We start from the raw sequence: 72,089 nt of genomic DNA on the forward strand, positions 1-72,089 counted from the left end.
TTTAGGTCATCCCTGAATGGTCTAGTGGTTTCCACTACTTTCTTCAATTTGAGTCTGAATTTGGTAATAATGAGTTCATGATCTAAGTCACAGTCAGTTCCCAGTCTTTTTTTTTTTTTTTTTTTTTTTGCTGAATGTATAGAGCTTCTCCATCTTTGACTGAATATAATCAATCTGATTTTGGTATTGACCATCTGGTGATGTCCATGTGTAGAGTCTTCTCTTGTGTTGTTGGAAGAGGGTGTTTGCTATGACCAGTGCGTTCTCTCGGTAAAACTCTATTAGCCTTTGCCCTGCTTTATTCTGTACTCAAAGGTCAAATTTGCCTGTTACTCCAGGTGTTTCTTGACTTCCTACTTTTGCATTCCAGTCCTGTATAATGAAAAGGGCATTTTTCTGAGTGTTGGTTCTAGAAAGTCTTGTAGGTCTTCATAGAACAGTGCAACTTCAGCTTCTCTAGCATTACTGGTTGGGGCATAGACTTGGATCACTGTGATATTGAATGGTTTTCCCTGGAAACGAACAGAGATCATTCTGTCATTTTTAAGATTGCACCCAAGTACTGTATTTCAGTCTCTTTTGTTGACTATGAGGGCTACTTTATTTCTTCCAAGGGATTCTTGCCCACAGTAGTAAATATAATGATCATCTGAGTTAAATTCGCCCATTCCAGTTCATTTTAATTCACTGATTCCTAAAATGTCGATGTTCACTCTTGCCATCTCTTGCTTCAGTTCAGTTCAGTTCGATTCAGTCGCTCAGTTGTGTCCAACTCTTTGCAACCCCATGAACTGCAGCACATCAGGCCTCCCTGTCCATCACCAACTCCCGGAGTTCACCCAAACTCATGTCCCGAGTCGGTGATGCCATCCAGCCATCTCATCCTCTGTCGTCCCCTTCTCCTGGCCCCAATCCCTCCCAGCGTCAGAGTCTTTTGCTTGACCACTTCTAATTTATCTTGATTCATGGACCTAATATTCCAGGTTCCTATGAAATATTGCTCTTTACAGCATCGGACTTTACTTCCATCATCAGTCACATCTACAGCTGGGTGTGTTTTTCTTTGGCTCTGTCTCTTCATTCTTTCTGGAGTTATTTCTCCACTCTTTTCCAGCAGCATATTGGGCACCTACTGACTTAGGGAGTTCATCTTTCAGTGTCATATCTTTTTGCCTTTTCATGCTATTCAGGGGCTTCTCAAGGCAAGAATACTGAAGTGGTTTGCCGTTCCCTTCTTCAGTGGACCGCATTTTGTCAGAAAGTCTTCACCATGATCTGTCCATCTTCGGTGGCCCTACATGGCATGGCTCATAGTTTTATTGAATTAGACAAGGCTGTGGTCCAGGTGATCAGTTTGATTAGTTTTCTGTGATTGTGGTTTTTATTCTGTCTTCCCTCTTGAGGATAAGGATAAGAGGCTTATGGAAGTTTCCTTATGTGAAAGATTGGCTGTGGAGGAAACTGTCATCTTATTCTGATGGGCTGGGCCACACTCAGTAAATCTTTAATCCTGTTTTCTGCTGATGGGTGTGGCCCTGTTCCCTCCTTGTTGTTTGGCCTGAGCCGAAACTATGGTGGAGGTAATGAAGATAGTGGTGACCTCCTTCAAAAAGTCCCATGCATACACTCCTGCACTCAGTGTCTCTGACCCTGTAGCTCACCACCGCTGACCCACACCTTCGCCGGAGACTTCTGGACACTCACGGGCAAGTCTGGGTCAGTCTCTTGTGGGGTCACTGCTCCTTTCATCTGGGTTCTGGTGCACACAAGGTTTTGTTTGTACCCTTCAAGAGTCTGTTTCCCTAGTCCTGTGGAACCTCTGTAATCAAATCCCATTTTCCTCCAAAGTCAAATTCTCTGGGGTTTCTCAGTCCCTTAGCCAAATCCCAGTTTGGGAACCTGTTGTGGGTCCTAGAACTTTCTTAACAGTGCAAGAATTTCTTTGGTATAATTGTTCTGCAGTTTGTGGGACATCTGCTCATCAACTTTATGGTGGGGTTAATGGTGACTTCCTCCAAGAGGGCTTACGCCACAGGCTGTATGACCCAGGTAGCTGTACCCAGAACCCCTGCCCCTGCAGCAGGCCCCTTCTGACCTGTACCTACACAGGAGAGTCAAACACAGGTTTAGCTCAGTCTCTGTGGGGTCTCTGGGTCCTGGTGCGCACAAGGTTTTGTTTGAGTCCTCCAAGCATCTCCGGCTGGTATGGGGTTTGATTCCAAACATGATTTTGCCCCTCCGCTACCATTTTGCTGGGGCTTCTCCTTTGCCGTTGGATGTGGGTTACCTTTTTTTGGTGTGACCCATCGTTTTCCCTTCGATGGTTGTTCAGCAGCGAGTTGTAATTTTGGAGTTCTCACATGAGAAGATGAGTGCACATCCTTCTACTCCACCATCTTGTTGTTGATTCTCTCTGTAAGTACTATCTTTATTAGAGTCTCTTCAGTGAACTATCAGAAGTGGTTGCTGTTTCCTACATTGCTCATAACTGACACAGTAGATAACTTGCTGGATTGTTACTGTTTGTTGTATTTTGCATGTGCATGTGAGGGGGGTAACTGAAAAATGCCTAGAATTTTTACATAACCCTATTGGGAATGAAAGTTGTCAAGTATTATTGAGTCTTATTGTTTTGTTATGGCATATGACTAGGAATATTATTCATACTTTGATCTTTAGATGTCTAGACTGAATTTCTTTGGATCAGTGAACTTTTCTTCCATTAACTCTTTGATCTTGTTTGCTGACCCATCTATTCTGTTATCTCCTTTGGGAGTTCTATATTCCTTGGTTGAATCTCTATGATCTTTTCCCCATTTTTAAAAAAAATTTCTATCATCATTTTAATCTTTTATCCATTTCTTCTAAGTTCTGGGAGAGTTTTTGCAAATTCTTTCTACTTTACTAATTGATTTCCTGCAACATTTGCCTTCTATTGACAGCTTCCATCTCTTTTAAACTTGGCAGTTGTGTTTTTCAAATTCAAGCAATCTTTCATTACTTCAAATTTCCATGATTGTTTATTCAAGTTACATAAAGGCATCTCTCTTGAATCTTAATGACTAGACAAACCAAATATTTTTCAAAGTGGTTTACATCAAATGGCAGTTCTCTGAGCTGGATTACCCCTCACTTTTCTTTGGTTTAAATGTATCTTTGTAGGCAATATGATATTTCTCTCTTTACTCATCATTCAGGGAAGTGCTATAGGCTTCACAGTTTTGGTTCACAATTAAGCAAAACTTAAATTAGGTTCTATCAGAGACTGGTGTGAATTTATGTCCAAATCCTTTATTCAGAGAGCCATCAAGGTTTAGATTAAAATAATAAAGGAAAAGGAGCATCCGATGATACCAGCAGAATCCAGAATGGAACGAGTCATAAGTGACCTGGAGCCTGAGTTGCTCCCAGAAACCATGTTTTGCTTGTTCCTCTTTGCATTACTAGCACAATATCTGGTTAAAAACAAGTTTGATGGATGGATGAAAGAATGAATGTGTTCAAAGTTCAAGAGTTTTAAAAGTAGTCACTGAAAGAAATTTCCATATTTAAAAACCCAAACTTTTAAATATTCATTATTTTAACAAACTGTCAACTCTACAAAACTGTGGGTTTAAAGAAAAGATTAATTTAAATTTTTTAAGTCCTAAAATGTCATTTTTATTAAAGTGCCATTGTTTCCTAAGTCCTGAATCAATATTCTTTCTCTCTGTACTTGGAGAAAACAAATATGCAAATGAGTCATCTGACTTGCAAATAGGCCAAGGGAGGCATGATGGTGTCAAGAAAAGGGCAAACTGATTCTTGAGAGTAGAACCAAAGTCCCATTTCCATCATTCTAGCCATTTGACTTGTGTGTGTTATTTAAACAAGCTCTTAGTTTTCTTATCTGAAACATCTACCTCAAAAGAAGCAGACAAGCATTTTAACCATGAAGCTGCTATGCAAATTTTAGTTGTAGTTATTATTATATTTTCATTTACTGCATTAATGTTAAACAAAATATTCTTTGAGTTATAAAGTATAGGAACATGAAACACTTCAAGAATAAGAAAAAATCCTGAATGGTTTCTGGCTGCACTGAAGACACAACAAAAGGAAGTGGGTTTAAACAAGAAGAAGTTGAAAAAGGAACAGAGTCCTTGACTTTGAGTGGATAAATGAAGACACACAGGGAAAGTGTTGCTATATTGTTATGAAACGCAAGCTGCGTTTCACGGGTCACAAAGAGTCAGACACGACTGAGTGAGTGAAATGAGTTGATTGAATTGAATATTTAATTAAGTGATTTAATGCAAGAGTTAAGTGCATTCTAAAAATATTGGAGTCTGGGCTATAGTTAGTACCTTGTATGAAAGAAAGTGAAAGTGAAGTCACTCAGTAATGTCCCTTTCTTTGCAACCCATGGACAGTAGCCTATCAGGTCCTCCATCCATGGGATTTTCCAGGCAAGAGTGCTGGAGTGGATTTGCCATTTCCTTTTCCAGGGGGTCTTCCCAACCCAGGAATCGATCCCAGGTCTCCTGCATTGCAGGCAGACACTTTACCTTCTGAGCCACCAGGGAAGCCCCTTGTATGGTAAGCCATATATATCTGGCACTTGCATTCTCTTTTCATACCTAAAATTACAAAAAGCACCAATTGCACAGTACATGTTGAAGAAAAATAACCTCTCTCAATAGATAGATCAGTTCAGTTCAGTCGCTCAGTCGTGTCCGACTCTGCGACCCCATGAGTCGCAGTGCGCCAGGCCTCCCTGTCCATCACCAACTCCCAGAGTTCACTCAGACTCACGTCCATCGAGTCCGTGATGCCATCCAGCCATCTCATCCTCGGTCGTTCACTTCTCCTCCTGCCCCCAATCCCTCCCAGCATCAGAGTCTTTTCCAATGAGTCAACACTTCACATGAGGTAGCCAAAGTACTGGAGCTTCAGCTTTAGCATCATTCCTTCCAAAGAAATCCCAGGGTTGATCTCCTTCAGATTGGACTGGTTGGATCTCCTTGTAGTCCAAGGGACTCTCAAGAGTCTTCTCCAACACCACAGTTCAAAAGCATTAATTCTTCGGTGCTCAGCCTTCTTCAAAGTCCAACTCTCACATCCATACACGACCACAGGAAAAATCATAGCCTTGACTAGATGAACCTTAGTCGGCAAAGTAATGTCTCTGCTTTGGAATATACTACCTAAGTTGGTCATAACTTTTCTTCCAAGGAGTAAGCGTCTTTTAATTTCATGGCTGCAGTCACCATATGCCCTGATTTTGGAGCCCGAAAAAATAAAGTCTAACACTGTTTCCACTGTTTCCCCATCTATTTCCCATGAAGTGATGGGACCAGATGCCATGATCTTCGTTTTCTGAATGTTGAGCTTTAAGCCAACTTTTTCACTCTCCTCTTTCACTTTCTTGAAGAGGCTTTTTAGTTCCTCTTCACTTTCTGCCATAAGGGTGGTGTCATCTGCATATCTGAGGTTATTGATATTTCTTCCGGCAATCTTGATTCCAGCTTGAGTTTCTTCCATTCCGGCGTTTCTCATGATGTACTCTGCATATAAGTTAAATAAGCAGGGTGACAATATACAGCCTTGATGTACTCCTTTTCCTATTTGGAACCAGTCTGTTGTTCCATGTCCGTTCTAACTGTTGCTTCCTGACCTGCATACAGATTTCTCAAGAGGCAGGTCAGGTGGTCTGGTATTCCCATCTCTTTCAGAATTGTCTACAGTTTATTGTGATCCACACAGTCAAAGGCTTTGGCATAGTCAATAAAGCAGAAATAGATGTTTTTCTGGAACTCGCTTGCTTTTCCCATGATCCAGCGGATGTTGGCAATTTGGTCTCTGGTTCCTCTGCCTTTTCTAAAACCAGCTTGAACATCAGGGAGTTCACGGTTCATGTACTGCTGAAGCCTGGCTTGGAGAATTTTGAGCATTACTTTACTAGCATGTGAGATGAGTGCATTGTGCGGTAGTTTGAGCATTCTTTGGCATTGCCTTTCTTTGAGATTGGAATGAAAACTGACCTTTTCCAGTCCTGTGGCCACTGCTGAGTTTCCCAAATTTCCTGGCATATTGAGTGCAGCACTTTCATAGCATCACCTTTCAGGATTTGAAACAGCTCAACTGGAATTCCATCACCTCCACTAGCTTTGTTCCTAGTGATTCTTCCTAAGGCCCACTTGACTTCACATTCCAAGATGTCTGGCTCTAGATTAGTGATCACATCATCATGATTATCTGGGTCGTGAAGATCTTTTTTTGTACAGTTCTTCCATGTATTCTTGCCACCTCTTCTTAATATCTTCTGCTTCCGTTAGGTCCATACCATTTCTGTCCTTTATTGAGCCCATCTTTGCATGAAATGTTCCCATGGTATCTCTAATTTTTTTGAAGAGATCTCTAGTCTTTCCCATTCTGTTGTTTTCCTCTATTTCTTTGCATTGATCACTGAAGAAGGCTTTCTTATCTCTTCTAGCTATTCTTTGGAACTCTGCATTCAGATGCTTATATCTTTCCTTTTCTCCTTTGCTTTTCACCTCTCTTCTTTCCACAGCTATTTGTAAGGCCTTCCCAGACTGCCATTTTGCTTTTTTGCATTTCTTTTCCATTGGGATGGTCTTGATCCTTGTCTCCTGTACAATGTCACGAACCTCATCCCACAGTTCATCAGGCACTCTATCTATCAGATCTAGGCCCTTAAATCTATTTCTCACTTCCACTGTATAATCATAAGGGATTTGATTTAGGTCATACCTGAATGGTGTAGTGGTTTTCCCTACTTTCTTCAATTTAAGTCTGAATTTGGTAATAAGGAGTTCATGATCTGAACCACAGTGAGCTCCCGGCCTTATTTTTGTTGACTGTATAGAGCTTCTCCATCTTTGGCTGCAAAGATTATAATCAATCTGATTTCGGTGTTGACCATCTGGTGATGTCCATGTGTGGAATCTTCTCTTGTGTTGTTGGAAGAGGGTGTTTGCTATGACCAGTCCATTTTCCTGGCAAAACTCTATTAGTCTTTGCCCTGCTTCATTCCATATTCCAAGGCCAAATTTGCCTGTTACTCCAGGTGTTTCTTGACTTCCTACTTTTGCAGTCCAGTCCCCTATAATGAAAAGGACATTTTTTTGGGTGTTAGTTCTAAAAGGTCTTGTAGGTCTTCATAAAACCGTTCAACTTCAGTTTCTTCAGCATTACTGTGTGGGGCATAGACTTGGATAACTGTGATATTGAATGGTTTGCCTTGGAAACGAACAGAGATCATTCTGTCTTTTTTGAGATTGCATCCAAGTACTGCATTTCGGAGTCTTTTGTTGACCATGATGGCTATTCCATCTCTTCTGAGGGATTCCTGCCCGCAGTAGTAGATATAATGGTCATCTGAGTTAAATTCACCCATTCCAGTCCATTTTAGTATGTTGATTCCTAGAATGTCGACATTCACTCTTGCCATCTCTTGTTTGACCACATCCAATTTGCCTTGATTCATGGACCTGACAGTCCAGGTTCCTATGCAATATTGCTCTTTACAGCATCGGATCTTGCTTCCATCACCAGTCACATCCAGAGCTGGGTATTGTTTTTGCTTTGGCTCCATCCCTTCATTCTTTCTAGAGTTATTTCTCCACTGATTTCCAGTAGCATATTGGGCACCTAATGACCTGGGGTGTTCCTTTTTCGCTGTCCTATCATTTTGCCTTTTCATACTGTTCATGAGGTTCTCAAGGCAAGAATACTGAAGTGGCTTGCCATTCCCTCCTCCAGTGGACCACAGAGCTAGACATATGTCTATCATCTATCTATGAGGATATTATCAGTTCAGTTCAGTTCAGTCGCTCAGTCGTGTCCAATTCTTTGCGACCCCATGAATCGCAGCATGCCAGGTCTCTCTGTCCATCACCAGCTCCCGGAGTTCACTCACACCCACGTACATCAAGTCGGTGATTCCATCCAGCCATCTCATCCTCTGTCATCCCCGTTTCCTCCCGCCCTCAATCCCTCCCAGCATCAGAGTCTTTTCCAATGAGTCAACTCTTCACATGAGGTGGCCAAAGTACTGGAGCTTCAGCTTTAGCATCAGTCCTTCCAAAGAACACCCAGGGCTGATCTCCTTTAGAATAGACTGGTTGGATCTTCTTGTAGTCCAAGGGACTCTCAAGAGTCTTCTCCAACACCACAGTTCAAAAGCATCAATTCTTCAGTGCTCAGCTTTCTTCACAGTCCAACTCTCACATCCATACATGACCACTAGAAAAACGATAGCCTTGACTAGACGGACCTTAGTCAGCAAAGTACTGTCTCTGCTTTTGAATATGCTGTCTAGGTTGGTCATAACTTTCCTTCCAAAGAGTAAGCGTCTTTTAATTTCATGGCTGCAGTCACCTATCTGAGGGCATTTAAGATCTAAAGACGGAGCTTTAGACTTCCAGTAGACTGAGAAAGCAAAACTCAAGATTTTCCTACTAAGCCAGGACCTTAGAAGAGGATTAAAATGGATCTAAATCAGTAGCATTCCCTTGCTTCTAGTAAAAGCAAAAGCTAAAACAAATCCTTTCTGAAGGAAACTATCTTCAATTTAGGTCTTAAAGATTCCCTCAGATTAGATTCTACAGAATACGAGCTCTCAATTAAAAATAAACAAACCATAGGAAACAATGTGCAATGAGGGAAAGTGAGCAAAAAAAAAAAAAAAGGAATAAAGACACATAAAAGGTAACTGGCCATCCAAGACTTTAGATATGAGAATTATTAGGTAAGAGATGTAAAATAATTATGATTAATATGTTTAAGTAATGGAAGTGGAATGAAAAAATGAACATAGAAAGAGACTGTCCAAAACACCAAGTATACTTAGAGAACTAAATACAATGTCTAGATGAAAATTATAAATAAAAACAGGTATAAATGAGCTACACTTTTGATTAGACACAACTCAAGAGAAAGTGAGTTGACATAAATATACATCTGTGGGGTTACCCAGAATGCAACACAGAGAAACAAAATGCTAGAAGATGTAAAGGGAAATTAAGAAATTTTGAGGATAGAATAAGAAGGTCTAATCTGCATCTAATTAGAATCTCAGACAGAGAACAGAGGTCATAGAAGAGAAGCAATATTTGAAGTGATAATATTGGAGAAACTCCCAGATTCGGGAAAGACATGAATCCGCAAAAAGAGAAGGCATAATTTATTTATTTTATGTTTTTATGCAATCAAAATTTTAATAACAAAGATACTATTTTTAACATGGTCAAATATATTTGGCCAAGTCCAGATTTTAAAAACAAAAGTATTAGCCCAATTGTATAGCCATATGGCTCAGAACATTCCATAGATCAACAGAAAATATATTTGAGCACAAAAATTAAAAATATTTAAAGAGATCTCTAAGCAGCATTTTATCTCTGCAAAACAGACATATAATACTGATTAAATATCTACAGATGCTTTTCCTTTACAAAAATGCATATATTCTTAATAGACTAAGTCATTAACAATGATCTGGTAATCTTTCACTTCAATTTGAACTGAGAAGGCATAATTTAAATAAAACAAATAAACAAATAAGTCCATACCTAGAAGCACTGCAGTGTAAGTGTAGAATAGTGTGATGGATAATTTTATATGTCAACTTGACTGGGCTAAGGGATGCCCAGATAGTTGGTAAAGTATTAGCAATGTTAATGGGTATTACCCAAGCCATTAAGGGCCTTAATAGATCAAAAAGGTGGAGGAATAGTGACTTACTCTCTCTGTATGAACTGGGATATGACTTTCTCTTGCCTTTGGACTTTGATGCTCCTGGTTCTTGAGCCTTCAAATTAGGACCAGGATTTACAGTGTGGCTGTCCGAATCTAATGGTTCTCAGGCCTTTGGACTCAGACTGAACTGAATCACTGACTTTCTTAGTTCTCCAGTTTACAGATGGCAGATCATGGAACTTCTTCGTCCTTGTAATTACATGATCAGTTCCTAGAATTATATTAGTTCTCTTATCTGGAGAATTCTGACTCATACAAGTATCAAAGGAAAATAGAAAGTCTTAAAAATACCCTTTAAAACAATTATTTAAAAGAGAATGACAACTAGACAAAACACACTTCTCAACAGCAAATGGAAGCCAATGACAGTATAATTTACCTTTAGAGTGAATTGTGTACTCAACCAGATTATCTTGCAAGGAAACTGTCTTTCAAAAATGGAAGTGAAATAAATATATTTCCAGACAAAAACTGAGAAAGTTACCACAAGCAGATTTTCAATAAAGGAAAATTTAACTCCTAAACCACACCTAACACTTATATAACACTCATTAGATTCTCAAAATAATCCTTTACAGTACTCACCATCATTGTTACGTCACTTCAGGTATATTCAACTCTTTGCAACCCTATGGACTTATAGCCTGCCAGGCTTCTCTGTCCATGGGATTCTCCAGGCAAGATAACTGGAGTGGGTTGCCATTCCCTTCTCCAACCCAGCATAATTATCCACATTTTATAGAGATATTAAGGGCCAAGATCAAGCTGCTAATAATTATGTATAAGAATACTTCTGAATTCATTCTATGAGGCCTCCATCACCCTGATATCAAAACCAGGCAAGGATATTAATGCTATCAAACCGAATCCAACAATTCATTAAAAGGCTCGTACACCATGATCAAGTGGGATTTATCCCAGGGATGTGAGGATTTTTCAATATCTGCATGTGAATCAATGTGATACACCACATTAACAAACCAAAAATTAAAAACTATATTATTATCTTCATAGATGTAGAAAAAGCTTTTGATAAAATTCAACATCCATTTATGATTAAAAAAAAAAAACCTCTCCAGAAAGCAGACAGAGAAGGAACATACCTCAACATAATAAAGGGCATATTGACAAACCTACAGCTAGCATCATACTCAACAGCAAAAAGCTGAAAGCATTCCCTCTATTATCAGGAACAAGACAAGGATGCACACTCTCATTACTTTTATTCAACATAGTTTTGGATGTCCTAGCCATGGTAGGCAGAGCAGAAAAAGAAATGAATACAAGTTGGAAAGAAAGACGTACAACTGTCTCCACTTACAGATGACATAATACTATACATAGAAAATCCGAAAGATGCCACCAGAGAACTGCTAGAGCTCTTCAATGAATTTGGTCAAGTTGCAGGATACAAAACTAATATACCGAAATCCGTGGCATTTCTATATACTAACAACCAAATATCAGAAAGGGAAATTAAGGAAACAATCCCATTTACATCACTCAAAAAGAATAAAATACCTAGTAATAAACCTACCTAAGGAGGCAAAAGAGCTATACTCTGAAAACTGTAAGACATTGATGAAAGAAATTGAAGACAACACAAGCAGATGGAAAGCTATACCATGTTCTTAGATCGGAAGAATCAATATTGCTATTGGATTGCCCAAAAAGTTCCTTTATCTTTTAAGTAAAAATAAAAGACATTTTTCATTTTCACCAAAAGCTTTATTGAACAATATATTCACTGTTTTGTTCCACTATCTTCTATCATTTTTCAGGCAACTTCATAATTTCATCTTCCAAAAATGTTTTATCTTTTTGATCCAAGAACTGCTCCAGGTACCTTTTAAGTCTTCCAGGGAATTAAAATTTTTTCCATTAAGAGAATTTTGTAAAGACCAAAATAGAAATTTGAAGGTGAAATGTCCAGTGAACACGGCAAATAAATCAGTACTTCCCAGCCAAGCTGTAACAGTTTTTGCCTGGTCATCAAAGAAACACGAGGTCTTGCATTATTCTGATGGAAGGTTATATGTTCTCTGTTGACTAATTCTGGATGCTTTCCGTGGAGCGCTGCTTTCATTCGGTCTAATTACTAGTAGTACTTGTTGGAATTAATCATTTGGTTTTCCAGAAGGAGCTCATAATAGAGGGCACCCTTCCAATCCCACCATATGCACAACATCACCTTCTTTGGGTGAAGACCAGCCTTTGATATGGTTGGTGGTGGTTCATTTCACTTGCCCCAAGATCTCTTCTGTTCCACAATACAGTACAGCATACACTTTTCATCACCCATCAGTTTGTTTTTAAAATGGAATGCTTTCATTACATTTAAGGAGAGAACTGCATGCCATAGAATGTCTCAATAAATTTCAGAGAATTTGTATCATGTAATCAGATTTTCTGACCACAAACGATGCAATTATGTTAGATATCCATAACAAAAAGATCAATTTTTATAACTCTCCATCCTTATATTTGGTAAATAAACAATGTCTTAAAAACTCATAGCACAAAAAGTCAAAATGTAAATTTAAAACACAGAGAAATAATAGAAGAAAATAACATATTGATGACTCTGGGATACACTGAATATGTATTTCTGAGCACTGAAGAATTGATGCCTTTGAACTGTGGTGTTGGAGAAGACTCTTGAGAATCCCTTGGACTGCAAGGAGATCCAACCAGTCCATTCTGAAGGAGATCAGCCCTGGGATTTCTTTGGAAGGAATGATGCTAAGGCTGAAACTCCAGTACTTTGGCCACCTCATGTGAAGAGTTGACTCATTGGAAAAGACTCTGATGGTGGGAGGGATTGGGGGCAGGAGGAGAAGGGGATGACAGAGGATGAGATGGCTGGATGGCATCACTGACCTGATGGACGTGAGTCTGAGTGAACTCCGGGAGTTGGTGATGGACAGGGAGGCCTGGCGTGCTGCAATTCATGGGGTTGCAAAGAGTCAGACATGACTGAGTGACTGAACTGAACTGAACTGAACTGATATATAGCTTTAAAGTATTTATTAGGAAGAAAAGACTGAAAATTAAGAAGTTAAATATCCATCATAAAGAAGATGAAAGAAGTAAATTCAAAGAAAGCAGACAGGGGGAGATAATATAGATAAGAGCAGAAATTAATTAAATTATATATTGTAGACATAAAAACAAAGCTACAGTTGCTCATAAGGAAAATCTCTACAATCTAATATTAAATTAAAAAGCATGGTAAAGAATCACAAATAATATGATCAAGATAGTATAGGAAGTGAGATTATACATTTCTATGTTTAAAATGTCTTTAAAGATAAAAGTCACAAATGATGATTGTTTCTGGAGATAAGAACTAGGTATCCAGTAAGGACGAAGACTTCATTTGCATTCAAAACTGAATGAGAAATCTTAGATGGTATGGCAACAGAGGAAAAAATAAAAGCAGCATGACTAGAAATTAAAAAAAACAAATCCACTCTTAGTTGTCATGATATGATTGTCTGCATAGGAAAAAAAAAATACAAATTACTAGGTCAAATAAGGTTTACCCAAATGACTGGATATGCAATCAATATATAAAATTCATCACATTTCTATAAATACACAGAAAAAGTAATTCTTTGAAAAAAGAGATATTTATAGTATCAGTAAAATGTATAAAATACCCAGGAAGAAATTTACCAAAAATGTACAAGGGCTTTATGGTGACCTTTATAAAATAGTGAAATACATTAAAGAAGAGTTAAAAGAATAGAATTATACATCATGCTTATAGAGAGGAAGACTCAATATAATAGGGATGTTAATTCTCTCTAAGCTAATGATTCTATATAATTCCTTCAAGATCTCAACAAGTTATATAGAGAAAATTGACTAGCTAATTCTAAAATGTACATCAGAAAGCAAAAAATGAAGTATACCCAAGGCATTCCTATGAAATTAGAATTTCTGTGTATTAAAAGACTGTTAAACAAAGGTCCGTCTAGTCAGGGCTATGGTTTTTCCAGTGGTCATGTATGGATGCGAGAGTTGAACTGTGAAGAAAGCTGAGTGCCGGGGTCCTGCCCCGGTGGATCCAGGGAATTTGAAGGGGAGATGGAGTAGGCGAGGAAAAACTTATTTATTTAGAAATATAAAAGAAATTAAGAAGAAATAGTATAGTAGGAAAGTTTAGTGGAGAAAAGATGCTGAATAACTTGGTTTATGGGGAAAGCCAATAAAACTTCAGGACAAGAAGTTTGCACCATCTATGTTAGGCCACCAGCATCCATTTGAACAGCGGAGAGTGCCCCACCTTGGGCTCCCTCTCGCATGGATCTTAGAAGCCGGGGCAAGTTAGATGTGGGGAGCCTCCTCGCTCCAGATGGGAATTCAGCCAGAAAATAGAGTAAAGAAGAGAAGACACAGGGGAAACCAGTCTTTCCAATGACTGGCCCGTCCTCTATTGTCCAGAAAAGCCTTTTATACCTTTTTTTGTACATAGAGATCAATGGATAATATAAAATTATGCAGTGTCAGCAGCCCTGACTCTTATCGAGACCAGGCTCTCTCTCTGCATACCTAGCTGTATACACAAGTCTTAGGTGATTTGCATCATCTTCTGGCCAGAGGGCCAATTAACATTTTACAGCCCTTTTTCTGATAAGCTTTTGTCAACCAGAAGACTTATTTGCCCTAACAGTGTCGTTCTTCCCAAAGTCTGATGCCACTCTCAGAAAGCACTAAATAAAGTTACATTCTTACATAGCAAAGATACAACAATTTATAACAAGTAAAAGGAGTACAGTGATTTATAACAAAGAAAAGTAATTAACTCAAAAGTCTAGTATTGCTAACATCAAAACTACTATATTCTTTTTTCTATATCCCAATTACATTGATTAATATCCCTCAGGTGCCTAAAAGATAAAGAATATGGAGGCCTGGCAGCAGTCATTGACTCAATAGTGAAAACCCATCACCAATATAATTTTTAGCTCTTTAGAAAAGGCTCTGTATCTTTAAGATGCTTTCAGCTTTGTGCCTCTCGAGGTTGGGGGGCTGTAAGCAATTCACAAATTGTAAAAAGTCTGGGGGAACCTGTCAGGCAAGTTAGAGAGCCATCAAAGGGGTTTGAGCTGATGCAGGAGACTGAAGCCCTGAATTAACTTTTTTCCAGAGAATGTCAGAAGAGTGAAAAGCACAGTAATAAAGCAGGCAGACTCTGGTTTTGGGGGTTAGATGTTCAGGAAAACTCAGGGGGAACCCTTGAAGCTGGATCATGCCTTTGCGTTTTGTCAGGCTTCTTCCTCATGACCTTTGTCACAGGCAGGATTCCTCACACAGGCTCCTGGCAGCTGAGCGCCGAAGAACTGATGCTTTTGAACTGTGGTGTTGGAGAAGACTCTTGAGAGTCCTTTGGACTGCAAGGAGATCCAACCAGTCCATTCTGAAGGAGATCAGCCCTGGGATTTCTTTGGAAGGAATGATGCTAAAGCTGAAACTCCAGTACTTTGGCCACCTCATGTGAAGAGTTGACTCATTGGAAAAGACTCTGATGCTGGGAGGGATTGGGGGCAGGAGGAGAAGGGGACGACAGAGGATGAGATGGCTGGATGGCATCACTGACTCGATGAATGTGAGTCTGAGTGAACTCCGGGAGTTGGTGATGGATAGGGAGGCCTGGTGTGCTGCGATTCATGGGATCGCAAAGAGTCAAACATGACTGAACGACTGAACTGAACTGAAAAAAAAAAAAAAAGTTGAAAAACCAAGCTACAAAATGAAAGAAGGTAGTCACAACACATGTAACCTGTAACGCATTATTATCCAGAACCAATTCTTTCTCTCATTCATTATATCTCTTCCACAAATCAATAAGAAAACAACAAATTATACCTTATATATACAATAAAAATGAACAAAAGACATGGACAAGACATGCACAAAAGGGGGAATAGAAACATGTATAAACATATGAAAGATGTTCAACCTCAATGGTAATCAATAAAAATTATATTAACAGCAAAACATATTGAAAAAGAATAGATGCATATATGTGTATAACTAACTCTGCTGTGAACCTGAAACTAACACAACTTTGTTAATCAATTATATACTCCAATACAAAATGGAAAATTTTAAGAAAAATATATACCTACTAAATTAGAAAACAATTAAAAATCGGACAACTCCAAGGTTTGATAGTGATGTGAAACAAGTAGAAATATTCTACACTGAATAGGAGAGTGAAGAATACAAACATTTTTGTAAAATAATCTTACATTACAAACATAAGTCAAATATTTCCATATACTATAAGCCAGCATTTCTATTTTTTGGTATATTCATTCATGAGAAATTCTTCTATCTCTCCAGATAAGATCTGGAGATATGTACACAATGTTTGTAGCAACAAGAATCCTTTAAAAGAAAACAGTTAAATTAATTGTGGTATATTCATGAAAAGATATACTATTCAGAAGTGAAAATAAATAGAAGTATTAAAAAAAGAAAACCAAGCTGGGTGAATTTTGTCTGCTTAATACTGAGGGAAATAAGCAATCAAAAAGTACCACAACATTTCTATAAATACTGAAAACAGTAATTTTGGTGATAAATTTGTGATAAAGTTTACTTTAAAAGAACTTTAAAAGAACTTCCTTGGTGGCTCAGATGGTAAAGCGTCTTCCTACAATGTGGGAGACCTGGGTTCAATTCCTGGGTCGGGAAGATCTCCTGGAGAAGGAAATGGCAACCCACTCCAGTATTCTTGCCTGGAAAATCCCATGGACGGAGGAGCCTGGTGGCTATAGTCCATGGAGTAGCAAAGAGGTGGACACGACTAAGCAACTTCACTTAAAAAGAAAAAAGCAAGGCAGAATAATACAAATGCCAGATGCTCTGTTGGGGGAGACAGCATATGGGACAGGAAAAGAGTACAAACGGACATTTTAAAAAGTAAATTGACTGGCTCTTAAGTTGGGTAGCTATGTTCATAAGTATTTATTTTACTAATGTTTCATAATTTACTTACATCACATATATTCTCTTTCTGTTACCAGAAAGTGGGGCAGCTTCGTAAGATGTGAACAAGAATGGATTCTCTGAATGTGGTCCAGGAGAGAGATGCCCTGAACAGCTAACAGGACTGTTTCATTCCATCAGTAGGTGCTTGTAATGGGTGTGGGTGTATTAGACTCCCTTAGGTTCATGATAGCTGCTAGTAAGGTCACCCTGCAGAAGGGAATGGCAACCCACTCCAGTATTCATGCCTGGAGAATTCCATGGACAGAGGGGCCTGGTGGGGACCATGGGGTTGCAAAGAATCAGTCAAGACCAAGCGACTAAGCACAGCACAAGGTCGCCAAACCTTTCTAGGTTCTCATGCCTACCAATTCCCTTCTGAGAGCCGCTTACCTTTCTGCGCTTTGAGAGAGACTGTGATGATCAGAAGAATCACAAGTGTGCAGTTCTCATCATTCATTGTCATTTTAGCATACATACATCAGTCTGTTGTGAGTTTGGTTACCATAACACAGCACCTCTTAGGGGATCTAGATCAATTAAGGACCCAAGGACAACCTGGTATTCATTCTCATGCAGAACTAAGGGTCAGACTATATATAGCCCATAGGCTCTCCATCAAGGTGTTGCCACCCTGACTATTGTCTCATCCTACATTATATCTTTTTCTTTTCTTTTTAAGCTTTCTCACATGGAATCAAGACATTTCCATAAAATGTCGATTTTGTTCATGACTAAAAAGAGTTTTGTCCTATATGAGATAAAATAAATGTATTTCCTTATGTTCTTATATAAGAAATGCAGTGTCTTGTTTTGGGGGGAATAGATGCATATGTTTTGATTCATTTACTTTTATTGAACACTTTCCTTGCAAGTTCTATTCTAGACTTTGAGGTTACAAGTTCCTACTTCCATATAAGAACTTATGCTCTGGGGGAATGTAACAAATAAAAAGGAATTGTCTTTCCACTAAACATGTACTTTTAGGGAACCTCAGAAGTACGATAAGCGTGAAATGAAGCAACCGCAAAAGAAAAAAATAACACAGTAGGTTAATGGCATTAACATACATAGCTTAACATATATAATTACATTAATATCCAGGATTTATTTCTAGGTGATACATTCCCTTTAAAGTGAAATCAGACTGTATGATATTACTCATACTTATAAAATACACATGTACAATTATGTACAGGGTTAGAGTAACCAGTTTAGACAAATATGCTCCAAATATTAATGATAATTTCTGGGTAACCAGATTATAAATTACTTTAGATTTTATTATTTGTACTTTTTATACTCTACATTTTTACAGTAAGCATTTATTACTTTTATAATGAAAAAAATTGATGGCACTATTTCCACTTGAAAATAATAATAATAGTAACAACTCTCTGTTACCTATAAGATTTTACTGCCCACCTATTTCTAGTAGTGGTGAGAATTTCCACTGATCTATGCAGCCTCTTGTCCCCTGGTTGACCGTGACAATGTACTGGGCGAGACTCAGGGCATAAGTGTCTTCATGTTATTTCTTCTCTTCAGCACACTCATGGTCAGTAGGCTGACCAATTTCCTTTCTCCTAGAAACAGAGAGAAGCTCTTCTGCCCACGAACTGCACTGTCCTTATGATCAGGGACAGGTTGTCGTGGCTGGGTTGGTTCTCTGGAGCTGCTGTGTAAGTAGGATTGGAGTAACTCTCTCCCTGTGGGTTCTGGGGCCTGGAGGGTGAAGAAGGCATTCCAGACTTAAGCGTGCTCAGAAGATAAAAGAGCCCAACCCACCTGATCAGAGGAACGTGGATGTTCCCTACCACTGTGGGTTTCCATACCTGGCAGACACAGTGTCTATTAATGACAAATATTTTTAGTATAACCTTAAGTAAAATGAAATAAAAATTCATAGATGATCTAATTCACTACACACATGTTTTTTTATTTTATTTTTTAAATAATGTATTTATTTTTGGCTATACTAGGACTTCATTGCCTTGCTCAGGCTTTCTCTAGTTGTGGGCAGGTGGGGGCTACTCTTCATTGAGGTGCTCAGGCTTCTCATTGTATGGCTTCTCTTGTTGTGGACACAGGCTCTAGGCTCTTGGACTTCAGTAGTTGTGGCACACAGGCTCAGTAGTTGCGGTTTGTGGGCTCTAGAGCACAGGCTCAATAATTATGGCACATGGGTTTAGTTGCTCCTAGGCATGTGGAATATTCCTAGACCAGGAACAGAACCCATGTCCCTTGCCCTGGCAAGCAGATTCTTATCCACTGCGCCACCAGGGAAGTCCCTCACATTTAAAAAATAATGAACATCATGCCCTAAGTACAACATAAAAAGAACCAAAAGGCAAGTAATTTATATAATAAACATATATATCATTATGTAGAAGCTTGGGCATAGTGGTGGCATAGTCAGATTATACATAGAATCACTGTGCACGCACTAGTTATAAATAGAGACCAGTAAAGACATGTTGGCTTAGGACTTAAAATGCCACAGTGATGCAATTTTCCAAAATGTTTAACTCTGTATTTACATGGTGGTTGTATTCCTGGAAAATTCCATGTGTGTTAAAAGCATGACAAAGGGAAAAAAGCAACAAAAAACTTTGGATGAATTTATATGTAAAATGTAGCCAGGCTCTGGGTCCAGGAATAAAGATTCTTCATCAACATGAATGCCCACGCAAACATTTGTATACTCTATGGGACAGAGGACAATTGTTCATTGGGTGAGACTTGCCCTATGCATTGCACCATGTCTAATGTTCCAAGCCCTATTCCACCCTTCCAGTCATGGTGACAACAGAATAACCTTTTTCCTACAAATTTCCAAAGCCCCTAGGGAGCAGTACCAGTCTACCATCTTTGAATAGGTTCAATGCTGTTGGAGAGATGGTACCAGCCTGGGTTCTCACTTCACTCCAGTTGTGTGTATACATGATTGATTATGCCCATTTAAAAGACTCAGTATATATAGGTACTTCCCTGGTGGTCTGGAGGAAAGATTTTGCCTTCTAATGCAGGGGGTGATGGTTCGATCCCTGGTCAGGGAGCTAAGATACCACATGCCTTGAGGTAAAAAAAACAAACATAAAACAGAAGCAATATTGTAGCAAATTCAAAAAAAGACTTAAAACGGTCGATATGAAAAAAAAAACTTTTAAAAAAGGCTCAGTATACTGTTGGCATTTTCTTACAGTGTTTGAAATACACAAAACTTTCACTCCTAAATTCCATTCCTAGCACTTTGTCCTTTCATTCACTTAGCCAATTCTATATACAAACAATGGACAACAGGATATATATCACCCTTAATAGCAAATGCTTTGGAGTAAAGAGTTGGGAAATTGGAGTATGAAGTGGGAACTCTGACTTTGTCCTTTCTATCACAAAATTTTTAATTATAATGAACATGTTTAACTTTTATGAAACAGTAGTTTTTAAAATGCTACTTTTACTCAACAATAATAATAAAGGCTGAGAATGAAATGATCAGCTTGAGTAGTGATATAACCCACTGAGTACATTAGATCCAACATTTTACTGTGATGTCACTAAAAGATGTCGTCTTGACATTGTGTTGTCTGAATCATTTTCTTAATAAAATAAAATGAAATGTCCATATTATAGCTCAGTGTGCTTTCACTTTCAGGGTTATTTCTATACCAGGTCATTTCTCTGAGGCCTCTTAGAGTGGAAACAAATTAGTCAAGAGCTGCCCTCATAGAATATGCCAGGAATTCTCCAAAGTCAGACCCTTGGGGCCGCCTGTGAACGCTGAGGACTATTACTGTTTCATATTAGGCAAAGTGTCAGATCACAAGTTTCACAAACCATCTCAAAATTTCTCATTTTCAGTATTTAAGGGACTAAAGGAGATCAGCCCTGGGTGTTCTTTGGAAGAAATGATGATGCTAAAGCTGAAACTCCAGTACTTTGGCTACCTCATGTGAAGAGTTGACTCATTGGAAAAGACTCTGATGCTGGGAGGGATTGAGGGCAGGAGGAAAAGGGGGCGACAGAGGATGAGATGGCTGGATGGCATCAACCAACTCGATGGACGTGAGTTTGAATGAACTCCGGGAGATGGTGTTGGACAGGGAGGCCTGGTGTGCTGTGATTCATGGGGTCGCAAAGAGTCGGACACGACTGAGCAACTGAACTGAACTGAACTGAAGAGATAGTGATATCCTTGAGAAATCTTTTTTTCCTTTCTACTTACCTCCTGTTTCTTTTTCCTTTTATTTCTTTTTCCTTTCTTATCTCTCCCACCTTCCCACTCAACAAGCTCCCACTCAAAAGCACCTACTGAAGGAAGAAAGAACTAGAGAAAGAGAAATGAAAACCTTCCTCCAGAAGGTGACAGAGTGGAGGCATGGCCTTGATACTGGTGTTTTCCTCATAGTGGATCATGATAGAAAACTTCAGAACTGAATGGTTTTTTAAAAATGCTATTTACTTATGGTTTGATGTAACCTTTCATATTCTTTCATAACTTTGTGTAAAATTGTCACATGATTTCTTTTTCTAGACTGTTGTGTCGAATTGATACATGCGATCATATCTGAAAAATTGTTAACAGCTTCTAAATTAACTTCTTATATGGGATTTCTATCCTTACAGTTGTCCTTCTGATGCCTGAAAACCATACACTCTATAGAGATGAAGTTACTCTTATTTTACTCAATACCTACAATAGAGAGGATATGAGTTAAGTTGCCTTAACACTTAGCAGTCAGTTTTGAGAAAAATTACATTTTAAAGGAGTAGTAAATTGCACATTTTCCAGATTAATATGCATCAGGAAAGTATATCCCCTTAAGTGGAAAAAGTGGGCAACAATTTGCATCATGTAGTATCGATAAGCACAGGTGAATCAATCAATTTACCAGCGTAGAGAGACATACCATCATGCCAGAGACCGAAATTCTCTTCAATGTACATAATTATCCATTGTCCAGGATTTTTGCCTGAGTCTTCAACTTGGTTATTAGCACCCTACATCTTCTTCTCTGGGCTTTAAATACAAAATCATTGTCTTTGGAGCTCTAAGATTCATTATTTATTACTGTCTATTGACATGAGCAGAATAACTAAAATTTTCTACGTAATTTTATACAGCTAAGAAATCAGTGGACCATGACAACAGATAAAGTACTAAGGGTAATAAAATCTTTTGTTGAATTTTAGCTAAAGCTTTTCCCATTGTGTTCCCACCTTTATTGTTTTATTAACCATTTTCAAGAATAGTTTAAAAGAATTAAGGCAGGTTAGTGGTACTCCCATCCCACAGAACAGAAGAGTGAGGTCTAGAAGGGTAAGTGATAGCCTGGGTCATTGATGCCATAACTGTGGATTCAAATCTATATCCCCAAGATGTTCTATTCTCAGAATTCATCTACATCCTGTCTAAATCAATAGTTCTTTAAACTCAAATTAGAAAACAATGAGATCCTTTCAATTCTTCAGTGCTGTTGAAACAATAAAGTCTGAGCTGTTACTGTTTCTTTAACGTGTTTTAGATTCAACAGAAAACGAATCCACAGACTAATCGTACACCCCATTGGCTTTCGCCAATTCTCATTTTTACTGGCAGCTGCATTTCAAGGAAAAGCTAGTGAACTGCAGGCAATGGCTAATGGGGACTTCTATGGGAATCGGTATATCCAGACTACCGTGTAAGGCAGATAATCTACAGCATCTGTTTAGAATGGGAGCGACAGCAAAGAAGTCACAGCTGAGCCTGAAGAAACCCACCAAATGTGAGCACTTTGTTTACGAATCAGCTGCCTGCCTGCCCTCTGGTTTGAGAATTCAATGCCTCCAGCCATCCTGCGGTCCTCTCCAGACAGTGAATACAAATGCAACTACAATGTAACAGTAGTGGTGACAGAAAGCAAGACAGTTTATTGAGAGCCTCAGTTTCAGGCACCAGGTTGGGAGTTTTATGTTCATTATTTCTGCTAACTTTCATAATCCAAGATAGATGATCAATTCTATGTTCCCACATGCAGTTGAAAGAACCATGAAGAATACTGGGGAAAGGGTTCACTTAGAAGGCAGGCCAGATGACTATTTAAGACATACATATTATTTAGCACTATTTTTCTATTATTTGCCATATTTTGTTGTGATAATACTGCTGCCTGAACTATTGTTTTAAAGGAAATATTTAGACATATAATATTTGCAGCCTTTTTAATTACAGAGTTTTGATGACTATTTTGCCAGAGTTTAATCAAGGGGGAACAAAAGCCTTATTAACCTGTTTTCTCACTCCCCTTATTTGCACCATGTGCTTATTTATTGTATGTCAGAACATACTTCTCATATGATTTGAAATGAAAGGATGATCCATCTCCTCATTACTGATCCTCTGCTTGGTGATGAAAAATAAAACATATGAACAAAGGAAAAATGTCTTCCTGTCATTTCTCAGCCTTCCTTGCTGCTGCTCAGCTGGGATATTTAAAAGTGGGGTTTAATGAAAGAAGGTGAGAAGGTGAAAATAAAAAAAAGCCCTAATGAGCATGTGTTTAGTTATATGGAAAGATCACTGAGAGGTGGCAGTGATTTTCTTTGTGCCAAACATAAGGCAGTGTCCCGCAAGGTCAGAGAAGTCCAACATCTTCCCTTCCTCATCCCATTCATTTCCTACCCTAGCAACCAGCTTCTCGACCTACAACAGATTTCATGAAGTTTAATTTCTAATGGTGGAGTGAGATAGAACGTCATTCCCCATCACCAGCTTCAGAAACATGCAGAAGTGGTGCGGGTCTTCAGGTTGCTTGCATCACTGATCGAGCATCTCCTGAACAAACATTTCAGATCTCAAGCTTGGGATGACAGAGCTTCAGCCCAGTCTGCAGGCTTGCTGTCAATCACCTTTTAGATAGGGAATAAAGAATAAATTCCCATCACACAAGGCAAAGCCACTGAAAAACATACTGCTTTAATGCTTCAAAGGAAACCCAATAATAACTGTCGAACTCTAAAGCAATGCTCCAAATGAGAATGGATTGTGTCGTCATCATATCATTCTGAAAATGTCTTTAATCTGCGAGCATTCCAGCCCTGTGGTGTGAGCGACGCACTGAAGATACCAAAAAGAAAAAAGAAAAAAAAAAAGGCCAAACAAAACAAATACGTGAAACCCAAACTCAGAAAGAACTCCCCAAAATCTAAAGGAAAGTGATGTTTCTGCTTTCAGTTCCCAAACTGGTAAACCATTACTCATCATTCCCAACAGATCACTCTTTTGGGGAGTGGGAGAGAAGTACCACCAACCAAAACAAGTTTAAAAAGAAACTGGATTACGGCTCCTTTTGGATCAGCTTCAGCCTTAGGGAGGCAGAACACGCTTCTCTAATGTTCTATGTCCAATATAACTATCAATACTTTGGCAGAAATAAATTGAGATCTATCTTTCTTTGAAGTTGAAATATGCAGTCTTCACTGTTCTCTCATCCTCTACATTTCACTGAGTGAATAACCTAAATTACACAGCACGGCAGTAAATTGGCTCATCATAGCCCTGTTCTAATTTTAAAAGGATAAAGAACTAAAAAACCAGACAGCCTCGTATGTAGCAATGCAAGGACTAGTGAAACCCACTAAGGGGCTCTCTGCGTCTTTCCCCAGGAAAGCATAGGTTCAAATTCAATGTAGGTTTGTGATAACCAAGGATCATTCAATGTCTTAGGTTAAATATATGTGTGCCTTCAACACAGTCTTCCTGAAAGGGATGCTGACAGCTTGTATTTGTCATTCTTGCTGACTCTCTTATGAGGACATTGGCTGGACCAACCACATGTGAAAACCAAATAATTTCCTCCCATATAAAGGTGATCCTTGCCAAATGTGAACTCGGAGGCACAGAGGAGCATCTTGCTTTCACACTATCAGCCGTCTGCCCATCTTCCAGCTCCAAGGGAAAAGTATAGCCATTCTTTGACTGACAGTCTACCACCCTGATGAGCTGAAGACAGATTTTAAATTTTAAAGATAGACAAGCATGCCTACAAGAATGCCATTTTCTAAACAACATAATAACTCTCTCAGTTCCAACAAAGCATTCACTCGTGGTGATAAAATGCCAGGTCACAAGTCAAATTTTGACTCCATTATTGAGCATTATCCTTGAGCTCTAAATGGAAAGTGAGTACAATTCACCAGCTGTCAGGCTCCAGCCTTCTCTCCCCCACCTCCCGAGGCCTCATCTTGAACAACAACAGACTAACAGGCTAAACAGTTATAGCTGCTGGAGTCACTACTTGATTAGATTCTTAATGAGTGACTGTCTACAGGTCACTTTGGCCAGTCACTCAACAAATAGATTTCAGGTCATTTTGGATCCTCGGTGGCTGCTTGGAATTTCAGAATTCAGTGAAGAGATCCACCATCAATCAAAAGAGATTTAGGATGACTTAGAGATAATTAAAGTAATTAGATTGCTCTTCTTTGGGGGAAAGCAAAAGTTGGTGTGGCTGAGTTGAGATATAAGATTTCCATGGAATTCCTTCCCTAGGTTATAAATGGTCTCCACCCTTAAATTTTTGAGGTTGACCACCAAGGGGCAGACTGGTAATTGGGAGAATGTCTTATAATGGGTATCCCACAAGTGTCAGTGTTGTATTTCCAAAGGATACTAAACTCCTCGGCCACCCCAAGAGCACAGGTCATCATGCTACAGAGAAACGTGGCAGCTCCCATGTGAAACCCCCGCTGCCTAAGAGCCCTCCAGAAGCCCAACTTCCTAGCCTTTCCTGTCACCCGAAAGACGACCTATCATCATCAAAAGAGCTGTCTAGATCCTACTAGCAAACATCTGAACCTACGCAACCAGTAAGTGGCAAACTAGTTCTTATCAAATCGCCAGGTCACTTGGGACATAAAAGTCCGTAAGGTCACAAGGGGGCAAAACTTTGCGAATATATCCCCCTGCCAAGGGTGTAAGGTAAAAGTAAAATAAACAACCATGACCCCTAAAAAGAAAAGAAAAAAAGGAACAAATGCTCTCCCCCCGACTCCCTTTAAATCTCTAGGTAGAGCTGTCTTCACGTTGCAAGTGGTTGAAGGGGCTTTTTCAGGAGGAAGCAGAGTCTGCCCCAGGCATCAGATTTAATCCCGCATCTACCCACTCGCCATCGATTGACCGGTCCATCAGATCTTTGTTTATAACTTATTCCGTCTACCTACCTAGCAGAAATTAATCATTTCCGCTGTGGACTCTATTGCAAATGTCCATTTCCCTGATAGGGAAATGGGAAATACTTTCTCTAGCCCAAAGCAATTTAGGGGATCTTCAAAGCCTTCAGTGGAGCCCTGCGTATTCTCTGTGATTTGGATTGAGATTTCCAAAAGGCACTCAACAGCCTCCCTTTATCCAGGACTCTCAACCCACCATCCATGGGTTTCCTCCGCACCAATTCTCCTCCTTTCCTTGAGAGGCTCCCTTTTCCGGATTCTCATCACGTAGTCCAAATATGGGGCCCAGATCTGTTCAGATTGTTGAGCTCTGGGCTTGGGCAAGGCGAGACTAGAGATCAGAACCAGAGCGCGTGCAGGATGAGGACTGGGCAGAAACTGCCGGATCCTAGCAGGATGTCATAAAACGATCGCTGAGGCTGTCAAGGAGAGGAGAGCTTGTGAAGGAACCGAACCAAGGGTTTTCCGCGGGGCTGTTGGGTCCGGAGGACCTGGCTGCATCAGGTGGAAACCAGGCAGTCCTCCCCCGACCCAACTCCGGAGAGATAAAGATGTCTCAATAACCGGGATCGCCGCCGCTACAGCCCCGCCTGGCCCCGGGGAAAGGGGGAGGGCCTTTTCTGCTGAAACAGCGGCTGGGGCTTGTTTGTAGGTTCGCAATTCACCATGATAAATGTAAAGACCAATTAAGGTTTGATCCGTGCACACGGGAGGCAGACAGCGGCTGATAGTGGAACCAATTAACGAGCATGTCCCCTAATTCCTGCCGCGGCAGCCGGGTGCACAACGGATCCCCAGGCGCCTGCCGCGGCTGCCCGCGAGCCCCGGGCGCCCCCCGCCCGGCTTTGGAAGGGGGCGTCCTCTTCCTGCAAGAAGGTGCGAGGCGCGGGGTCCCCTCAACCCCGGCTGGGGAGGGGGCGCTCCGGGCAGGAAGGCGCAGAGCCAGCCGCCTACGGAGCCCAAATGTTTGCAGCCGGGGCCGGGCGGGTGGTGCGCGCCCGAGTGGTCCGCGCCGGGCGGGGAAGGCGGAGGCTGGAGGAGGTGCCCGGCGCGGAACCAGGCGGCGCCCGAGGGCGGAGAACAGGTGGCCGCGTGGCCTCTGCCAGGTAGCACGGGGACTCGGGGGCTGCGCGGCGCGGTCCCCGGGCTTCGCCTGACCCCGGCCCGGCTAGTGGCCGCCTGCCGCGGAAGCGGCCCGGAACTGGGGGGATCTGGGTGGGGCTCGCCGCCGCCTAGTCTCTCCTCTCCTCTCCTCTCCCCCTTCCCTTCCGGCTCAGCCCGCTGGCCCAGACGTGACCCCCGCGCAAGGTGTTGTCGCTGCGCGCTGGCTGGGCGCGCGTGATTCATGGCCTCGAGGTCGGGGCCGGTGCAGGCACGAGCCCTTTCTTGGCTCGGCCAGAGTGTGAGAGTGTCTGGAAGGAGAGGCAGGTCATGGCAGTGGGGCCCCCGGGGACCGCGGCGGCGGCAGAGGTGGAGGAAGAGAAGTAGGTGACGCGGCCCAGAGAGGCTCGTCCCCTCTGGCCCCGGGGCCGGCGCCAGCGGCGGGTCCCCTCGCGCCAGCAAAGTTTGGAGCCGCGGGCGCCGCGCGCCGGTCCCTCCCCGCACAGTTCCCTCGGCGGGGTCTGTGCCGCCGCCGCTGCCAGGGCAGGACAAAGGCTCATTAACACGTGATGGGACCGCGCTTCATAAATGGGACCGGAGCGAGAGGGAGCCAGAGCGCGAGCGCAGGGAGAGTCGGGGACCGCGCGCGCCGGGCGAGGCGACGGGCGCCCGGGCTGGCGGAAACGGGCGGCCCCACGCCGGGCCAGGCGGGGCGAGCGGGAGGACCCAGCGAGGAGCCCCGGCAAGGGGCGAGGCTCGCGAGCGCAGGGGGCGCCAGTCCCGATCACCGTCGCGGGCTGGCGCTGGAGGCAGGGGGACGCCGGCGCGCGGGCTGAGCGGACCGACTGACTTCCTGACCGACCGACGGAGGCACACCCCGCTCCACCCCACCCCTCCTCGCCCGCATCCCCGCGCCGGCGCCGCCTCCCTCTCGCGACTCCCTCGGCCACCCCTTCCTTCTCCACTTCTTTTCCGCCTCCGCCTCTTTCCCGGCTCCCGCGGCGCCAGTGCCTTCCCCTGGCCCGGGCGGGGCGCCTCGGTTCCCGGCAGAGCTCTCCGTAGAGTCAGGTGGGGGGACGTTTCGTTCAAGCAGAGAAGCAGCCCCTGCGCCGGGCGAGAGGTGCCGAGGGAGCTTCTCCCGCGAGGACCGGGGGATGCGAAGGGTAAGACCTGGTAGAGTTGCATTTGTAAATACTTCTTCCGCCTCCCGCCCCCTCGGGTGCTGACCAGTGTGGTTCCCAAGTGTCCTTCGTGGAGTTCTGATTCCGTGTGAGCGAATTGTGCACTGTTTACTAAGCCGTAGAGCCCCAGCCTGTTAACTGTGGTCTGTGCTACTTCTGGAGGTTTCTACCATTTACTAGTTATTGAATGTGTGAGCACCTGGCTGTCTGTATGCACTGATGTCTGTTTGTGGAAAATGTGTAATTGTGCATGTTTGAAAAACGGGTGCTTGAGTTGGTGCTTAATGTCTCTAAACCCTATCAGCAGCTGAGTCTTCCTGAAGAAATACATCGATCTCTGCACCAAACCTAGAAGCTGTCCAAAGTCGGATTATTAAATGTCATATAAAGAAATGTATATCAAGTAATAAACTTTTGCATATAAAAATATAGCTACAGGAACCACTTTTCTTTAAGGAAAAAAATTAGCATTTAACTGATAACTAAATTTGAATGGTGATGGAACCATTGAATTCAGAAGTAGCCATTAGATGAAAAAAAGTTGATGTTGTCTGTTTAAAAGACATTTCTTGCCAAGGCTCACAATCACAAATGATCAGCTCCTGTGAATGAGAATGTGTTTGCTGTGACAGACCTGAGAAACTGTCATTTGGTCATTTGAAAGTTTAAAAGCATCATGCGTATATCTGATTTTAGTTTTCAGTTGAACAGATGAGAAAAGAATGAGTCGCCTATTCATTATTTTGTCTCGCATCTTTTGTATTTCCCTTCAGATAAGTGCTGTTCTTGCCTTTGTTGTTATTTTCTTCACGTATTAGCATCCTCGGGCATTTAATCCAATAAGAGATTAGAACAGATCTACTGGTTTTAAAGGTGTTGAAATATATCTCAGTGGGTTCCATAACTTCTTCTCATTTTTATTACCAAGTTAATATCTTTTGAACAATAGGGGAAATGCAGTTTCTCTGGGGAAACTCAGTGGACACTGAGTATCAATGGGTGACCACTGCCATCAATCTATTTTGCAGAATCCTGAGAAGCTCAGAGCAACCAACCTTTAAGGTTCCCATAGGACTTTATCTGATTTAAAGTGTTGTTTTTCTAATCCCACCCTGCTGACAGTTTGCAGAAGATACACTGATTGATTTTTTTTCTCTGTCCTCTTTTTCTCTGGTACTCCTTGCCCCTCCTCTGTTCTCTAACTCATTTAGGACCAATGTTCTCAGAAAGGCTACGTATAGTTTCTTAAGTGACACAGATTATTTTCTGATTACCTATACATGAATAGAATCCATGCATCTCCAGAATTTTAAACATTGCATACTGCAGGCAGTTACTGAGGGTGCAATAACAGTTACCACAGTTAGGCAAGACACTTGGATATGGTTTTTTAAAACTATCTTAGGTTATCAAGAGAACTTACTGTAAACGAACTCTTTTTATACTAAAGATGTCTCTACTCCAGGCAAGGAGCAGTCTTGGCTCAGGTAGGTATCAAGTGTTTGACCGGGAAATGTTTCCTTGTGTTCCTAAGCCTTTCTGGGGTAAAATAATGCCACAGTGGGGTAATGCTTGGTTCTGACCTTCCATAAAGAAAATTACTATGCTTTCATATTCATGGTTAAAAGGCACATTATATTCATATCTCCCCCTTTAATAGACAGCATCAGTAAATATGCATATTAAAAAGAATGTTATGCCCTGTCCCTTAAAAGAAGCTGTAAATGACATTATTCACTTTGGAGAGAGAAGATTCACCTTCCGGTGAAAAAAAAGTCCCATCTTACACTGGAGTAGTGCTCGGCTTTGTTTGTTATCTACTGTTTTCTGTCTTTTTCTGTTACCCTTTTCCCAGTGGACCACGTGCCTCCCTGTCTCGCCTGTGAGATTGTTCTTCTCTAATAAGCCTAGCTGCAGGATCACTGTGTTCTTTTTGGCATTTCAAAATGTTAAAATAGTGAAATTGTTAAATGTTACCAAGACGAAACTGCTGGGAATGAAATTCTCCAGAAGAACCACTATATTTGTGGCTTGTCATAGCCTCTTCCAAAAGAAAACTCCTTGAATCGGGTTACCTCTTTTCTCAAGAAAGCAGCAATCCCAGTGGTTGTGCTGGTATGTGTTTAGTATGCGGTGTCAGCTTATTAAATTACTAAGGCAAAGCCTGAAAAACTCTTTCAAAACAATGGTGTGACATACTTCTTTGCTTTAACTCGGAACTAATATTCACCACCAGGAAATTTAGACAGGCTCTAAGGTTGTCTTGCCTATTAGGTGGAATTAGAATTGGAATACTTGGCTTATCAGAATAAACTATTATGAAATGGAACTTCTCATAGCAGTTTTTAGTTCACCAGACTTACCAAATGTTTCTTCCCAGAAAACAGTTGGCCTAATAAGGAAAAGGATTATTTCCCATAATTAGCTCTCCAGGAATGCTGCAAAAGAGAGTAATAAATCAAACTTGGAAATACCTCACAACACATGATGAGTAAAACAAGATTTGGTTATAGCATCTTGAATTTGGTTAGGAAGATGGAGCCTGTCTGTTAGTCTGCTGCCTGTTATTCTTGGGGTAATGATGGTAGCTCCGTTGCGTGAAGCACACAGATGAGAGCTTTCATTCCTGCAGAAAGGGATGCTGTGTCACCACCAGCGTAAGTCTGTCTCTTTTATTTTTGTATTCATCATCTTCTAATTGAACTAACAAATTAGAGTGAAGCCAGCCTTTGGGCTTAAATTATTTATAATTCTGCTTCTGACTCTGAAATCACCTGGATCCAACATTGCTTGAAAAACTATGCCAAGGCCAGGTTTCTATATTGCATATCTATATTTTGAGGCGCCATAAACTCTTCTGAGTTTGTTTTTTTTTTTTCCATGGATGAAGGCTGGTGGAAAAGTTAATGAGGAAATCAAAACCACTGGATATATTTTGCATTGGTAAAATTTTAGCCTCCTGTTTTCCCTCTGAGTCTCCAGTTCTTTCCTAATCCTGTTCTCATGATAATATTAACTTTACAGTATAACCACATGAATCCTGTTTTTGAGGGATTGGAAGGTTCAGCACTTTGTAACTAAATTGCTCTTCAATGTTTTGATAACCATTTATCCACTAATCTATATTCTTAGGTTAGATTGAGTTAACCTCATAACATATTGCAGATCAACTTAGTTTTCTCCCAAATATTTTCTGGACTAAAAGAAACAATAAATATCATCCAGAGTATATGTAATGTCAAGTTATAGATTGCAGAATTTAAGATGACAGGATGTATAAATACACCTTTATATGTGTATATGAACAAATTTTTTTCCTGGATGTATAATCACAACTAAATTAAAAATTGAGACATGTTGCTTGATATATTTGAACATATGATTCAGATTTTAAATAAATTCTACAAATTTGGGGAAATGTCCAAATTCTAGGGAACTGTGCAGATGGACATGAACAACTCAAGGCCAAAGGAAGTACCCACCTTGAATCAAAACAAGACTGTTCTTATTTTCCAGGAGAGTGGAAATCTGTCCCAGTCTCCTATGTTCTAAGAATCTTGCGAAGATGCCAGGATGGGCAGCACCACATTCAATTATAGTTTTCTCATAAACACTGACTGTTGTGTTTAACACAGTTTTCACTGGTTGTTTATTAATTTTGAGAAGAAAGTTGGGAGAAGATACACAAGGTTATTATGGGCTTCTCAGCTGGCACTATGGTAAAGAACCTGCCTGCCAGTGCAGGAAACATGAGCGACATGGGCTCCATCCCTGGATTGGGAAGATTCTCTGGAGGAGGGCATGGCAACCCACTGCAGTATTCTTGCCTGGAGAATCCCATGGACAGAGGAGCCTGGTGGGCTACAGTCCACAGATTACAAAGAGTTGGACACAGCTGAGCATGCACACACACACACAAAGTTATCACTATGTCACAAGATGCATATTCATATAGTTCTATTTCTTGGATAAAACACATTATAATGCTATTACAAGTAAGTTAAAACTATGGGAAATTTGTGAGGAGAAAAGGGGAAGGCTCTTTTAATGGTTTTCCAGTGCTTCTCTTGGTACTCCTCAAATGATATGAGGTTAGATGAACTATCTCAAACAGGCCTGCATGGATAATAGGTATGTCTATCACATATCAGTGATCAGAGGTCAAAGTTGTTGCCTCAAGTAATCAGTGTGATTACCTCTAGTTCTTACCATAAAATATTTACTAAAAAGCTTTCCCGGGTTATATTTCTTTACTGAACAGGGTGCCTCATGGAAAATAAAGTACATTTCATTGTAACAGTTTTTCTAGGGCAGTTGAGATGACAAATATATTCTTGATCTAATTTTCATGGCTGCTTTCCATATGTTGGAAGTACTTTTCATATAGATGATTGGTGAATAACTTTGGAATCTCCTCTAATTTGAAAGTTTCACTTGGACAGGTTTATTTCATAACTTAGGGAGCATGGAAATCTGAGGTTCAGAGGTGCATTCATATAGGTTTTTGAGGAAAGAACTGTTTACTCCCCTAATCTGAGCAAATGGGTCTGGCAGAGTCATTGCAGTTGTACTGAAATACTATGAGTTCCGTTTTAGCCCCAGCTGGGGAAATGTTCACACCTGCACTTTAGGAAAGCTTTCAAAGTTTTGCTTTGCTTGTTTTCTTTTGTTAGTGAACATGTGAGTTGAGACTGGTCAGATGGGAATTCGTGGTTTTGTTTTTGGTTTTTTTTTTTGGCCGACTCATTGTTTTTTACCCCCTAGTGCTATTATTGCATTATAGTCTGTCCTTTCGAATAAGCCTCTCAAAGTAAATTTTGCATTTTTGAATGAAAGGATTTAAGTTCCATTTTCTTCTAACACAGATGAAAAATCTTTTTCCCCTAGAAGTATGATATTTTATTATCTAATGTCTTATTTTTCCACTCTGATTTGGATTTTTAATTGTTTAGAGTTTGGATTCGTTGACATGAAATTGGATACCTTTGGCATGATTCCTTACCATCATTATCAACTCTGAATAGCATTAAAAATTTTTTTCACTTCAGGAGATAAAGTACAGCATAGTTTCCAAAATTCAACAGTGTAATATCTATTTTTTTATTCTCACTCGCAAATTCTATGCTATTGCTTTTTAAAGAAAAGCAGAAGCGTTTTTCAAAGATGTGCCAGGCAATCTGTTGTGGGAGTTGAATATACTGGCAAATGCTTTCACAAACTGTGTATGTCAGTAGTATATTTAAATATAATTAAAATAAAATGTAATTAGGAAAGAATGTTTTTCAAAGTTTATGTTGACATGGGAGGGTTCCCCTCTTTCCTTTATCATTTGTTTATCCATTCTTTAGGCCATATATTTAGAGGAGATAATTGGAGTCAATATGAGTTCTGTAAATTGAGTTAAAAGGAGTCTTACCTTTAAATTGGTGATAAATTCCAGTATGCTTAAAAAAAATAAAACCAAATTTCCACCTTCACATATAGACATTTGAATAGGAAATTTTATAACCTTGATTTCTGTTGGTCTTCCCTGGTGACTCAGATAGTAAAGAATCTGCCTGCAATGCAGGAGACCCCCAGGTTCGATCCCTGGGTCAGAAAGATCCCCTGGAGGAGGGCATAGCAACCCACTCCAGTGTTCTTGCCTGGAGAATCCCATGGACAGAGAGCCTGGTGGGCTAGAGTCTGTGGGGTCGCAAAGAGTCAGACACGACTGAGCGAGTAACGCTAACTAACTCTGTTGGTCAGGTGGCTAAAAAGATGTTTTTAATATAGCAAGTGAACCACTATCATAGGTGGTATGTCTTTGTCACTCTTGTTTACTTCTAACTCAGTTATATTTAAATCAACTTGATTTATTCCTTTGTAAGGGAAGTTTATTTTAATACCACTGTGATCTGTGTATTCTGGTTTATTCCAGCATTATTTCTTAAACGGATCATATTTTCAACTCATTTCAATGCATAGCTACCAGAATTTCCAAATGTTTTCTCTTGCTTTTGTACAAGTTGTGGGGAACAAGTGATATGCACATGAAGAAAAATGAAAAAAAAAAGATTTGGAAAAGTTATACAACCAAAGTAAGCTCATGATTAGCTCACAACCAAAGTAAGCAAATGATTGCCCAAAGAATTCTGTGTTTTTGCCTATGTGGGAATATGACTTTAGAAAATATACAACTACTTTTGAAAATTAGATCTAAGTTCATACACACCAGAAAAGGGGGAAAGGTTTGAATGATTTTAGTCCTCGGCTAAGGAAACTAATTATGAGTAATCTGTGATCCATTTTTATTGATGAAATAATTATAGAGGAAACAGTCTGCCCAGAGTCATATATTTAAGTGCTTGGGGATATATTTCCATGTATTTATAACTTGTAGGTATTTTTGAAAGATCTCTGCCAGCTATAAGCAGTGAAAATTGCATAATTACCGGGGTAGTTCTGTAAGATAATTTGCAATAGATTTGCATTGGTTGGGCCTACTGCAAAATTTCCATTTTAGTTTGTCGTTTTCTGGGTTCATCTCCTGTGATACATTATTTTATGGTTTGGGGGAGAAGAAGAGCAAACAGAAATATTTCCAGCTTAAAAAGAAAATAAGCTGGAGTGTTACTTTTATTTTTTCCTGTTCTTTTATGTTCAATAATCACGAGTTCCTTCACAATGGTGTTGAAAGACATGGTTAGCGGTCCTATCAAACTTTGCCTAGGCTTTGTAAACAGAATTAAGAAAAAATGGTATGCAGTTTTTAATTTATGTCTGCAGCTGAGTAAGTACATGTTATGTCTTGAAGCCACTTTTCTTTGCTGGACAAAAGATCTAGCAAATAAGTTTCCTGAAAAAGTGCAGAGAAGCTTGGAGACTGAAAATCCTTGAGAGGTTCTTCACTCCTTACCCTCATTTTCAGGCTAGACTACATTGTTCTATTTCAATCAAATAGAAAAAGCTTGGTTTTAAAGATCTTCTGTGGGAGGTTATTTTATATTATTTTATGCTTCCTTTGCAATCCATTTCAATGATCGAAAAACCTATACTCATAGAATATTCTTTCTTCCTATCTAACCTCGATACTTCTTAAAGGTTAGTTCTATTTTCCTCCTTCATCTAATCTTTTTCACGGGTCTCCATCATCTTTAACAATGGTTCTAAAACCTCAGACTGTCTTAGACTCTCCTGGAGGCCTTGTGAAAACACAGAAGTGCCCCTACTCAGAAACACAGAGTTTTTGATTCTGTAGGTCTGATGTTGGACCTGTGACTACACATCTCTCTGGTTTCCAGGTGATGCTGATGCTGCTGGTTGAAGAGCATCCCTTCAGAGCCATTGACCTATAAAGTTGTTTCCCAGGTGGCTCAGTGGTAAAGAATCTGCCTGCCCATGTAGGAGATGAAGGAGACCCTGGGTCGGGAAGATACCCTGGATGAAGAAATGGCAGCCCACTCCAGTATTCTTGCTTAGAAAAATCCCATGGACAAAGGAGCCTAGAGGGCTACAGTCCATACCGTAGCAAAGAGTCAGACATGACTGAGTGACTGAGCTCGCATGTACAACTTCTAAAATAGCTAGGTGTTCACTTCCAAACCACACCTATAAAATAACTAACTAGGTGTGCACTTCCAAACCACATGTGATTTATCAGACTGTTCTTCAAGATGTATGCTGAGATGTCCAGCCTGTGCTCAACTATCTTATTTCCCAGTTCTTTATCTTTATGTCATTTTTCTCAATGCTTTTAGTTCCTCAACTCTGTTCAAAATCATATAGCTGTATCATACAAACCTTAATTCAAAATCAAGCTCTTAAATAAATATAATAGAACTACTTCATAGTTTCAATGGCATGAAAATTCTGACCTTGCATACAATTTGTTACATTTCCAAAACATATTTTTACATCATTATTAAAACCAAATTCTTCTAGTTCTGTTTGTACATTATAATGTGCATCTTGAAAGCATTTTTTTTCTGCTTATATCATGTATTGCTCATACACACTGAAATTCTTTTTATTAAAGTAGGTAATTTTCAACTAAAGTAGGTGACATGTAAGTACCTAGTTTTTAAAATCACGTTTAAATGGAACCTTGAACTTAACAATAAAAATGTTTAAAATTATTCCAGCAAGAAAATGATAGGAAGGAAACTGAGTTATTTAGAAAGCTACTGTATCCTTGATTTGTATGAGTATTTGAACAGATACTAACTTCTCTTGTGAAATATTCCATTTTAGCTTCTGTAAGAATAGGAAATAATTGTCCATTCTTTTTCATCACAGAGTTATGACCTGTGTTGGTGATTTCATAATTGAAAATTGGAAAGCCAAATGTTTCATAAAATAGAAATGAGTTGAGTTTGTTATTAGAATTGATTTTGGGCTCCCAAGATATTCCCTTCTTACTTTTAGCATCTCTTGGCATAAACATGTCATTTGTTTGCAGTATAACTACTTTCCTTTACTCATTCTTAATTACTTTCTTGAGGCAGAACTCCAAATACTTACAATTAATTTTTATCAATATATTAAATTTTCTCAATGCCCTTTTGCCTCAGAAAAATAATTAGAAATTTTGTTTTTGTAGGCAATAGTAAATACCCATTTTAACCCTCTCTAACATGTTTTCTTATTTATGTTTAAATTAATTCAGTTGTAAAATGCATAAAATGTTGTAGCAGAAGTTGCTCAACCAAAGCAAGAACTATATCCACTGAACTGAGTAACAAATTGATTCCTGAGGGCTTATAAGAGCCACTCCATCTAGTGGCTGAATTTTCACATAACTTCTCTTGACAAGTTGTTTTGAAAACACTCTTGCACATGGAGAAACCACTTGGGAAAAATCAGTGCATAATAGTATGCATCTGAGGAAAGGAAAAAGTCCATTATAATCATAGTTTTATATATTGTCTTTAAAGGTCTATCAACAGTGTATAATTAGAATTCATTCACAGTTGTGCATCTCAAAAAAATCTCCTTATACATCGTTTTTATGTGGCAAAACATTGAGGTTCATAATACACCAGGCTGAACAAGGATCAAAATAAAAAGTAAATACCTAACCTTTGTCCAGAACTTCTGCTTGCCGTCAATATAACTTCTGTTTGAAACTGAGATAAAAGATCCTGGGATAAATAGTTGTTGATGTCTTCCATGTAACTTTTACATCTGGGCAGTTCTTTTCAGATGGATGTTTGTATAAAACCAAGGATCAGGTTTACTTCCCTAATGATCAACAGACTTTATGCCAAAGAAAACTAGCCACAGTTAAAAGTCATTCTGCTAGGATAGCCCTGCTCTATTGCCAACACTGATTTAGTAAACAAGCATTCTAAATGCTTGTTTACTAAATGCCGGGCACAGGGCCAGGCAGAGGACATTCAAGACCATATACTCCAAGTCTCTACTCTAGTCTCAAGGTGTTCATGATCTGAAGGGTTTAGACACAAGAAGACTGCTATAGAATGATTCAGCATTGCCTATAGTCTCTTCAGGGAGAAAACTTCAGAGCACATGTAGGAAGGGGATTTACCCCAGTCAGTACTGTTTGATGATGAAGTACCATCTGCCTGTTATATGTATTCATGTCCTACTCACTACTGTCTTCTGTGGAAGGGGAAGGGCAGATGAATGGACCTTATTTGAAGGGTTTGTTGGAAGGGAAAATCGTTTCCCTTGTTTCCTTGACCCACATCCATTATCTAGGTGTGATACATGGATATATAATATCTGCAGTGTTCAGCAGGATTCCTAGGTGGCACTAGTGGTAAAGAACCCACCGGCCAAGGCAGGAGACTTTAAGAGATACAGGTTCGATCCCTGGGTTGGGAAGATCCCCTGAGGAGGGCATGGCAACCCCCTCCAGTATTCCTGTCTGGAGAATCCCATGGACAGGGATGGCTGGCGGGCTTCAACTCATAGGGTTGCAAAGAGTTGGACACGACAGAAGTGACTCAGTATGTGCACACACACAGTGTTTAGCACAGAGTACATGCCCAATAAAAACTTTACACAAAGCATGTAAAGGGCCTATAACTTTATATCCATCTGCCACCTTGCATATAACACAGCTCTGTGCCTGTGCCTTTGAGTACCAGGAGTCAGTCACATGCTCTCCCTGTTTGGAGTCCTTCTGAGGATTTCTTCTGCCTGGATTCCAGGTGAGATCTTAAGAACTTGACCACAGAAAGGTAGTCTCTCTCTGGGCCTAAGAAAACCACTCTGCTCCCAGTGGAAAGTGGAGAGATTTCCATTGAGTCTGAATATCTCTGTATGGGCAATGGATATTTCAAGCTTTTGTCAACTAACAACCATCATGTCTCATTCAGACATGAAGAAAGTGCCCTCTCCATTCCTTGCAGGTGTTGTGGAAAGTGTCATTACTGTCCACAGTCCTTATAATTGACTACTGAAGGAAAAAAAAGGATCTATATAAGTTTTTTTTTTAATAATGGCAAAGACAAGTTAGATTTTATTACTTGCCAACAGCCACTGCAAATAAGGTGCTAATCCAGGGCTGAGATTTATAGCTTATAGTTAATTGTTATACTTTGTCCCTAAAACCCGTGGGATAAGGATGATTTGCAAGTGCTCTGGGCAACTTTTTTACTGTTAGCAGATCTTTCTTTCTGATTTTAGTTGTTCATTTTATAAAATTATTAAGTACCATATTTATTACCTCCTTTCTCAAAGTTAGTTCTTTCCTTTTCCTTAGAAATGGAAAGAAGAATGGTTTCTGCCTCAAAGTTGAGAGCAGAGGTGTTGACTTAGGCAGTCCTGGGTTGAAGTTCCAACTCCACCCTTTCTAGTAGGAAACCCTGGGCAAAAGCATTTCACTTCTCTAAGCCTCAATTTTCTCATATGTAGAATGGGGATTGTAATAACACCTAATTTATGTAGATATTAAACAAAAATAGTACATAGCCTTAGCATGATGCCTGGCACATAATGTTTCTGATTTAAAAATATTTGGGAATTGGAATTTTCACTGTCGTGCATTTAATTACCTTAGTCACCTAATCACTTTGAGATCTGAGCCTGGGGAAACAAGACTTGATTTTTAGTTGGACTTCTTTTGTCTGTTCATGGATTCAAAGAGAAGATACTTTTTCTGTTATTGAAAGATGAATGAATAAACCCAAAGTTGTGTTGCTCCATTGGATAACATGTTGCACACTTTAAGTTATTGCTGTCCTTGACAATGACCTGTAAAGATAACCTGCCAGCTGGGTTCTGCATATTGCTTTTGGCCTTTATTGATCAAATCTCATATGCCAGATAAAGTCAGTCTTATGGAGTATTTTGTATATGGACCATGGCTTCTATGAAATCAGAAAGCTGCAAATTCTATTTTAACAGATGGCTGCTTCAATTATGCTCTTTACAGCTTATATAGAAAAGGTATCTCCCTCTACCACCAGGCACCTCTCCCTCCACAAATGCAAAGGCACTTGGTAGGAGGAAACATCACAATATCAGAGCAAAATTAAATGATTAATGGAATTGGTTATAAGAGTCAGCAAATCTAAGGAATCAGTTCATTTGTATCATTAATTTGCTTTTGTGATAGGCTTTCCTTCTAGCATTGTCACCTAATAGTGAGTGCTTAATTTGATGTTGTTTAAAGGCATCATTTCTTGAGCCCTAAAATTCATTATGTTTTAATAAGACTTCAAAAGTTAAATAAGTAGGCATATATAAAGGTTAAATTTGAACTGAAATATAGCCTTATAAATATCCTAATGCTATTTAGTTCATATTAATTGGTATTTTTATGAAAAATCTAACACTCATATTGTTAGAATAGACCAGAGAAAAGGGTGCATTTAATAACTTCTGCTGTATATTACAAAATACAAGAAAAGCTAAAGCTATCAGAACCAACCGAGCATTACCAGCATAATGGAATTATCTTTTATATTAATATATGAGAAAGAGAACATTAACACAAGGAAGAAGAATTTGGTATTTTTTGCCTGAATCACCAGGATAATTAAGTCAATCTTTGACTTTGCTGTGGAAGATGATGCAATAAGTAACCAAACTGCTTGAATAATTCCAAAGCTCAACTGGTTGGGCAAGAGTGAGAAAAGACTCAATTGCCCATTCAGCTGTAACAGAAACATCGTTCATCTAGTTGTAATGTTGGCACATGAGATCTGCTGTGTATATGAAGGACATGCCTTAGACATAATGCAGTTAAAATTTTCCCTACTAACTTTAGAGAAGTACATGAGCAAGTTATTTTTCTTGATCAAATTAAGATAAACCAGACTTGTTCCCAGAAATGAATGGAACATAACAAATACATCCACTGGCACCTTCCTTCTCTTGAACCATTCACAATACTCTTTTATGAGGTTAGCCAAGCAGATGAAGAATTGGCCTAGAGCTCCTATATTTAATGTCCTGAATGCCTATCAATCTAGACACGATGAACTTGGCATTGTATCCTTAAAGCATTTACAAACTTGGAATCTAGAAAAGGAGCCTGGTGGGCTGATACAGTCTGTAACTACAGTGGGAGCAGCAGTGTTTCTGATGCTTTTAGAGGACTTTTTGCCTTCCTGGATATGACATCATGCAGGAATCTAATACTGTTTACTGCCTTCCCACCCCACACCCCTCCCCCAAGATGCTACAAGGATTTTGACTCCAGAATTGACAGTGACAAATACCTAAATTACTTAAGTATCATTCTATAACAAAGAAGGTCCTCAGTGGGGCAATGAAGATTAAAATACTCTGTTATTAAATTATATTGATATAGAAAAGACTATTTTAAATCTTGTTTTGAAGACTTACTCCATGCTCATCCTAAGCAGAACATGGATATTTTATACCCTTAATAGTTATAGAAGCAAAAATATGGACTCTGAATAGACTTTAAAAAAAATTCCATGCTGCTAAACCCATGAAAATTTCTTGATGAAATTTTACAGGCTGCTGGTTGATATATAAGTTTGGAGATGGTGGATGGAGAAGTGGGTGTACATACAGCTGGAAAAAAAGAACAGGTGATATTATTCTAAAAAATTGAAATTTTTTAAAAATAATAAGATTCAATGTATTAAAGTATTTTTATTATTGTTATTACAAAGGACTTTCCAGATGGCTCAGTGGTAAAGAATCCACCTGCCAATGCAGGAGATGCTGAGGACACAAGTTCAATACCTGGACCCGGAAGATCCCCTGGAGGAGGAAATGGCAATCCACTCCAGTATTCTTGCCTGGAGAGTCCCACGGACAGGGGACCTGGTGGGCTGCAGTCCATAGGGTCACAATGAGTTGGACACAACTGAGCAACTGCACGTGCATGCATAAAGGCATGACAGCCTAAATTAGAGTATGTTGCTTATTTTTTAAAAAAGCAAAATTCTAGGAAAATCATCTTAAATGTCATTCAGTCATTCTTTTAGTATAATAGTAATAAAAACCAACTGCTTATTTAATAGGTGCATCTACGCATCTTGCTGAAAATTTGCAATTATGATTTTCCCAGTAGCAAACAAAAGCAAAATTAATGGTAGCTGCATCCCCCACAAAGCCTAAGCTGTATTACTAATGAACTCTCAAAGAACACTCTCATTGCAAAAAAAATAATCAGGTGGAAATTACTGTAATAATCCAAATGTAGAAATAAAGGAAAGAACTACCAAAAATGCAGAGAACAGTCTTTCTGCCACGATGCCATTAACTGTTAAAATAGCCTGAGCACGGTGGTATTTTGACATTATTAAGATTCTTGAACTGCACAAAATCCATGTACATGTTAAACTGCATTCTTTAATTATAAAGTTGGCTTACATTGGACAGAAATTACTGTATATTTCATAACCATGCCATGCCCTGCCTCTGATTTTAACAAGCTAGTTTGTTTTCATGAAAGTACTTGGTCACATTAAAATGGGAAATTGTGATCACATATGTGATGATCTTAATATAGAGTAAATCACAGACATGCATGTTTTGCATTATTGAAATAAGGTCCATGATTCTCTGTCTTTACTGAGAAAGCATTATAGCTCTTCCAAATGCTAACATTTTCATCCTTGAGGACATACCATTAGGCAGATTTACCTAGATGGGCTGGGATAGGAAAGAGTGATTTAGTAGGAGGTAGTCTTAATTATTGCTGGCAAAATGCCGTAATTGGTGCTTGTAAGAGTCTGGAAGACTTGAATATACTATAAAATGCAGAATGGCTTTATCCTAGTTATTGTTCATTCTTAAAAAAGAGTATAAAGTCCAAAGGCAGAACCACTGGAGGCTGAGAAACATAGGTTCAGCTACAAATTCTTCACACCTGGACAGTTTATTTAAAACATAAGGGCCTCCATTTCCTTATATGCAAAATAGGATTATAAATAAGCACCTGATAGAGTTGTTATGACAATTTAGTGATAGAATATATGCAAAGTCTCTCAGATGCCTAGAGTATCATAGACATTCAGTAAAGCTTCCACCTCTCTCACCCATGTGTGTATCTTTTATTTGCTTCATGCTTTAAGTGCCGAGAGAAAAATAAAAATTGAATAAGCAGCCTATGAGCTAATTAAGCCAATGAATTATCTGGAAGTATAATTAATAATATATGGCAAAGAGTCATTATACTAAGTAATGATAACAATAATTAATATTTATTACAGGCTTAAATTTTGTGCCAGGTACTATGTTAAATACTTTACATGCACATTTTCTTTCATTTAATTTTTAGAACAGTTCTATGATTGAGGCATCTTCCTCCACTTTTCCTCTTCCACTTCCTTCTTCCCATTTTACAGATGAAATAATGAGCCTTAGAAGGATTAACTACTTAACCAAATATAGCTCTGATACTAATCTTGGTTTACTAACTCTAATTCAATGTTCTGTTCATTACTAGTGCTTTGATTAGTTGGAATTAGTGGGGGAAAGTGGGCAGATGGTAGATTAGGGAGATGACCTACCATAATGATTAAAAGCAACTCGAGACCTGTGATATCCAGTATGATAGCCACTAGCCACATGTAACTGTTAAGCACTTGAAGTATGGTTAGTTCCATGTGTGTTAGTCACTCAGTCATGTCCAACTCTTTGTGACCCATGGGCTGTAGCCCACCAGGATCCTCTGTCCATGCAATTATTCAGGCAAGAATACTGGAGTGGGCTGCCATTTCCTTCTCCAGAGGATATTCCAGACCCAGAGGTGGAACCCGCGTCTCCTGCATTGGCAGGCAGATTCTTAACTGTCTGAACCACCAGAGAAGTCCAAAGCTTCTTATTTAACATGAGTTCCACATGTTGAAAGGAAAATATTTTGGATGCATTGGGTTAAATAAAATATACCATTAAGATTAATTTCACATTTTACCTTTTTCTTTTTACCCTTGATCAGTTCAGTTCAGTTCAGTTGCTCAGTCATGTCTGACTCTTTGCAACCCCATGGACTGCAGCACGCCAGGCCTTCCTGTCCATCACCAACTCCCGGAGCTTACTCAACTCATGTTCATTGAGTCGGTGATGGCATCCAACCACCTCATCCTCTGCCATCCCCTTCTCCTCTCACCTTCAATCTTTCCCAGCATCAGGATCTTTTCTAATGAGTCAGTTCTTCACATCAGGTGGCCAAAGTATTGGAGTTTCAGTTTCAACATCAGTCCTTCCAATGAACACTCAGGACTGATTTCCTTTAGGATGGACTTGTTGGATCTCCTTGCAGTCCAAGGGACTCTCAAGAGTCTTCTCCAACACCACAGTTCAAAAGCACCAATTCTTTGGTGCTCAGCTTTCTTCATAGTCCAACTCTCACAACCATACATGACCACTGGAAAAACCATAGCCTTGACTAGATGGACCTTTGTTGGCAAAGTAATGTCTCTGCTTTTCAATATGCTGTCTAGATTGGTCATAACTTTCCTTCCAAGGAGGAAGCATCTTTTAATTTCGTGACTGCAGTCACCATCTGCAGTGATTTTGGAGCCCAAAAAAATAAAGTCTGACACTGTTTCCACTGTTTCCCCATCTATTTCCCATAAAGTAATGGGACCGGATGCCATGATCTTCGTTTTCTGAATGTTGAGCTTTAAGCCAACTTTTTCACTCTTCTCTTTCACTTTCATCAAGAGGCTCTTTAGTTCTTCTTCACTTTCTGCCATAAGGGTGGTGTCATCTGCATAGCTGAGGTTATTGATACTTCTCCCGGCAATCTTGATTCCAGCTTGTGCTTCATCCAGTACAGCATTTCTCATGATGTACTCTGCATAGAAGTTAAATAATCAGGGTGACAATATACAGCCTTGATGTACTCCTTTTCCTATTTGGAACCAGTCTGGTCCAGTTCTAACTGTTGCTTCCTGACCTGCATACAGATTTCTCAAGAGGCAGGTCAGGTGGTCTGGTATTCCCATCTCTTTTAAGAATTCTCCAGTTTGTGGTGATCCACACAGTACCCTTAATACTGGAAAGTTAGAAATTGCCTGTGTGGCTTGCATTCCATTTTTATGGGCCAGCATTGCTCTAGAACCAGAACATCTGATTTCATTCGGGCCCTGCCACCCATCAGCTGTGTGAATGGCAAGTTACTTACCCTCTCTGTGCCTTCCATCTACAAAATGGAAATGATGTGGCGTCTACTTTTCATCAGAAACTCAGAGGACCACCCACACATAATAAGCTCTCCGTATGTGCTTAAACAGAGAAGGCAATGGCATCCCACTCCAGTACCTGGAAACTCCAGTTTTCTTTCCTGGAAACTCCCATGGATGGAGGAGCCTAGGCTGCAGTCCATGGGGTCTCGAAGAGTCAGACATGACTGAGTGACTTCACTTTCATTTTTCACTTTCATACATTGGAGAAGAAAATGGCAGCCCACTCCAGCGTTCTTACCTGGAGAATCCCAGGGACAGAGGAACCTAGTAGGCTGCCATCTATGGGGTCGCAGAGAGTCAGACACGACTGAAGCAACTTAGCAGCAGCAGCATGTGCTTAAAAAGTCAGCAAGTCTTAGTGGTCTGCCTGCTTATAGAGGCCAAGGAGGAGGAATCCAGGGTAAGTCTAGGATGTGAACTTGGGCGTCTGGAAAGATTATTCACAGTACGGTAAGAAATATGAAAAATGACACAGCTGCATTATTTGTGATAGTGGGAGATGATAAATAACCTAAATCTGCCTCCGTAGAAGGCTGGTCGCATTCATCTAACAGGTACTCAAGGCAGCCGCTGGATGAGGAGGGAGGTTTTGTGTACTGCTGTGGAACTGTCTTCATGTACACTTTTAAAATCAACATGCAAAACACTGTATGTATTAGTGTTGGTCAAAAAGAAAATAAAGAGGGAATAGATGTGTATGTATTTGCTTGACTATTCTTGGAATATCTCTGGAATGAGTACCAAGAAATGTCTCTAAAGAAAACTGGTTGATTGGAACATTGGAAAGGGAGAGGTTAGGCTGATTCTTTGCTGTATGTCCCTTTGTACATTTTGAATTATATGAGTGGAATGTGTACATAAAAATAGTCAGAATTTCAAAGAAATTAGTTTTTAATTAGGCAATGTGAAGGGAGAATTAGTTACTTGAGAGAAGATGACTTATCAGATGAAGGTCTTGGACTGGCCCCAAGTAGCTGCTTAGAAATGCTGGGCTCAAGCTTTGGTATTCAGGCCAAGTGTCCGTTGAATTAATTACCTTTCTCTCTTTTAATTTTAAGAAATGGCAAATATATATTTTTTAAATCACGGCTTTCATGCATCAGTAAAATTCAACTGCCACCATATTAGCTTTGTGGGAAGATGTCTAAGGGAGCCCAGCTTCCCCCATCCCCCTCCTTCACCTGCTATCATGTTGTCACGCTGGTGAGTCACATAAAAAAATAAAAAGACACCAGTCCTGTTTTTGGAAAGCACATTCTAGTTATGGAAATAAATATGTAAACTCATGAGAGAATGGTGTAATAAAGTCTATAATAGAAGGGTAAATTGGGAGAACTACTTCTGTCTGGAGGGAAGGGCAGGTCAAGGAGGTCTCAGAAAGATAAGCTAACGGAGACCTTGGAAATGAGTATTTCAGACAGAGGGAGGGGTAGGAGGAAGGGAGGCAGGTGTGTAGGGTGATTCAAGGAGCAGGGAGCCATCTCCTAGGACAGTGCACTTTGTGTTTTAAGTATGGTAGGAGTTGAGAAGCAAAAGCGAGATTTGAGGATGTGCCAGGGCCATTAACAGCTCTCACAGATTATAGCGCTCTTCTCTGTCCCTCCTGTTATATGGATACTTTCATATGTGAGTGGAGTTGTTCAGCAAATGTAAATGTGCACAAAGAGTGAAGCTGACTCAAAAGTTGTGGCCCAATGCTGGGCACACGTAGGGCGTTTTCTGGAAGAACTGAGGCTGTGAGAAAGGACATGACAGACAGATGGCTGAACAGGGAACCTGAGGACACTTGAGAGTGAGCAGGTGGAGCCAGGCTAAGATGGGAACTCAGGAGAGACTTGAAGAGGGGAATCAAGAAGCGGTGGGCAGCCATTCTGGCTGTTGGACTTCAGTCTTTTATTTCTGATCCTTTATAGCCTCCACAGCTAGCCTGCCTCCCTGGGACACTTGATTGGGCTTTACCAGACTCTCAGTGCACACTGGGTGTCCCTGTGCGGTCCATGCACTTGTGCTCCTGCCTCTGGTGAAGCCATTCCCAGCCCCCATGTGCCTTGCCCTATGCCAGTGCGGGAAGGAGTACAGAGCCAGCTCAGAAAAGGAGCTAGCTGTAAGCTCCTGAGTTATGCCAGAATTTAACCGTGGAGGATTTAGGGCCATTGATCCAGTGGTGTCTCCATACTGTCAGTACAGGTTACACTGGGATCACACAAAAGGGCTACAGGAACATGAAGGGGTGAAGGGAGACCTCCTGACTTACCTGTCGTACTTAACTTTGTTCACTGTCTGATAAAACATTGCTGATATTCTTGCTAACCACTATCTAGCCAAAGCTTCCCATGTATATTTAGGCTAGGTAATCATTACATGGGGCTCCCCTTGTGGCTCAGAGGATAAAGAATCTGCTTGCAATGTGAGAGACCCGGATTAGATCCCTGGATCAGGATGATCCCCTGGAGAAAGAAGTGGCAACCCACTCCAGTATTCTTGCCTGAAAAATCCCATGGACAGAGAAGCCTGGTGGGCTACAGTTCATGGGGTCTCAAAGAGTTGGACACAACGGAGCAACTAACACAATCATTATGCAGGCAACTTTCATTTAAAATATCAAAGTCAAGTTAAGTCGCCTCAGTCGTGTCCAGCTCTTTGTAACCCTACGAACTGTAGCCCCTTAGGCTCCTCTGTCCATGGGATTCTCCAAGCCAGAATACTGGAATGGGTTGCCATGCCCTCCTCCAGGGGATCTTCCCAACCCAGGGATCAATCCTTGAGTCTCTTATGTCTCCTGCATTGGCAGGAGAGTTCTTTATCACTAGCGCTATCTGGGAAGCCCTAAAATATCAACAACCTCATCTAACAGAGCATTTTTCTAGCACATATGGATTGGGTAGCGATTTAGGTAAGATACCTTGATTCAAGCTACATGCTTTATTCCCATCATGATTGGGAGAATCTGTCCCTCACCTTTTCCTTTTCTGAAATACGTATATTCAACCAACCAACATATGTAGGGTCCCCTTCTATACAGTAGGCGTTACACTATATGCTGTGGGTAAACACTAAGATAAAATTCCTTCCCTCAGTGAGCTTACTGTCTATTGGGTAGGAGGGGCAAAACATATGCAAACACAGAGAAATGTTAGACTATTAAGTAAATGCTGTGACAGAACTCTATTTGAATATTCTAGGAGGCCCAAAGAGGGTACTTCCTCTGATCATGGGAGCTGTAGGAGGTGGTGACATCAAATTGCAGGAAAGGACTTGACCAGATGGAGGAAGGGAAAGGATGTTTGCTCAGAGGTATATGGAAAGCGGTGGTAACTAATGCACCAAGTTGAAAAGCAGTAGACTTGCTGTGTTCATGGAGCCAAATTAACGTGGTGCAAGTGGCAAGTCCAGAAGTGGTGAGAGGAGCGTTGAAGAGACAGGCAGGGCTTAGATGACCTTGGGAAAGAAGCCTTTTACTAGACTTTGTCCTGTGGGTAATAGGGATGATGGTGGAGATCTTTCCTGCTTAGGGGGAACAGAAGGTGGAGAACGCTGGGCACAGGGAGTGAGAGTCAGATCTGAAAGGCACTCAGCTGGGCCTACACAGAAGGCAGAGAGAAGAGCTGTGTTGGATGGTCTGGAGAGCATGAACCTGAAAGGGAAACCTTGTGAATGAATTTGAACTTGGTCTTCAGGGCAAACAGGTTGAAACGGGAGTAGCATAATCAACTACCTATTTTATGAAGATTCCCACAGCAGCTATTTGGGAAGTGGTCAAAAGGGGATTGGTTCAGAGAAAGGCAGGAAAACCAGCCGTGAAGATGGTGCTCAGGTTCTTGTGAGCTGTGATGGTGGCCTGGACATAGAGGTGGCAGAATGTGGGGAGTTGAGCCACATGTAGCACACTGAGCCTATTCCCAGTTACTAAACAAACAATGAGAAGCACTTCAGGACACTTAAGGTAGTCATTAAAATGGCTTCCTCTGCCTCTGTGTCCTATCTACACCCACATTAATTCCACTTACCCTTGATGTAGACATCCTCGTTTGGGGGAAGCCGCCTTCAACCCCTAGACTGCTGCTCCCGCAGCATCGTGCATGTGCTTGACCGTAGCTGTCACCATGCTTTCTCATGCTTGCAGGGTCAGCGGGCTGCTCCTCTACTACGCTGAGCTTCATGTAGTCAGGGGCTCCTCCTGGCTACTGTGCTGTTCCTAGTGCCTCATACAGTCCCTGGCATGTAGTGGGTGCTCCATGATTTGTTGGATGGATGAATAAATGAGTTATTAGTTCAGATATAGGTGGGATCTCTGTATTTAACTAGAAGATTAATACTTTTTTTCAACAGGGGAACAATTTTTATTATTTATTTTTAAACATTTTTAAATTTTATTGGCATATAGTTGCTTTACAATGATGTGTTTCTACTGTATAGTAAAGTGAATCACACACACACACACATATTCCGCCCCCCCTCCTCAACTTTGGATTTCCTTCAGCATTTTAATCAGATCCAAGTTAATGACTATCTTTCCCTTCCTCAGTACTGTATTATATATTTGGGAACACAAAAAAATACTTCCTCAATACTGTATTATATATTTCGGAACACAATTAGTAAGTAAAATATTGACTTTCATGATTTTTGAAATGAGGATAGATATCACTTTGTATTTCTAATGTTGGTTGTTGGTTTCAGTCACTAAGTTGTGTCTGACTCTTCCAACTCCATGGACTGTAGCCTGCCAGGCTCTTCTGTCCATGGGATTCTCCAGGCAAGAATACTAGAGTGGGTTGCCATTTCCTTCTCCAGGGGATCTTCCTGACCCAGGAATTGAACCCAGGTCTCCTGCAATGCAGGCAGATTCTTTACCAACTGAGCTACGAATAGTTCTTCTTTATATTGAGGTCATTAGCATTGAACATTATGTTTGTTTCAGGACTATGACATCATTATTTAACTCTCTCACTTGTCTTGATGTGGCCCTTTTATGGTTTGTTGTGAAGTGCCATTCAGCTGGTTTTCAACTCTTTTTCAGAGGGAATTGTTCCATTTGTAGCTATAGATATGGTGGCTCTGTGGTAGGAGGAGCATTCAAGATCTTTCTACACTGCCATCTTGGGCTGCCCTCAGTATTTTCTTTTCAATATTTTTTTAATTGTGGTAAAAGTCACATAATATAAAACATACTCCTTTAACCATACTCACCTGTGCAATTCAGTGGCACTAAGTACATTCACATTGTTGTACAACTCTCACCATCGTTCATCTCCCAAATTTTTCACCTTCCTAAACTGAAATTCTGTCACCATTTAAAACTAACTCCCCATGCCTGCTTCCCACCCACTGATCCCCCATTCCCCGGCATCTACCAATGTACTTTCTAACTGTGAATTTGACTATTCTAGGTACCTCATATAAGCAAAATCAGACAGTATTTGTGTGCACTTACTGTATATTGTGGACTTCCCTCAGTATTTCAAATAATTTTTATAAGCTAAAGAGCTTAAAAGCCACATTTTAAACAAACATTTATAAATAGTGAAACCAATTCTCTGACCATTTATTTTGAAACAGAACCAAATTGCCCAGCTGAGAACTGAAGAGCCCTGAAAATCAACCCTTCCTCTCAGCCATCCTTATTAGCAGTGTTATCCACTTAGAAAGCTTTGGACAATCAAGCCTGTCTCCCATCCTCCAGTGTGTGCTGGTATCATCCCACCACTGGTGGCGGTCACTCTCTGGAAGCACAGTTTCGTGAGCCTCAGTGCAAGTTTGCCCTTCATAACATTTTTCTTGGCTGGTGTAGACATTCTAGAAGCGCACCTCAGGCGCAGTTCAAACGTCTTCTCTGGGTGAGGAAACTTGCCCCATGGAGTCAGAGCTAGAACCTGGGTCTTCCTATCATGGCCGCATGCTTCCTATAGTTCGCAGCAATGTCTTCCTCTGCCTTTATACTCAACACATAGGCCCTCCAACTCAATCCTTGACCTACACTCTTGTTCTTTGGTTGTCTTATATGCTTGGTCTGACCTGTGTGACACGGCAGTCAAGTCTTCAAGAGCAGAGCTTGTGTGACATGTGGTTACTCTACCACACCAAAACCAGGACACTGTGTGTGTCTGTGTATGTGTGTACATGTGTGTGAGAGAGAGAGTAGGGGCCAGGTGGCAGACACTCCCTAATACAACTGAAATGCAGCCACTCCCAAGGTATATTGCCGTCACTTGACAACCAGGCCCTGGAGAGCCACATGGGACTCACACAGTGATTCAAGTCTGGAGAGCTTACAAAATGAAAGATATGGATGTGTTGGATGTGTGCTCTACCTCATCAACTTCGGACAGCTTTTCTTGTTTGTTTGTTTTTTTTTTAATTTTAATTATGTGTTTATTTTTATTATTGTATATTTTTCTGTACATTAATCAAGAGCATGGCTTCATTTTTATTTAATTTTTTTTCACGGAGCAGTGAGCTTGTGGAATCTTAGCTCCCCTACCAGGGATAAAACTGGCACCCTTGTCAGTGAAAGCATGGGGTCCTAACCGCTGGATTGCCAAGGAATTCTCTAGGCAGCTTTTCTTTTTCAGCTAAGGAATTGACTCGACTTGTTGACTGAATTGGTTAAAGGATTTTACCTATGTTTGAGACAGGAATGAAATAACATGTAGGTACACAGTTGGGATGTTTACAATCATCTGTGGGGATTTTTTGTTGGTTGTTGTTGTTCAGCTGCTCAGTCATGTCCGACTCTGTGATTCCATGGACTGCAGCACACCAGGCTTCCCTGTCCTTCACTGTCTCCCAGGAGTGTGCTCAAACTCATGTCTGTTGAGTCAATGATGACATCCAACCATCTCATCCTCTGTCACCCCTTTCTCCTGCTCTCAATCTTCCCTAACATCAGTTGATGGTGTGTTTTAATTCTCCCAGTTCCATGATTGGCTAAGGATTATACCTATGTTTAGAGATAGGAATAAATTAACATGAGGGTACATTGTTGGGATGTTCACAGATGTTTGGGGGGATTTTTTGTGGTTGGTATGTTTTAATTCTCCTGGTTCTCTCACCATTCAGCTTATCTGTTTTCCCTCCCATCAGGGTCCCCCGCTCAGGGGCTCTTTCTCAGTCATTGTGTGTGTGGCCTGATTGAAGACGGAGGGGATGAAGTCCATCCTCGACGGCCTGGCAGATACCACCTTCCGAACCATCACCACAGACCTCCTGTACGTGGGTGCCAATGACATTCAGTACGAAGATATCAAAAGCGACATGGCATCCAAATTAGGGTACTTCCCACAGAAATTTCCTCTGACTTCCTTCAGGGGAAGTCCCTTCCAAGAAAAGATGACTGCAGGGGACAGCCCTCAGCTGGTCCCAGCAGACCAGGTGAACCTCACCGAATTTTACAACAAGTCCCTGTCCTCCTACAAGGAGAATGACGAGAACATTCAGTGCGGGGAGAACTTTATGGACATGGAGTGCTTCATGATCCTGAACCCCAGCCAGCAGCTGGCCATCGCCGTGCTGTCCCTCACGTTGGGCACCTTCACGGTCCTGGAGAACCTGCTGGTGCTGTGCGTCATCCTCCACTCCCGCAGCCTCCGCTGCCGGCCCTCTTACCACTTCATCGGCAGCCTGGCGGTCGCCGATCTCCTGGGGAGCGTCATCTTCGTCTATAGCTTTGTCGACTTCCATGTGTTCCACCGCAAAGACAGCCCCAACGTGTTTCTGTTCAAACTGGGTGGGGTCACGGCCTCGTTCACGGCCTCGGTGGGCAGCCTGTTCCTCACGGCCATCGACAGGTACATATCGATTCACAGGCCCCTGGCCTATAAGAGGATCGTCACAAGGCCCAAGGCTGTGGTGGCGTTTTGCCTAATGTGGACCATCGCGATTGTGATTGCTGTGCTGCCCCTGCTAGGCTGGAACTGCAAGAAACTGCAATCCGTGTGCTCAGACATTTTCCCTCTCATCGACGAGACCTACCTGATGTTCTGGATCGGGGTCACCAGCGTGCTATTGCTGTTCATCGTGTATGCCTACATGTACATCCTCTGGAAGGCGCACAGCCACGCTGTCCGCATGATCCAGCGTGGTACCCAGAAGAGCATCATCATCCACACGTCCGAAGACGGCAAGGTGCAGGTGACGCGGCCCGACCAAGCCCGCATGGACATTCGGCTGGCCAAGACCCTGGTCCTGATCCTGGTGGTTTTGATCATCTGCTGGGGCCCTCTGCTCGCGATCATGGTATACGACGTCTTTGGGAAGATGAACAAGCTCATTAAGACGGTGTTTGCGTTCTGCAGCATGCTCTGCCTGCTGAATTCCACAGTGAACCCCATCATCTATGCTCTGCGGAGCAAGGACTTGAGACATGCTTTCCGGAGCATGTTCCCCTCCTGCGAAGGCACCGCACAGCCTCTTGATAACAGCATGGGGGACTCGGACTGCCTGCACAAACACACCAACAATGCAGCCAGCGTCCACAGGGCCGCGGAGAGCTGCATCAAGAGCACGGTCAAGATCGCCAAGGTGACCATGTCTGTGTCCACGGACACGTCTGCCGAGGCTCTGTGAGCCAGACACTTCCCTGGCTGCACAGAAAAAAAAAATTCTCTCTCTCTCTCTTTTTTTAAAGCTCGAAACCCAGAAGCGTCTGTCCTCTCATCGGTTATATTTTTTTAAGTTGACCACACTCAGTGAAAAGGTGATTTTCACCATGATCAGTTATCAGTTCTGTAACGTTTCTATAGTGTAGGTCCTCAAACTCAGTTCTCTGGAGGTTTACAGGGAAGAGAGCCTGTGGCTTCAGGGACTGGAAGGTCCTTGCAGACTCTCAATGAAATAAGAGAGACACTTTCGGCTACACAGTTGAAAGCCCAAGTACACATAGAAAAAGGCCATTAAATGAGTAATGCCTTTGTAATCACAACTTTCATTATAATGTGAAATGTACTTGTCCAGAAATATCAGAGATACTTCTGATATCTGAGAGATCTCCATTTTTACAACAGTTTTAGGACTAAAGTAGAGCTATTTTGTGACATGCAGTGTGTCCTGTGAGATGTGTATTAGTGTTTACTATGTGTTATTTATATTTGTCTAGTTCAGCGAAACTGCAAGGTGGGCTTCTATGAGACCAATGGAACCTAAGCAGTGGATATACGCCAATGAGACCACTTTTTAAAGCATTATTGCCCATTATCTAACTTTAGAAACCTTAATATTTTTTCAAAAATCTCTATTAAAATTTGACATTGAAATAACCATAAAGTTTTATTTTTCTGTTAATCCAACAAGAAGAATTTTAAGACTGTCCAAAGTCTTGAGCAGAACTCATTGACACTTAAAATTTTCTTAGTCCTGCATTTTCATACGAGGACTCGTATTATCTTCTGGACTCTAACTGTTCTGCTGGGTGATGGATTACAGGCAGAACAAAAGAGAGATGATGTATTGACTTTTGGCTGACATCACTGACTTTCTTTAGTCTTTAACTCTTACTGGACCTCTTAAGACAGCATGTGTCAATCTTAATGTAAGTTGTTAGCACTGTGCAATCGCTGTTTACTTGAAGAGTACTGCATCCTTATATTCCAGGTTTAAGTAGATTTCATGCCTGGGTGGCCAAACAACAGTCTTCATTTTTTCTTAATTGAAAAGAAGTATTGTCTGGATCAGTAAAATTCTACTGTATGTGTGAATATAAATGTGTGTATGTGTGTGATTCTATCCTGTAACTGTTCTAGTAATGTCTTAAAGTGAGAAAACTGTGACCATGTGTACGCTGTTCCCCTTGCTGCACTCTCACACATGAATTCAGTTTCTAAAATTGAGTTCTTCTGGAAATCTTGTTGATAAAAACACTGACCATAAACCTTCAGAACCCTCCCCCTTTGAAACTGGATCAAGTGTTACTAAACTGACTTTTAGATATTTCATAAGACCAGTGTTTAGCAAGGAATCATTGATCATGAACACTCAAGTCACAGTCTGTATAGTGTTCATGTCAGGAAATGGAAGTGTTTTGGTTTCTGATTGCCTAATGTTGATTAAGTCCATGGAAATGTAAGTCATTATAAGGGAAGTGGTTCTAAAAGAAAGAAGAAAACCCAGTAGTAACACAGTTTAGTTGTATGTGTAGGCAGCGAGATCCCAGTTTAAGTAGCTCTATACCTTGCTCACTGGAGTGAGACTACCAGATCTGGCTCATGTGGTAAGAAGGCCAATCAGACAGCAAGTGAGACAGAAAAGGGCAGTGAGAAGCTGCCTTGGGATGGAGGCCTGGACGTCATGTGGTTGCTTCTGTGCTTCAAGCAGATGCCCTTGGTGACAACCCAGCACCTGGCTTTGCCTGTATAGGTTTGGGCTAAGGAAGAGGCTCTCCTCTTCTCCTGGTTAGCCAGAGGTGCTAAGGCATAAAGACGAACATGGCTTGCTTACTTCTTATGCTCCAGTTTCATCCTCAGTGGTACCATGGGTGCTCCGAATTAGGCCCTTTATCAGTAAGCATTGATAGTGCTTAAGAAGCCATTCGACACTGACAAATTTTGCTTGCAGACTACCTTTTCCCCAAATGGATAAAATGTAGCTTTTGCATAGCCTGCATAGGCCTGCATAGCCTGAAGTAAAGTGGAGAGCTAGCTAATCTGGTGATTGCTAGCTATGTGGTACCCAAGCAGCCTGATGGGGCAATGTGGTTTCCTGCAGTATAAGGCCGAGTATGGCTTGTGGACCAAGCTGAGATGCTTTTAATTGTCTGTACAGCTTGAATCTGCCTGCTGGTTCCTTCACTTTATGTCTCTGTCATATGCAGATGAGGGCTCAGGGTGCTAGAGGATTAATAAGATCTCTTTAGAAAGACAAAAGATTATTTATGAAAAAACTCACCAGGGTTCCTAGTTTCCATTGAAGAGTTTGCCACTCTTTAGTCCCAAATTACCCTGAAGATGAATCCACATATCTCTGAGCTCACCAGGCGATACCAATGCTCTTTCACAGCTACGAAGACCTGGTGAAGATGAAATTCTTGTTATTGGTAGAAAAATTTGAGGATTCATTTTTGAAACTGTATTTGTGTGTATGCAAAGTAGATTTTATAGTGTGTTGTGCTTACAAGATCTTAATCATATATAATCAATTAAGGGACAATGGGGCTGACAGCACTAAACTTGGTGCTTATTGATATTCTAAGAAATATCTGTGAAATATCATCCAGTGTGTGTTATGCCACCTTCATTTTAAAACATTTAAATGAGTTTGATTCACTCTGACACTTTTAATATCACTTCCTAACCCAAGTGACTCAAATGCTCTCCCCAATGAATATACTCATTAGAATTATTATTCATTAGTATCATTCATTAATTAGTCCCTTAATGAGATCTATTGATTTAAATATAATTTAGATTTCAGTACATTTTATAAGGTCTAGCTTCAGAGTTATCTTCTTTCCTCTGAGGCTGACATATGGGTCCTGACCATGCATTTCACCATCATATATGTCTTCAGAAAGGGCCAAATTGCCAACCTGTTTGGTTTCTTCAGAGTAATGATGAATCGTTCAATCCCAGACCCATAGTTTCATTTAGAAAAAGAGGGCTGTCTCCAAGAACCCTTACTTTTCCATTACATAGGAAATAAGTGTAAAAGAAACATGGATCTGGAAGAAGCTACAGACATATGCCTACACTTGAGATGATCCCCAAGATTCCCTATCACTTTGAGTCCAAGTGGCATTAAGTGTAATGGAATTGTGGCTGCCTAAACCCACACAGCAGGAAAAGGCCCAACCTCCAGATGAGAATTAGACCCTTGATCAGTAGCATTCTAGTTACTGTCTTGTTGATTAATTTCTGCCATCTTATGTCTGTAAAAGAGACCACCAATATCATGCGCAAAATTAGATTTCTTACAATCTTAACTGTATATTTGTATGATATTTTAAAATCTCCTAAATGCTGGGCAATGGTTATTAACAATTGTCTTGCACTGGCCTTCTGATGAAACGTTAACAATGCCTACTGTAATATAGACAAAACATTTTATCTACTGATTTGGGCTGAATGTATGTAAATAGGTTTTCAAAAAGTCAGATGTTTAAGCAGTGGCCTACAAATCAGTAATTTTCAGATAGGACAGTTTCTTTACACTGCTGTGGCATCCTAAAAGCTATCTTCACATCAACTTAGTGTACTAGGCCTGCTGGGGATGATCGGCATCCCCAAGGAAGGAAACCTTTTCTTGTAATAATATGAATCAAGATACCAGATGATCTGGATTCTTATTTCCAATGTTTCAAGTGGAAAACATAGCTCTTTCTTGTCTGTAAATCAAACATGATTACTTTTCCTCTTAGAGAAATACTGTATTGTTAGATGTTTGTTGAGCTGGTAACATCCTTGCAACCGCTGCAATATCTTTGTTAGTAATAAAACTTTGTACACAAGTACTAGTAAGATTGTTATTTAATGTAGCTTCAGTCATTAAATTACTATAGTGAAGTAGTACTTCTGTAATATTTACAATGTATTAAGCCCACACTATATTTTATTTCAGTGGTGTAATTAAATTGTTATTTATTCAAAGAGAAACATCCCATCATGTCTATTGTCCAAAGTTACTTGGAATCAAATAAAAATCCTAGATTATCACAAAGAACATACAGTGTCTTTGAATTCTGCCTTATTTCACTAATGTCAAAACACTTGAGGTTTAAGTTCTGAAAGATTGATTTGTTCCTCAAAAGCAAGGAAGACTCTATTTGAGAAATGAGCACAGATTAGATTAATAGAAAAAATGCAAAAAGCATTATTTACATAATAAAGGGAGAAGCCTGCCATACCTTTTTAAAATCATTATTTAATTAAAGAGTTTAATGATTTTGCACTAAGTTAAAGCAAATGTACTACTCATAATGTATAAATTAAGTCTGAACTTCATAGATTTAGTAAAATATATAAATCTAAAGGATTTATAACATCATATATCCTGAACCATGTGAAAAGATAATTACTTTTCAGCTTATTTATAAAAGCATATTTTTATTTGAACAGTAGGAGAAAATAGAAAATTTTATAATGAAGTAAAAAAGCATTACAATGTAGTTTTACATTATTACTGTCTGAAATAAAGTATGTTTGCAGTCAATTTTGAAAGAAGTTTTTAAATTTTTCAAATGATGAATTGACAAATGTTTGAAAATAGATCATCTTTTTTTTTTTTTTTTTTTGAAAATAGATCATCTTTATTTTTTAATAACTGTAATTAAAACTCTTCATTCTTCTCTTAGTAAGCATTGTAGTTAACTGCATGAGCTAAATGCTTCTAGCAAAGAGCAAATGACATGTGTTCTTAATTCTTAAATTTGGGGGCTTGAAGGGAATAAGATACTAGGTTGGTGCAAAAGTAACTGTGGTTTTTACATTGTTGAAATTTGCCATTTGATATTGGAATACATTCTTAATAAATGTGGTTATGTTACACATTATTTTAATGTGTATTTCTTGGTTTATTCTTTTTTTTGCTAATGACATCACTTGCTGTTTATTTTTATATTTATTTTAGACTATGGAAATGATATTAGACAAAAAGCAAATTTAAGTGATTTTCTTATATGAGTTCAAAATGGATTGTAAAGCAGTGGAGACAACTTGCAGCATCAACAATGTACTTGGCTCAGGAACTGCTCAGGAACATATAGTGCAGTGGTGGTTCAAGAAGTTTTGCAAAGTGGATGAGAGCCTTGAAGATGAGGAGTGCAGTGGCTGGCCATCAGAATTTGACAACAGTCGACTGAGAGCAATCATCGAAGATGATCCACTTAAAGCTACACGAGAAGCTGCCGAAGAACTCAACGTCAGCCACTGTATGGTCATTCGAAACGTTTAAAGCAAGTTGGAAAGGCAAAAAAGCTTGATAAGTGAGTGTCTCAAGAGCTGACCACAAATCAAAAAAAATTTTTGAAGTGTCATCTTCTCTTATTCCATGCAACAACAATGAACTGTTTCTCAATAGGATTGTGACGTGTGACGAAAAGTGGATTGTGTACCACAGCTGGCAATGACCAGCTCAGTGGCTGAACTGAGAAGAAACTCCAAAGCACCTCCCAAAGCCAAACTTGCACCCAAAATAGGTCATGGTCACTACTTGGTGGTCTGCTGTAGGGCTGATCCACTATAGCTTTCCGAATCCCAGTGAAACCATTATATCTGAGAAGTATATTCAGCAAATCAATGAGATGCACTGAAAACTGCAACGTCTGCAGCTGGCATTGGTCAACAGAATGGGCCCAATTCTTCTTCACAACACCCGACTGTATGTCACACAATCAATGCTTCAAAAGTTGAACAAGTTGGGCTATGAAGTTTTGCCTCATCCACCTTATTCACCTGACCTCTCACCTACTGACCTCTCACATCTGACTACCACTTCTTCAAGCATCTAGACAACTTTTTTGGCAGGCAAAATGCCGCCACAACCAGAAGGAGGCAGAAAATGCTTTCCAAGTTTGTCAAATCCCGAAGCATAGATTTTATACCACAGGAATAAACAAACATATTTCTTACTGGCAAAAATGTGTTGATTGTAATGGTTAATTTTGATTAATAAAGATGTGTTTGAGCCTAGTTATAATGATTTAAAATTCACAGTCCAAAACCACAATTACGTTTGCACCAACCTAATACCTATTTCAATATCTTCGTATAGCATCTTGAAACTCAAAACTGACCCCAATTAGTAAAATGCATTGCCACCTGTACTGAAATACAAATTAAGAATGATGTAGAAACAGAAAAACAATTGAGATACGCAAGAAACTCCACAATATGCCACTAGATGTTTCCAAATAGAAAAATTTCACCGTCCCTTCTAGTATATTCTATGGTAAGTGTGACTCCTTGATAGAAGATGATAACATGTGAAGTTCTTGGTTCACTCTTGGAATATGGAAAGTGAGCAATAGACATTATCATTGTTCTTCAACTCTGTGTCCCTGGAATGTTGGTAAGGGAAATTTGGAGTGTACATTCTGATATCCTTAGGAGCCACGATATGTACAGAATGGGTATGTCTCTGAACCTTTCAGAAGTACTTGTTGGGCTACTTATGAGCTACTTCACAAATTTCTGGGTAAAGCTGAGTAATGAATATACAGGATTATAAAATATGTAGTTCCCTATGATATATCCAATGGGAAAGAGAGTGACAGGAAGGAATGACAGGAAGGAATGACAAAAGGGATGAGTAATTAAAATATACAGATGCAATCTTATATTAAAAGCCAAATGAAATTCTGGGACTCCCCAGTATTAACGGCAGCACCTATTCATTGCTTTGAACATGGGTACTCAAATATTGGTAAAGTAATGGAATAATTTTTCTTTTAATTCTAAGTAATTACATTACTTGGAGAAAGAAATGCAGCACTTCAGTTGTTTACTCATTTATTTATTTTAGTATTTTTACTTTATTTATTTTTTTAAGAGATGCCTTTATTTGGCCATACCATGTGGCATGTGGGATCTTGTTCCCTGATGGGGGATCAAACCTGCACCCCCTGCAGTGAAAGCACAGAGTCCTAACCACTGGACACCAGGGAAGTACCCAGTTCTTTATTTTAATAATGATAATAACATAATTCTTAACTTGGGGTAAGTCTGATCCATTTGAAAATCTTCAAGCATTTCCTATCCAGCACGCAAATCTTTTTGGCTAACATCAGAATCATGACAAATGTCAAAAGCATGCAGCTCTGACAGAGGCAGCTATTGTGCTGTGAGAACACTGGAGAAGAAATAATTCGATCCAGGGTGTAGCACTGGATCAGTCACTTTAGTGCTATTTGGCCTTGGACGTGTTACAACCTCTGATATGGTTTTCTTATCAGTAAAAACGCCAGCTCTGAAAATATCAGTAGCATCAGACGATGTAAAGTGTTTTGAAAAGCTTTGAAAACTATGAAGAACTACACCAGCCCAAGTGTAAATTAACTCATGTTCAAATAATTCATTTTATTTTACTCAGTTATTGTCTATACCAGTCCTTTAGCTAATAATCAAGAATAAAGAAGCTACATTTTGTGGTGCCTATGAGTGACAGGCATTACATCAGCACTTTATATTGACATGATGATATACATTCAGGAGCTGTAGTACGTATGCATTACTACCATCATATTACAGTTGTGAGAAGAAAGCTCAGTGAGGTAAAGAACACATAGAACTCAAGCCTTCTTGATTCTAAAGCCCATATTAATTTTATTAAACCACAATGCCTCTGCTTATCATCCATTCTTCACTGAAAGCCATATATTCCACAAGTATTCATCAAACACTTCCTCTGTGCTAGGAAATGGAAAGATGAAAACTTAACTTTTCTTATCAGAATGCCTAGTACAAATAACCCCCAAAGTTCTTGTGTTTTACAGCACACTTCCACATATGTAGGTGTGGATCTTGCCTAGGGTTACATGGATAGTTAGTAGTGAGTTGAATCTCTGGTAGTTCTGGTCCTTGGGCTCTGAACTCAGGATCTTTTCCTCTACATTGCAAGATTGTGTGGGGTGTGATCAGGTGCACCGTTCTAACCAGATATCTGCATTTTCCTTCCTTGGTTCTCCAGTCAGCAGCAGTTCAAAACTTTATCAAACCTGTTCTAGATATCAGAATAAATTTGTGTTCTTTATCACTTGCCTAGTATGAATCATCACTCACCTTGGGTAGCTGAAACAGTGACTGAGAAGTTTGGTTGATTTTATCCCTTGAGCTGGGTGCTACAAATATATTTCTGATCCCTCTTATAGTAGCTTATTTTCCCTAAGCTCTTTGGCCACTTCCTACCACACAGTTTTCATTTTAATTCTTTTAACTTAAAAAATGTGCTTTATTTTTAAGTTGTAAGAACAAGGCATCCAGGAAATAATACTCTATTAGTAAATGAAATGTAACTTGTTAAAATACAATTTAACAAGTATTTACTAAGAACTTATGTTGTCCTTGCAATGATAGTAATCTCACCTGTTTGGAGATGCAGCATCTCATTTAAACCTCTCAACTAACCTGTGAAGTACTACTGGGTTGGCCAAAAAATTCATTTGGGTTTTCCGAAACATCCTACAGAAAAAAACATGAATGAACTTTTTGGCCAACCCAAGATCATTATCCCCACTGGACAGATAGTAACCTGCCCGAGTTCACATAGCCAGTGAGTGGTAGAGATCAGATTGGCTCTTAGCTCCTTCTGAGGGGCTGAGTTACTAAGTTGATTGCCTTAAGCCAATCTCCATTTAGCATACTGTGGCATGCATTTCTTCAATTCAAACAATGTTTATTGACTATCTACCATGACAAGTCCTCAAATTATTTAAGATCTAATGAAAGAAGGTGAACACTTAAACAGACGACCTCAGTTTCGAAGAGTTTTGTTGTTGTTGTTGTTTTACAAAGCATTGTGTATTATGTGAAAGTATGACTTCCTGCTTGGCCCAGTAGGGCACCCAGCAATGAGGGTGGGCCTCTCTACCCTGTTTCCTTGTTAACTGGTAACATATTTTCCCTACTGATGACATTACTGTCACTACTAGAAAGAACATTATTCACTAGGAACTGAGGGACATCAATTTGCTCCCCAAACAGAGCAGTCATCAGTCACAAAATGTTCCTGGTCATTATTCATCTGGGCTGGGGCAAAGCCTGTGATCTCCGGATGACAGAGCCCATATTGAACACCAGCCCTTGAGGCCGCCAACCCTGTGCCCTCTTGCCCTCTTTGCAAATAAGATTATTGCTGCTGCTACTGCCTGGTTTCCCCTAAGAGATACAGAAATCCTTCAGGGAACAAGTAGATAAGAACTAAAAGGGAGAATCTTTTAAAACTGTCCAAAGCAACCCAACCCTATACCTGATACAAACACAATTACTTCATTCATATTGAATTACAAAGTATTTTTCAATTAGGAGTCTGAGTTTTCAAAGGGAAGAAAAAAACTGAAAACATTTTTGAGTTATGCTGTAGGGAGAGGAATAAAGCTTTAAAGTATTCTGGATTAATCCTCTTCCAAATTAATTGAATATTTTGGTTTTTGTCAACACTTCACTGTATCTGTGTTCACAAAAATCTACCCAGACATTTTGTGTTTTTTTAAGGGATGGGGGGAATTTGCCACATATTTTAAGACAGGTTTTATTTACTTGTACTTATAAACCTAACAACAATTTTTCTGATTTGTGCTTTGTTCAAATTTCTGACTATTCTAGAAAGGGACAGAGATCATTTATTTGTTCAACTCAGCCTCTGATTGCATGTCTTATTAAATTCCTATCTTTATAAATAGGTGGCTATGAATAATTTGTCTTACTTGGTCATCCAATGCAAATATTTTCAGGTATTAATTCCTTCCTACTGTTTAAGGAATTAGAGATAGAAAATGTCTTCCATTTCCTAACAAAAGGGAAAGTCCTATGTATTTCAGCATTATTCACTGACATTCAGTTCAGTTCAGTTCAGTCAGTCGTGTCTGACTCTTTGTGACCCCATGAACTACAGCACGCCAGGCCTCCCTGTCCATCACCAACTCCCAGAGTCCGCCCAAACCCATGTCCATTGTGTCAGTGATGCCATTCAACCATCTCATCCTCTGTCGTCCCCTTCTCCTCCTGCCTTCAATCTTTCCCAGCATCAGAGTCTTTTCAAATGAGTCAGCTCTCCGCATCAGGTGGCCAAAGTGTTGGAGTTTCAGCTTCAACATCAGTTCTTCCAATGAACACTCAGGACTGATCTCCTTTAGGATGGACTGGTTGGATCTCCTTGCAGTTCAAGGGATTCTCAAGAGTCTTCTCCAACACCACAGTTCAAAAGCGTCAATTCAAAAGCCCTCAGCTTTCTTTATAGTCTGACTCTCACATCCATAAATGACTACTGGAAAAACCATAGCTTTGACTAGACAGACTTTGTTGGCAAAGTAGTGTCTCTGCTTTTTAATATGCTGTCTAGGTTGGTCATAACTTTCCTTCCAAGGAGCAGGCATCTTTTAATTTCACGGCTGCAATCACCAAGTACAAACATCTCCTTTGAATGATCCAGAATAGATCACACTTGATGCAAAATGCCACTGTCTCCTAAGGACAGCCTTCAGGGAAAGATGAGCAAGATGGAACATGTGACTGTTACAGCAAATATAAATCAACAAAGATCTTGGCACAATATGTCCCTTCTTGAGGCCCCTCCAAGAAAATAGAGGCACGTTTGCTTCCCCTAGAGACCCAGTCCCAAGCTCTCTTACTCTCATAGCCATTGCCAAGTCCACAAGAAAAGAAGACAGCTGAGTTCACACCTGAGAGAAGGACCTCTGGACAGTGTTCCTTTAGCAAGAATTCTGATAAGTCCCAAAGCATGAGAGTTCTTGTTCTAATCATATTATGGCCAAGTGGAGGGAAATAGGAAAAGAAATATTGATTCTGAGAAACTGATTATGAAAGTAAATTCTTTAGCAAGGTGGCCTCAGGAGATGTCTGCAGTAGAATAGGGAGATTCTTGAGGTTTTGTGTGCATATTCACAGACCGCCCTTAATAGTTTGAAGCTAGAAACAGACAATACTGTGGTTAAAATGCCATGTCCACCAATGGAATTGGCTTCCATGGCCCTCCTTATGGAGTGCTTGGATTTCTCAAGATTGAAGGACAACCAAAAGTGCTTCCAGGGCTGCTTCTAAGGATGACTAAGCATGTAACCAACATATGACCTCTCATCTGAATTGAAAGGAAGAGAATGAATGCCAGTGCCAGGAAACAGTCGTGAACTATAGGACTTGGCAACAGAGCTTAATGTCATTACTCTCACTGCTATTGTCTTTGACAATAAATAGAACAAACCAGTCTAAAAAGGAAGTTCTTTACTATGTGTCCAGGGATAGGATACTCAGAGGATAGGCAGTGGGCCAAGAGAAATGAAAACTCTGGGGAAAATCAGCTTTACTATACTTGAAACCCTTACAAATTTTCCAGCTTGTTTTACATATCACTATGTGTTTGTATTGGAACTTGGAAGACATTTGCACCAAGGACAGCAAAGATAGCAATTATCTGGAAAACAGGAACTAAAAACATTAGTTTTTTTCCCCTGTAGCTAGCAAAGTAAAAATGAGATATAAAGAGCAGAAAAGAGTATGCAATTTATGAATGAAAATGAGCTTATATAACCCTTTGAATCTAATGAAAACTCCATAGGCAAGTGATTAAAGTATTTGCAAAGATATTAGATTTAGAAACCTAAAAACAAATGGGTCTTTCCTACCCAAATATATGTAAACACAATAACCAATAGATTTAACATTACATAAAGCAGAAGCTTCTGAACGTGGCTGTATAAACTCATCCATTTGCTTTTCTCCTGTAGGCAGAGAATGAGTGTTCAAAAATTGTAGGAACCTAATCAGGTGTGGCCCATTAAAAGCCTTTTGTCCAATTTATGATAAGCACTTCTCACCTTTGAATGTGGAAATGGCCAGACAACTTCTCATGTTGCCACGAGAAAATGCATTTGTTCATCTACCAGGTAGTCAATGAAAACATCTTGGCAGATTTAGCTATACAGGTGTTTTTAGACAGCTTGATAGATTCAAACTCAAATTCATAAAAAAGACAAATGGGGAGGGAATTATTTCCTCACAAAGATACTTTGCACCTGCAAAAGAGCTCATAGCAGGGTATGCCTTGAATTGTCAACTTCTCTACTGGATTTCAAATGTAACCAAATGTTCCTAAAAATTTATTGAAGTGTAGTTGATTCACAATGTTGTATTAATTTCTATTCTATAGCAAAGTGATTCAGTTATAGATATCTATATGCATCCTTCTTCATATTCCTTTCCATTATGGATTATCACAGGATATTGAATATAATCCCCCATGTTATACGGTAGGACCTTGATATTTACCTGTTTATATATAATACTTTGCATCTGCTAATCCCAAACTCCCAATCCATCCCTCCCCCAATCTTCCTTCCCCCTGGCAACCACAAATTTGTTCTCTATGTGTCTGAGTCTATTTCTGTTTTGTAGATTAAATCATTTGTATCACATTTTAGATTTCACATATAAATGATCTCAGAGGGGAATTGTCTTTCTCTTTCTGACTTATTTCATGTGGTGTGGTAATTTCCAGACCCCTTCTCATCGCTGTAAATGGCATTTTTTATGGCTGAGTGCTATTCCGCTGCATATGTATATGCACTGCATCTTTATCCAGTCACCTGTTGATGAACATTTAGGTTGTTTCCATGTCTTGGCTATTGTGAATGGTGCTGCTATGAACATAGGGGTGCATATATCTTTTAAATTTATAGTTTTGTCTGTATATATGCCCTGGGACTGCTGGATCATATGGCAACTTTCTTTTTAGCTTTTTGAGGAACCTCCATACTGTTTTCCCTATTTACATTCCCATCAACAGTATAGGAGGGTTCCCTTTTCTCCACACTCTCTCCAGCATCTGTTACTTGTAGATAATTTTTTAAATATTTACTTCTATTTATTTACTTATTTGGCTGTGCTGGGTCTTAGTTGCAGCATTCAGAATCTTTAGTTGTGGCATGTGAACTCTTAGTTTTGGTATGTGATTTCTATTTCCCAGACCAGGGATCGAACCTGGGCCCCTTACAATGGGAACATAGCATCCCAGCCCCTGGACCAGGGAAGCCTCTGTAAATTTTTTAATCATGGCCATTCTGACTAGTGTGAGGTGGTACCTCAGTGTAGCTTGCATAAATCCAATTCTTAATAACTTCTAAGAAATAGCTCTATTGTTCAAAGGAAGATATTTATAGTTTAATTCTTTTTTACTCTTCCTACCCTCTAATCCTGCACCAGCATTTCTTGCATCCTTCCGTATTCTGTAAAGCAGAATTGTTTGAATGGATAGATATAATGAACTGAGTACGTTCAGTTCCTTAGGGCATAGGACCCCTCTGCAAACTTGAAATTATGTTAGGAATATAGGCAAACCTCAGCTCTTCACAATAATAGTGAACGGAATAAAGTGAGTAATGAAATCCATAAATAATCCCTGGATGTCCCAATCCTTGAAAGCTAAATATGAAACATTCTGTAAAGATTTTTCTACTGATGCTAACAAGAGGGAAAGAAGGCTGATTAAAGTCTGATGCCTTATCTGGCTGACCTCTCTCTACTGACAGAAATAACAGGCAGGCGAACGGTCAGAGAACGGGCAGCATGAGATCTGGGAGCAGAGACACTCAGCACACCGCATAATTAGCTCCAAAGTAGCAGAGAGAAGAACATAAACAAGATGGGAGCAAGCCAGAGGGGACTTTACGTCCATTTAGCAGTGATTTTGTCCATGTCCACTGGGTGCTGAGGCTAAGCACTCAGTTTTGGACCTCTCCCAAGGTTCTCCAGAGAGGCCATCGTCATCAAGCAGCAGCCCGCTTCCTGGCTCCCCAAAGCAGCCAAGACTCTGTGAAGACACTGTGCTGTCCTGGAAAGGATGCCAGGCCCAGGTTCAAGGCCTGACTTAATATCTAAGTTAGAGCTTGGCTGTACTTCATTCCTGCCCCATCAATGGGGCCCCGGCAATTGTTCTCTGACACTGTGCCAACAAAGGTCTGTATAGTCAAAGCTATGGTTTTTCCAGTAGTCATGTACGAATGTGAGAGTTGGACTACAAAGATGGCTGAAAGTGAAAGTCGCTTGGTCTTGTCTGCCTCTTTGTGATCCCATGGACTATACAGTTCAGTTCAGTTGCTCAGTCGTGTCTGACTCTTTGCGACCCCATGAATCGCAGCACGCCAGGCCTCCCTGTCCATCACCAACTCCTGGAGTCCACTCAGACTCGCGTCCATCGAGTCAGTGATGCCATCCAGCCATCTCATCCTCTGTCGTCCCCTTCTTCTCCTGCCCCCAATCCCTCCCAGCATCAAAGTCTTTTACAGTCCATGGAATTATCCAGGCCAGAATACTGGAGTGAGTAGTCGTTCCCTTCTTCAGGGGATCTTCCCAACCCAGGGATCGAAACCAGGTCTCTCGCATTGTAGGTGGATTCTTTACCAGGTAAGCCACCAGGGAAGCCCAAGAGTACTGGAGTGGTTAGTCTATCCCTTCTCCAGTGGATCTTCCTGACCCAGAAATCAAACCAGGGTCTCCTGCATTGCAGGCATATTCTTTAACAGCTGAGCTACTAGGGAAGCCCACTAAAGATGGCTGAGCACTGAAGAATTGATGCTTTAAAACTGTGGTGCTGGAGAAGACTCTCGAGAGTCCCTTGGATTGCAAGGAGATCAAACCAGTCAATCCTACAGGAAATCAAGCCTGAATATTCATTGGAAGGACCGACATTGAAGCTGATGCTCCAATACTTTGGCCACCTGTTGCAAAGAGCCGACTCATTGGAAAAGACCGTGATGCTGGGAAAGATTGAGGGCAAGAGAAGAAGGGGACCATAGAGAATGAGATGGTTGGATGGCATCACCAACTCAATGGACATGGGTTTGAGCAAGCCCTAGGATATAGTGAAGGATGGGAAGGCCTGACGTGCAGCAATCTATGGTGTCACAGAGAGTCTGACATGACTGAACAACAGCAATTGTTCTCCTGGTTGCTCTTCAGAACCAATGGGCTAGAATCATGATGAAATGGGATTGTTTCTGTGACTACATGTTAAGTCTATAAAATGCTACATTCATGTCACATTATATTTGGGAGCATTTAGAAAATAAGACAGTAGTGCAATTCACATCAGAATGACTAGATATCTTCCCATGAGTCGCCAATAGGTTCCAGTCCCCCTACTCTGTCCCACGTGTGGTGTTTGCAGCCAGCACTGAAAAGAAAAATGGCAGATCTCTGCTGTGTAGCTGAACTTCTGGGAAAATTCTTTTTAAAATATGATTCTGTCTTCTATGATCAAATTCAGTGCCATGTAGCTCTCCCCAGAGCCTCCCAGGTGACTCAGCAGCAGTCAATCTCTGTGCACAGAATTCATATATAAAGTCAAACTCTTTGCAGTAGATATTACTTTTTCCCCAAAGATCATATATATGCAAAAATTTGAAGACACTGAAAATAAATAGATGATTCTCAGTGGACTTAGAGTTATACTTGAAACTTTGTATAATTGATAACACTATTTCAGTGCCAATTTGAGATTTAATATGGGGAATTAATTTTGAGAATACAGATCAAAAAACTTAGCTCGTCCATTTGACTTTCAAAAACATGATCATATCATGATTCCTACTTCTCAACCATCTTGTTATGGTATTTTAGAATAATTGTTTATTGCTACACTGTTCTGACCAGATTGTTTTACTCTGTTCCATAATGATAGTTTACATGAATCAACAAAATCCGATTATTTGTTGATTTATACGTTATTCATTTAAGAAACACTTGTGCAGATCTTTTACCTACACTGGGAAAACAGCTCAAAGCTCTTTAGAGGTTGTAGGGTTCTATGATAATTTATAGTATATAAGTCATTCTCTGTAGTCATTTTGGGTTTCTTAGATTCTGAGTATCTATTTGGTTTGTGCTGACGTTCACATCTCCCTCCAAAACTGGCTATCTTTACCAAGTCCCATGAGATACGAAGACACTTGTAAAGGTGTTAGGATAGAGAAGTCTAAGTGACAGGAGACTTCCAGCTAAGAAACAGTATTGATTCTCTGCATTTTACACCGTATGGGTCTAGTTTGCAAGGCAGCAAAAGGTTTAGGATGTTGACCTCACAGATGAGATGAGGCAAGTGAGTGGCTGCCAGGGAAAGAGAAGTTGTGATTTCTCCAATTAGAAATGAATTCAGATTAACAAGCTCCTATATTAGACTGCAAATGTCCTCATGATACATTGAACTTACTATCATTTATACGTTAATGTAAATGTTCTAAAATAATAGTGTCAACTATATATATACATATATATTATTAATAATCACTTTTACTTCTCTTACCTTGGGCTATTCACTACTCTAAATGATAAAAGTAAATATGATACTATACTATTACGCCTAGGTTTTCAATAATACATGTCAACTATGTAGGTTCTGATCTACTGGTGTCAATTTCCCCTTCAGATTAGACCTCAGCACTTCTCGTAATTCTCCTGGGCACATCTTACTCTCATTTGTAAGAAGGCCAGTAGGCTGCTTTCACCACCTCCATCTAATAAAGCCTTTTAAGCTTCCAGAGTTCCAACAATGAATAAGTGCTTATTCCGCACTGGGAATTTTAGTTTCTAAATTAATATTGTAGTAGGTCATTGTTTCTGAATAAAGATGCTTGAAAGATGACTTTGGTAGGCTGCAATGTGAGACATTCTACTTCTTTTTAGAGTTAATAGTAACACTGTTGTTCATATTTATGACATTTTCTTCTTTTAGAAAAGTGTTTTCCAATAATTTATTAGTTTCACTCAATTAATGCATTTGCCCTTTGAGCTTCATGGTTTTTCCTGTAGGGACATTCTTGTATTTCTCAGGAATAACTGGTGTTTTTATGTCAGAATCTTTCTGCTTTAATTGATAAAATTCTTTGACTCAAAGAAGCCAGAAATCATTTACAAACACAGTGCTTTTTAAAAACCCATCAGGCAAAAGCCATTACCTTCCTTCCATTTACACATGAAGATACTGCCATTTACAAATGTTTATAGGAGAATCACTGGAGAATTCCTTCCCCTTAAAGTCATGTGCAAATACATGGTAGATCTGGGAATTAAAGTGTTTTAGCCACTGTGATTTTTTTTTTTTTTTAAATGATGTAGAAATGGTGAGATGGGGAAAGTGAGTGGAGACTACTGGGGAGAGAAATAGTCTAATGGAATTTTTCCAATTAAACCAATATATTGAAAATTCCCTCAATCTCACTACATGCATATCTGAACATGCAGAATAAATAAAGTTAAATGCAAATTTTCATAGAACTGTCCATTTGCTCCAGCCTGACTTAGATGTGGGGTAGTCCTGGGAAGATGAATCATTCAGCAACCCTTGGAATGAAATTTCATTAAATATTTCTTCAACATACGTTCAAGATAAAAGGTGAGCATTATTTACAGAAGAAAGGTTAAAAAGGAAGCCCACAAGTAGTATTGTTTCAATTTATATTCCCAGTCACAAATTAAAAGTTTTGTCATTGACTGAACTTACTTTCTTTAGAAGATACTTTATGACCGACCACTTAGGTACTTCAGGAAGCTTACAAGAGGCTAGACAGTGGGCGGGACCCGCAGAATAAATTCTCCAGGGCAGTCAACCTTTGTGTATGGGTGGCCCTAGTTCCTGATCCTGGGTAGGGATCCTCTCCTTGTTTCTTTGGCTGGCTGTGGAGCCCCCTGTAGAGACCCATGCTCTATTTCCCTGGAGGTCCTAAAGAGGGAAAATCAAATGGGCTCTAATTAGTTATTGATTTCTTTCTTACGATTTTTACCAAGATTCAATTTAAAAAAACAAGGCCTTTTAAACCTAAATTAGTTCTCAGAACAACCCATGAAAAACTGAAAGCACAAGAAGAGAACCTGGAATTTCCAATGGCTTCATTCCAGTTGCTGTTAAGCTGCTTCCAAATGGATAGCGACCTCCTGACAAGAAACTTAAAGAAACAAAAGCCGAGGGCAGCAATTCTCAAACTTTAGCTTGTGTCAGAATCAGAGTATTTGTTAAAACAGATTGCTGGACCCTGTTCACAGCTTTCAGTTCAGTAGGTCTGTGGTAGAATCTGAGAAATGGCAATAATAACATGTTCCCAGGGGATACTGATCAACTTAATGCATTTTCTTTTTAAAAAAATAGTTAATTATTTATTTGGCTGCACCAGATCTTAGTTGCAACATGTGGGATCTAGTTCCCTGACCAGGGACTGAACTTGGGGCCCCCTGCTTTGGGAACACAGAGTCTTAGCCACTGGGCCACCAGGGAAGTCCCAACACAATGCATTTTCTCTGCTCCCTCTTAACATTTTAACATTTTCTGTCTCCTTTTGATAGTTGTCCTCCCTTTTAGGATGTAAGTTTCTTGAGGGAAGGAACTGGGTCTGTTTTGTTCATTACACTAACCCTAGACACCTTACATAGTGTCTTAAATATTCTTTTGGCTGAATAAATACTGTGATAGTTTGACTTAGCTGTTTGCATTCATCTCTCTCAAAATCCTCTCTGTTTTAATAAGATTAGCAGTTAAAATAATAAGGGTTAGTGTTAACTGT

At 40.1% G+C, this 72,089-nt stretch overlaps 1 protein-coding gene and 1 pseudogene across 1 annotated transcript; both read left to right on the forward strand.

Moving 5' to 3' along the window:
- The first annotated feature begins 27,690 nt into the window (after window positions 1–27,690).
- On the forward strand, window positions 27,691–57,532 carry CNR1 (cannabinoid receptor 1). Its single transcript, XM_069599253.1, has 2 exons — window positions 27,691–28,241; window positions 51,968–57,532. Exon 2 carries the CDS (start codon window positions 52,031–52,033, stop codon window positions 53,447–53,449), a length of 1,419 nt encoding a protein of 472 aa, XP_069455354.1. The 5' UTR covers window positions 27,691–28,241; window positions 51,968–52,030; the 3' UTR covers window positions 53,450–57,532.
- A 909-nt stretch (window positions 57,533–58,441) lies between these two features.
- LOC138444637 (histone-lysine N-methyltransferase SETMAR-like) lies at window positions 58,442–59,469 on the forward strand (annotated as a pseudogene).
- Window positions 59,470–72,089: the final 12,620 nt, after the last annotated feature.

Source organism: Ovis canadensis, chromosome 8 (assembly GCF_042477335.2).
Source record: "Ovis canadensis isolate MfBH-ARS-UI-01 breed Bighorn chromosome 8, ARS-UI_OviCan_v2, whole genome shotgun sequence".
NCBI classification, from domain to species: Eukaryota; Metazoa; Chordata; class Mammalia; order Artiodactyla; family Bovidae; genus Ovis; species Ovis canadensis.

Bases quoted from the DNA above. Each gene is read 5' to 3' on its own strand.
- CNR1 (XM_069599253.1), top strand. From the start codon at position 52,031: ATGAAGTCCATCCTCGACGGCCTGGCAGATACCACCTTCCGAACCATC.